General features: G+C 49.5%; 1 protein-coding gene and 1 pseudogene across 6 annotated transcripts; one reads left to right on the top strand and one right to left on the bottom strand.

Annotated features, from left to right (window-relative positions):
- The first annotated feature begins 25,669 nt into the window (after positions 1-25,669).
- On the top strand, positions 25,670-69,415 carry SLC25A48 (solute carrier family 25 member 48). Of its 5 annotated transcripts, none has more exons than XM_080672561.1 (8): positions 25,670-25,857; positions 30,841-30,884; positions 34,617-34,688; positions 36,895-37,153; positions 55,321-55,578; positions 57,800-57,933; positions 64,796-64,925; positions 68,781-69,061. In XM_080672561.1, the coding sequence occupies exons 1-7, from the start codon at positions 25,812-25,814 to the stop codon at positions 64,916-64,918; spliced, it is 936 nt and encodes a 311-aa protein (XP_080528687.1). In that variant the 5' UTR covers positions 25,670-25,811; the 3' UTR covers positions 64,919-64,925; positions 68,781-69,061. The 5 variants fall into 5 exon arrangements, with proteins under 5 accessions (XP_080528687.1, XP_080528690.1, XP_080528688.1 ...); XM_080672562.1 differs by lacking the exon at positions 68,781-69,061 and adding an exon at positions 69,140-69,415 and having other exon boundaries at positions 25,683-25,857; XM_080672564.1 differs by lacking the exon at positions 64,796-64,925 and having other exon boundaries at positions 25,680-25,857.
- Positions 31,843-32,232, bottom strand: LOC308250029 (small ribosomal subunit protein eS12-like; annotated as a pseudogene). Its single transcript has one exon. The product of its transcript is annotated as a small ribosomal subunit protein eS12-like (transcript).
- Positions 69,416-70,665: the final 1,250 nt, after the last annotated feature.

The following is a 70,665-nucleotide window of genomic DNA, read 5'->3' as shown; positions in this document are numbered from 1 at the left end:
AAAATGGGGAATGGAGCAGGGCAGTGAGAAGAGGGAGAAGACTCTTGGGGTTCTCCTAGTGGGGGAAGGGGTGGACGTGGAGAATCCTCTGGCGGCAGTCAGGGAGCCTGGGTCTGGCCCAGCCTCTGGCACTGACCTACTTCATTGTTTTTGCATCCTTGGGCATGTGAGGGTGCAAATGCTGCTCGCAGGAAGGGGTGCTTCGGGGCAGGTAGCAGAGGGGGACCTGGCTAGAGGGTTCTGAGCTCTCATCTCCATTTTTACCAGTATCGTCCACTTCTGTCTGGTTAGACACTGGACCCACCAAGGACTGTGGTGGAAAGGAGGCCCCAGCTAGATGGTCTGAGCACTACACAGAGCAGGTCTCTGCTCTTCAAACCGAACGTAAGAGCGGGAGGGAAGAGAGAAGGAGGGATTCCTGCAGGAGGAAGAGACTGCTAGAGGGCTGTGGGTCAGGGGAAGGAGAAGGCAGCAAAGATCTGCCTGCCTGTGCAGGCTGCTGACAGCCTGCCTCACTGTCAGGATGAAGCCGAAGCTCCGGGAAGATTGACCTGGACCCAGCCCAAGGAGGATGGGGCTGTGATGCCCTGGAATTCCTCTTGGATTATTATAAGATGTGCTCTGGTGACAACATGGTGCTGAAAACCAGCAGAGAGGACATTCGGCCCAGGAACGCGGGGTTTCTCCAAGCCGTTCCTCTCCGGAGCAGCCTGAGCAGTCAGCCCCCCGCCCCGGCTCTGGCCGCCACGCGGGGGTGGAACAGTATCCTGTGGTTTGCCTTTGTTGTCAACAATTTCAGAGGGCCTGGAGCAGCACAAAAGTTTAAAATCAGTCCCCTCTCCTTCTGAATCTGGGTACAGACTGGCTAACAGAACAGTCAGGGATCAGGAATCTGTTTTTCTCTCTTCTCTTCTGCATCTCTAACATTTTTTTATTCATGTTCACGCTACTTGAAGAAAGCACTGTGTCAGTCTAACTGGGTCTGTCTGTTGGCCTATCCACCCAAAGTCCCATGTGACCTGCCCCCAGCTTCTCACGCTGTAAACAGCAGGTGGTGCCTCCTGGGCAGGTTGACCTGCTGTCCCAGGGCCGTGGCTGGGGGAGTGGGGAGAGGGGGTGAGCACAGAAGGAGTTTTGCCTGCATTTTTACTTCCTTCCCCTTTCCAGGCATTGGACTGCTCCTCCACATCTTTCTTTGTGGCACACCATCAGGAACATGGTGTGTGTTTGAATCACACTCCACCGTTTACAAGGACGTGTGGCCTTGGACCTCTGGGCCTCCGGCTAGTTTCTTGTTTTGTCAGACTCTGTTTCCTCTCCTGGGGGTGGGTCACCATTCATGGACTCTGCCTGGAAGAGAACAAAGGAGAGGAGAGCCAGGGTCCCATAACAGCTGAGCTGCAGCCGGGCTGGGCCCCAGGGATGGAGGGACAAGGTTGGTGTTAGGGCATTCTCCAAGACCCCTGGCTGTCAGGACTGTGGCGGGGCCATTTCTGTTTTGGCTTCAAACATGATTGATTATAACAGGCAACGACCTCTCTCCAGCTGGCTGCCCAGACAGAGTCAGAGCATGGGGACCTGATGTGTCTAAGTGACCACTTTGCTCCCTAGACAGCATCTCCTCTCCCAAGAGGCCTGCTTGGTGAGGTGTCTTCTGGCCAATGCAGTGGCCGGGCCCTGTGGCCTCTGAGGGCTCAGGGTTTCCTGATTCACAAGGCTCCTTGCAAACACGTGTTTTTATGGTCTGACTCCCCCAAATTTCCCTTTGGCCTTCTGTCTCCTTAAACGCCCTCTTGTGCTGAAAACCTTGATGACAACACCCAGCAATGCAGCAATGTTTTTTCCTTTGGCTAGTCAATTTGCAGAAAGAGAGAGAGAGAGAGAGAGAGAGAGAGAGAGAGAGAGAGAGGGAGGAAGAGGGAGAGAGAGAAGTGGGGTACCAGGGACTTCTGGACACACACCCTTGCAATCCTCCCTCTTTCTTTTTTACTTAAAAATGGCACAAACCCCAGTGTAACAACCATAACAGAAATGTTGCTTTAATCACTCCTAATCACATAATTCAAGCAAATCAGCTGTTTTTAATCTTCCCTCCCAGAGACTGTCACAGACATTTTTCTAAACAGCTGTAATCAGAACACAATTTTGCATCCTGTGTGTCCCTTTATTTCCTACCCCTTGCCTCCGTTGAGGCATCCCTTTAATGGTTCACTCAACCGTGGCTTCTGGAAATGACTTACCATCCCCTTAAATGGCCATCTCCACCTTACTTGTAAGAGCCCAGATTAGCTGGGAACACATCTAGGTTATTTCTCTCATTTCTCCGTGTTGTTGAACTCGAGGAATACCTGGCACTAAGATGCTTCCTTGGGAAGGTATGTCACTTTCCCAAGACTGGAGCTCTGCTCCATGCCTCGGGTGTGAGCAAATGCCTTCATTTTCCAAAGACGCTCAGCTGGACCCCTTGCAGATACACTTTCATCTATCAGAGCACAACCAGAGTAACTGCTATGGAGTTCATTCCTTTCCTGGCTTTTTGCAATGCAAATTCATCTTCGACTTCTCCTCTTTCCCCTAGTCCTCCTAGTCCTCCTCCATCATCGTTGTCTTTGTCATCATCCTCTTGCTAAGTGCTGCCATGTAGTATTTACCCCAAGCCGCAAAAATACAAAACAATGGTATTTCCTTGTACCATTGTTTTGTAGTCCCATTCGTTACTATTGTTCTTCAGTTACAGGGGAAGAAAGTGAGGCCCAGGATGCTGAAGTGGCTTCTTGGAAGTCTCATAGCTCTCAAGTGCCAGAGGCTGTCTGTCTTGTCCAGACCCACACCCTTGGGAGCCACCCCTCTCAGGTGGGTGAGCCTTTGCACCATGTGGCTCCTCCCACGAGGGCCCTTCCTGCAGAGCAGAGTGTAGTGTAAGGCTCCCAAGGTGGGCCGCTGGGCCCAAGAGCCTTGCCGCTTTGGTCAGTTTGGGCTGCCATAACAAAACACCACACACTGGGTGGCTTGAGAAACAGACTTTTTTTCCCTCATTTTTTTTCTCTGGAGGCAAAAAGCCCAAGATCAAGGTGTAAGCAAAAGGGTGCTCGCTGAGGGCCTGCTGCCGTAATCTCACATGGTAGAAGGAGAAGGGAAGTCTCTGGGGTCTCTTTTCTAAGGGCATGAACCCGGTCCATGATGGCTCCACCCTAATGACCTAATCCCCTCTCACAGGCCCCACCTCCAAATGCCATCACATGGGGCATTGGGTGTCAACATATGAATTTGGGGAACACAGATATTCAGTCCATAGCAGTTACCAAGCACACACTCTCTCTACCCCACCCCACAGGCACCTGGCAGTTGAAGAGTGCCTGTCTCAGATGGGAGCCGAGAGGCCATGCATCCTATACAGAGATCTGGGCCCAGAGATGACACAGCCTCATCCAGGGTCACAGGGTGAGCCATTGGCACAGCCAGGCTAGACTGGGTCTCTTGACTTGTGACCAGGCTCTGTCCTTCTCACTAGGAAGTACTAGTAATTTTAACAGACCACATTGGAAATTGAATGGGAGGTTTAGAATTATCCAACTGTCCTGTTCTTAGAAAATGCTGGTGATGCCCGAGCCGGTTTGGCTCAATGGGTAGAGTGTTGGCCTGTGGACTGAAGGGTCCTGGGTTCAATTCCAGTCAAGGGCACATGACCAGTTGCTGGCTAGATCCCCAGTAAGGAGTGTGGAGGAGGCAGCTAATCAATGATTCTCTCTCATCATTGATGTTTCTATCTCTCTCTCCCTCTCTCTTTCTCTCTGAAATTAATAAAATTACATTTTTAAAAAAATGCTGGTGTTGTCACATAGACAGCACTGGACAGGAACAGGAGAGAAGACAGTGACTAGCTCGTGGTGGAGAAGGGAGCCAACAGCGCAGACTTGGATGTGTAGGAAACACAGTCCTGGGGCCCTGAGCCCGGCCTCAGCCTGCTGACTTGACTTGTCAGAGGTACTGCAAAGGCTCCTCCCAAAGGGATTTCCCGAAAGGTGGGGGCTGTCCTTTTCAGCCTCCCATAGGCAACAAAATTCCCTGAGAGGGGCCACAGCCTTCTTGGATGGAACTAAAGCTGCTACAGGAAGAGATAGCTTGGCTCACTGATTCTCTCAACAGACACTTGTTCTAGGTCAGGTCATGGGGATAACGGAATGAAACAGACAAGCTTCCTCTCTTTATGGAAACTTCACTTTGGTGAGGATAATAAACCAGTACGAAAGAGAGAAATTGAGATGTTGTAGGGACTGTGAGTAGAGGTGGGGCCAGGAATAGCCCTTCTGAGGAAGAGGCAGAGATGCTGAGACCTAGGAATCTGTCCAGGTCTGAAAGGCAGAGCACTCAGGCAGGGGCACAGCAAGTGCAAAGGCCCTGGGGTAGGAAATAACTGGGTGAGTTGCAGGAAGAGAAAGGTGGCCAGTGGGAACAGACTTTATTTTAGGTTCAGCATTAGTGCTGCTTAGAGCAAAGAGAGCCCACTGGAATTCCTGGCCCGCATCACTCCAACAGCTTGCCTCCTCACCCTCAAGACATCCACCTGGGCTGTGTTCCTCCTTTGCCTCTGAAAGCCAGGCATCTGCATTTGCATCTGCTGCTCTAGCACAAACAGTAGCTTCTAAATGCAGTGCTCCTTCCAAACTCCTCTCAGTAACCCTCACTCTGATGCATTGTTTACATTTCTGATTGCTACGTCCTGGTTAGAGGCAGTTAACAGGTCAAACAGCATTTCTTGGACCTTGTAATCAGTTGTGTTATGTTTACCTTTTGGTTACTAGGCAGACTGCTAGGTTTTGCAAAAAACCTGCCTGTTATTTAATTGGAGAAAGCTGCTCTCATTAAGGACTGTTATAAACAGCCATTAGTTCCTCTGAGGACAGCTCTGAGCAAGCCACGCCTACTCATTTGCTGGTTGCTGATGGACACTAACTGGCTCCCAGATCTCACCTGGAAAGAGACAGTGTCAGTGTTTCATCCCGCCTGTGGGCAGGGGTGATCCAGGTGAGCACTTTGCTGAGGCCTGCTGCCGGGAGGGTGGTGCCTGGCCTGCTCTGCCCAGGGGCTCAGAGCTGACCAAGTGAGTCCTCCTTGCCTTTCCTTAAGGGCTGCCAACAGGGCAGGGTGAGGGAGTGCCCTCAGGGGCTCACAGGGGACTGTCAGGACATTGGAGAATCTCCATGGCCCTTACTCTCGCCACTTAGGTGCCACCTCAATGGTGAGGCTCTCCCTGGCATACACAACATGTCCCATCTGGGTCCCCTGTGGGATGGGAGGCCTTGATGGAGCCCAGAGCAGCACAGCACACAGGCCCATTTCTGTCCTTTTTATTCTCGTTAAACTTTTTGAGATCATTTACTATGATTCACATGCAGTTGTAAGAAATAACATAGACAGATCCCACATACCATTATCCAGCTTTCTCCAAAGGTAATGTTTTGCAGAACTTGAGTACAACATCGCAACTAGGATATTGACCTTGACAGTCAAAATGTAGACATTTCCATCACCATAGGATCCCTCATGCTGTCCCAGACAGCTATACCACCTCTCTCTTGCTTCACCCCTCTGATCATTCTGTAACCACTAAACTCTTCTCTAATTCTATAATTTTGTCATTTCAAGAATGTTATATAGATGGGCAGATACAGAATGCAACTCTTTGGGACTGGCTCTTTCCACTCAACCTTATTCTCCGGAGAGTCATCAGGCTGTTGTGTGGATCAATAGTTCCTTTTTACTTTGGGTAGTGGTCTATGGTGTGGATGTACCACTGTCTGTTTAACCTTTCACCCATCGAAGGCTGCTTGTTGTTTCCAGTTTGGAGCTACTATGAAGAAGACTGCTGTATATGTTCACGTACAGATTTTGGTGTGAACATCGTGTCTTCATTTTTGTAGGAGAAATGCCTAGGAATGCCATCCTGGGCTCTATGGTAGTGGCATGCTCAGCAATTTAAGAAACTGTTTTCCTGTCTTATATTCGCACCAGCAATGTGTGAGAGATCCAGTGTCTGTGCATCCTCCCAGCACTGGTGTGGTCACTATTTTTCATGTTAGCCATTCTGATAGGTGAGTGGTGACATCTCATTGGGATTCTAATTTACATTTCCTAATGGCTGATGATGTTGGACATAATTCCATGTGCTCTATTGCTTACCTGCATATCCTGTTTGGTGAAATGTCTTCTTGTCTTCAGTCCATTTTGGAATTGGGCTGGTTGGTTTGTTTTTGGGGTGGTGTTTTTGTTGTTGTTTTTTGGTACTGTCTGGTTTTGCAGGTTATTTACATAGTCTAGCTACTCGTTGTCAGATAAGTGATCTGTAAATATTTCCTCCCATTCTGCAGCTTATTTTTCATCCTCTTAAAAAAAGCTTTCTTTTTAATGAAGTCCAATTTATCAAGGTTTCCTTTTAGGAATTGTGCTTTTGATGTTGTGTCTAAGAACTCTTTCCTGGCCCTCAAGGTTTTCTCCTGTTTCTTTTATAAATGTTTTATAGTTTTACATTTTACATTTAAATTGGTAACTGAGTCAGTTTTCACATAAAGTGTGAGACTTAGGTCAAGGTTCACATCTTTGTTTTTTGGCCCACATATGTCCAATTGTTTCAGCACCATTTGTTGAAAAGACTCTCTTCCCTCTTATTAATTTGTGTTTGCACTTTTGTCAAAACTCAGTTGAACATATTTGTGAGGGTCTATTTCAGGGTCCTTTCTTCTGTTTCATTGACTATGTATGTCCCTACCAATACCACACAATCTTGACTGCTATGGGTATATTGTAAATCTTAAATCAGGTAGGATGATTCTTCCCAATTTACTCTTTTAAAAAATTTATTTTAGCTATTCTGAGTCCTTTGTCTTTCCATATAAATTTTAGAACAATCTTGCCTATATCTACAAAATATCTTATGGGAATTTTGATAGGAATTTTGGGTTATTTTTTAATATAACTTTTCTATAGCTAGCATATATTTCATATATTACTTTTAATAGATTGAAATTTTAAAAAGAGCAAAAAGAAAACTGAGAATGTCTACACGTCTACCACAGTATGTGTCCTGTATAGACTGTTTCATAACAGCTGTCTTTCACTTAATATTGTGACTTTTTTTTCCACTTTTCTATAATTTTAAACTATTTCATAATATTTACTTGTGTGGATATAGCATTATTTATTTGCTGGATATTTACTTTTAAAAAAATTTTTGTTTACTTTTCCTTGTTATAAACATCTTAGAGCCACATCTCTATAAATAGCTTCAATTACTTCCTTAGGAAAAACTTCTATGAGTAAAATAACTGGTATCTTCTTGATTGTTCTGTTTTCCTGACCTCAGATGGAGATCCAGTTCCTTAACTGAAGCCATTTGGTTATTAGCTCAAAAGAGGACTGAGCACCCACTCAGTTTCTGCCTCTGGCTTCCTACCAGCTGGGCTTCGACCTCTTGGCATTTCCCCACTCCCAGGACTCAGGCTTGGATGGAAGAGCAGAGGCAGGAGAGATCCAGTTCTCCACACTCTCCGTTCTTCACCTCGTCTTCGAGGCTCCCTGCAGTTCAGAACTTGTGCCCTATTCCACCCCCAGGTGTAGAACAGATGGGAAATGATGCTGTGTCTTCCTCTGAGACCATCCCCACACCCCTCCATTTGCCTAGTGATTCTCTGTTCTTCCTTTTTGGAAGAAGGTACTGGGAAACATGGGCCCTTCCTGGCATCATTGTCACTTAAAAGCCTCTCCCCCTTCCCTGACTGGCATGTGACTATTTAAAGAAAATTCTTTAAAGTCTTCAAAGAGTAATAGGATAGTTTCTGAGATGCTGGTTAAATTTCTTGAATATGTTTGAGGGATTTACATTTTCAAAGAGAGAATGGTTTCTGTTTGATGTTGAGAAAAGATGATTTTTTTTTCTTTCCTGTGAATTTAAATAATCTGCTTGAATTTCTAGTGGAAAAACCACAGTGTTCTTAGATTCTGGATGTGGCATTTGTTAGAATCCTCAGTGATTGACTGAGGAAAATGTGTGTATAAATGATTCTGAAATGTTTTTAAACCAACGGCCATCTGTAAGTTGTCAGCTTCTAAAAAATGGCATCTTCTGAGAATAGGGAAACTTCATTTATTTGAAGGAAATAGTCACACAAAAATATCAGTTTTGAATGATCTTTAATAATGACCCCAAGAGTACATTCCAGAAGAAATGGAATTAGTCTGCCCCCTTGTGGATAACTAGGAAAGTTCCTATCTCCCCCACTAAAAGTTACATGTAAGGTTTCTGAGGGAACTAACTGTAGGGTATATATTTCCTTCTAATTTAAAAATAATAGTAAGTACATTTTATGTAAAATTTGTGTTAAAGTAAGAGGATATCTCTGTAATACCTGATTGGCTTTATGACTGGTATTTTTAAGTAGAGCACACAAAAATAAGTACAAGAGGTTATATATATACATATATAAAATTTTAGGGTTTCCTGTCCTGTGTCCCCAATCAATCTTTATGTCCCTGAATATATCCTGTAAACTGAGAGGTTCAGGGTCCACCAAGAGGTTGTGGGTGAGGAGCTTGGGGACTCCCAGGAAAGATAACAATAATCGTCACTGTCATTTGGGGGCAGGCTGCTATATTCCAGGCACTGTTGTGACCCTTTATGACTGCTCTGTAAATAAATTCTCATAACAAGTTTATGCTGATATCATCTCATTTTATAGCTGAGGAGTCTGAGGCTCAGAGAGGCCGAGTAACTTCCTTAGTCACACAACTGGTAAGTGGCAGAGCTGGGATATAAAGGAAGGTCTGCCTGGCCCCAAAGCCTCGTGCACCCACAGGGCTGGAGGCACACACCCCATGAGGGAGGCAGAGACTCAAGAAGCAGGCGGCCTTGTTCCTGCCTGGAGATCACAGCCATTTGCTCTGTAACACAGTCTGAGAAAGGGGGCAGAAGAGGTCCCGAGCACCTGTTATGAGCTGAATTGTGTCCCCTAAATGCACATTAGAGCACTAACCCTTAGTACCTCAGAATTAATCCTATTTGGAGATAAGCCTTTTAAAGCAGTAATTAAGGTAAAATTAGGTTTTTAGGATGGACACTAATCTAATATGACAGTGTCCATATAGCAGACACACACAGAGCTCAGTCATGTGAAGACAAAGGGAGAAGACAGCCATCTATAAGCCAAGGAGAGAAGCCTCAAAAGAAACCAGCCCCGCTGACACCTAATCTCAGACTTCCGGCTCTAGGACTGAGAAAATAAACGTGGTGTGTAAGCCCCAGTCTGTGGTATTGTATGCGGCAGCCCCAGGAGACTAGGACAGCACTTGTGGCCACCGGGAGGTTTCTTGGAGGAAGACTGCTGGCTGGCTTGCTGGGAGAGGGGCTACCGTCTGAGAGAAGGCACAGAGTGGGTGCGCTGGGTGTGTTAGGTTGCATAGCAAGTCCAAGTCCAGGGCATCCAGGGGAAGCTGGCTTTCAGCAATGGAGAGAGGCAGATGGACTGGGAAAGACCTAGAATGCTAGACCCAAGCAAGAGGGAGCAACCAAAGGTTTTCAGCAAGGAAGTGACTGGCTTCTGCCAGAACAGGCGGATGGTCCCCGTTGCAGAGATAGGGGGTGAGGCATGGGTGGGCCTGCTGTCCCCACTCATCTAGACAGTGGTCTCTCCTCCTGCACAGCAGGGACTAAAGCACAGGATCAGGGACCTGAAACAGGACCCTTAGCCCACTGACCTCATCTCCAGAATGGAGCTCCGAATCCCTGCCCCCGCCTATTGTGAGGGTACATTTAAAGGGTCCTGGTGCTGAGTCCTGGCTCCATATTCTGCAATCCTGGACAAGTCAGGCCCCACCTCTGGGCCCAGTCATACCCACTGGTCCATGGGTGTGAGGAGCCAGTGAGGACTGGGTAGAGCCATGGAAGGCCCATGCCTTGAGCCAGGGGACAGGGACACAGGGGTAGAGGTTCTGCCTGGCAAATACTTGAGCTCCAGCTTGAGTAAGCTCCACTGACAGGTGAGTGAGTGCATTTTCTCCAGGGTGCTATGCTGGATCTTGGAGGGCTCGCTAGGAAACCCCGGAACCTGAACTTGCGCAGCAGCATGGGGAGATGGCTCCCTGAAAGTCACCTGAAACTTCTCTCAGGTAAAGAAGACCATCCGCCCAACAGAAAGGCCTGAGGGGCCAGCTTTAGCTTCTATTAGTGAGGAGAAGGGCAGTGTCTAACACCTGCTGTGGACTGGAGACAGCAAGTTGTGGTGAATGGTTCCCTTTACATAAAATTCAGTGTAAAATTCACCTACGTCCACAGATACACAATCAGAGAGGCCAGCCGGGAACCATGTCACCAAACCAGTGTCCTGTATGGTCTGACCGTATCTGAATACACCTCATGATGGGTATTTACATAGACTCATCTTTTACTGGAAAAGAAATCTACTTTACCCTTGTCCCAAGCAAAAATATCTATAAAAGCATGGCTTTGATGTGATAATTATATTTTTTCTTATATACATTCTATTAAATATATTTGCTGTTAAAATGAAAACTATTCACCTGTGTGTCACCTAAACTTATTTTTCTTTTTCTAAAAAGATATGTTTTTATTGATTTCAGAGAGGAAGGAAGAGGGAGAGAGAGATAGGAACATCAATGAGAGAGAATAATTGATTGGCTGCCTCCTGCACGCACCCTACTGGGGATTGAACCCACAAGTTGGCCATGTGCCCTGATGGGGAATTAACCATGACCTCCTGGTTCAGACATCAAGACTCAACCACTGAGCCACACTGGCCGGGTTAAAACCATTTTTCAATGGCAAAGTGATTAAGTACTTCAGCTTCAGAGGCTAACTGTGTAAATTTGATTTGCAGCTCTGCTATTTTACTCCTGGCCATTTATTACTCAATGAATTCTTAACCTCTTTATTAAGCCTCACTACAGTAAAACCTCAATATAACAGAGTAATTCAGGCGAGGGGGTGTCCATTAAAGCCAAAAGTCCATTATGTAATAAAGTAGGTTTTCCAAATATGCATGTTAAAAAATTGACAAATTAGTTAATGTGTTTTTACTAGTTTGTGTAATTAAAATTGTGTATGAAAAGTTTAATTTCACAGAAAATTTTCTGTATGTATTACAGTAATTTTAAATTTATACTCAGTAGGTTTAGTAAATGTGTGCATTCACCAGTCATTGTGAGTAAACAAATGCGCACGGGTGGGTGGGAGGTGGCTTAGCGCACATGGGAACATTGACAGCACGTGTTAAAACTGCTGCAGAAAGTCACGCCACGTGACAACAGAACCAATCACCCCACGTGCTGGGGTGGGATGGAGAGTTAATCATTCACCGAACGTTGTTTATGAGCATTGACTCTTGGATTTAAATATGTAGACTATAGCTGTAGCTATGAAATATTTATTTATATCAACAAAATTACTACAGTGTTTTTCCAACATATTGCCTATCTGCTAAAACTTGTTAAAAATAACAGTGAATTAATAACAAAAAAATAACCTGTTAATTTAATTATAAGCAAATCTTGGTTAAAAGCATTTTAAAATTAAGAGGGTGTTAATTTTCACATATGATATATGGACCGGACATTTTGTCCGATAATTCCGAAGTCCATTAAATTGAGGTCCACAAAATCCAGGGTTTACTGTACCTCCTCTTTACTTGGGGCTAATAACCTGGAAGCTAAAGATGGACTGTAGGCCTCGCCTCTGGCTGCCCGAGACCTGAGGCTCACTCTCCCACCTGCGCGCTGGCAGGACAGCGGTGCCCTTCCCGACCTGAAGTCTGCAGCGAGGACTGCGTGTGGCATTTTTGGAGGTCACGTCACTCTGAGCAGGAGTGCCAGGCCTGGGAGAGACGCAGCGGTGGTGGAGAAAGCCGGTGTTCGGCATAACCAGTCCTCCTGTGACTGTCCCACTTCGGGCTCAGGAGTGCCTGGGCAGAACCACAGGAGGGGCCCTGACACTGAGTGACAAGAACAGAGACCAGCCCCGAGGAAACTGAGGCACCAGGTAAGGAGCCCAGGGTAGCAGAAGGACCCGTGGAGCCACCCCCTCACCTTCCCAGGAGGCCCCGGGGCACTCTGCTGGTCTCTGGGTGCAGGTCCCTGGGGATCCCACTGGCCCATGAGAGAGAACTGATCTGGTTCCAGAGACGTCTGCCTTCCCTTTGTCTCCGGGAGTCTCTGGGGGAGACCTGGATTAGGATGAATGAAGAGGCAGGTGGTGATCACAGATGTACTGGGTGCTTGGGCAGGGGCCTCCATGGTAACGGAGCCATCTGGCTTTCTTGCCCAGCACCAGGTTTTGTGACTTCATGCTGGAATCTTCTCTGACTGGCCGAGCAGGAGAGAAGGCCAGGAGGGTGGGGCTTGGGGAGAGGCCTCGTCTTTTCAGCCGGAGTTAGATTAGGCTTGATCATGACGCCTCGGGGCTACTGCTAACTCCAGAGCTGACCTGGAGGCCCTGTCTCAGGAGCAGCATGAGTGGCATCGAGCGCCTGGGGAGTTGGTGGAGGCACATCTGGCCCATTCCATCCAGGACTCGCTGGTGAAGTGGAATCAGGGCCCAGGCGGGGAAGACTGAGGTGTAAGGGAGCCACTGGCCCACCTTGGGGGCCGCCCTGGGCCAGCACCACTGATGGCAGGAAGGGTAAGGCCTAGCTGTGCCCAGCCCACGTAGGGGACAGCAGTCACGGCAATGGGTCTCTCCCCACAAGCTGCCCACAGGTGGGGCAGGGAGAGCCCTGCCATCCTCTCCTTGTGCTGGATCCCATCAGCCACATGGCCAGCCAACCAGCCTGTGTGGTCCTAAAGCTGCACTAACAAGGCCCCACAAAGGGGGTGTTAGCACAGATTCATTCTTACAGATCTGCAGGCCAGCAGCCCCAAACCAGGTGTGGCAGGGCTCCTCCTTGGCGCTCAGAGGGGGACTGCTCCTGGCCTCGCTCCCCGCCTGTGGTGGTGGCTGGCAGTCCTTGGAGGTTCTTGGCTTGAGGCAACATCACTCTGACTTCTGCCTCTGTTGTCACATAACATCGTCCCTGTGTCTTCTTCCAGATTTCATGGGTCTTGTAAGCACACACAGTCACTGGATTTAAAGTCCACCCAAACCGGGTCTGACTTCATCTGAACTTGATTACATCTGCAAAGACCCTGTTTCCAAATAACATCACACACACAGGTACCAGGGGTCAGGACTTTGATAATCTATGGAGGACACAGTTCGGCAAACAATACCATGTAAATCACAGTGAAAAGAGCACAGGCTTTGGAGCAGGGCATACGTGGGCTCAAACCCTAGCGCTACCACCAGCCTGGCCTGTGTCCTCACTACAGCAAAGCGGGAAAGGCAAGTCTGTCCTCATAGGCCGCCTAAGAGAAACCTTATGGGGATGGGCAGAAACTCAGCAAGTTGGCCTGAGCTGGGCCCTGGGACTCAGGTGCAGGGCCTGGTCCCTGCTCTTCAGGAGCTCACAGCCTGTGGGACCGCAGGTTTGACTTACTGCAAGTTAGGATTTAAGATTGGGAATGAGGTGACCTTGAATTAGGACAAGCACGGACCACATGTGGCAGGAGAGGGCACTTACGGTCCAGAGGCCTCTGCAGGGATCAAGAAGCTGGGGGCCAGACCACAATAGTTCTATGGGATGCAGAGTCCACCATGCGTACCAGGGGCTCTGGGTCTGGCCGGACAGGCAAAGATGGAGAATGAGCTGGCTTTTCTACAGCCAGTGTTCTGGGCCTCTATGTCCCCACTGGGCCTAGGAAGTACTTCCTTATTTCCATGACTTTCTCCCCGCAAGACACAGCCTCTCCCTCCTATCGACATTGAGTCTGGCAAAGACTTTGCTCCTGGCCTCCTCCCCTCCCTTCCACCTTTCTTTCAATATTTGGTATCTACTTCATGCCAGGGCTGTTTTAGGCCCTGAGGATACAGGAGATAGACAGACTTGGCCTTGGTGGAATTTATAACTGGGGGGATAAGAGACACTAATCAATCATGCCTATGAATGTTTCACAGGGGAGGAATGGCTGCTGTGGGTGAGGGTGGTGGGCGTCAATAATACATTGTGATGCAGCTACACCAAGGAAGTGGCCAAGAGCTGAAGGAGTTGTCATAAAGGGAAAAGGAGAGAGAAGAGATTTCAGGGAGGAGCATCAGCATGTGCAAAGGCCCTGTGTTGGGAGTCCACTTGGCATGTTGAAGGACTGAGAGACGGTCTGTGTGGCCAGACCAAACGGAGTGAAGGGAATGGTCTCCAACTGGTGGTCCGTGAGGTCCGAAAGGTTGGCGACTGCTGGAATAGGAGATGGGCTGAGAATCAGCAGATTAGACCAACCATTTGTTGGAAAACTATCAACTGAGTGACTACGACGAGCCAGAAGCACCAGACAGACAAGACCACTGCATACACGCATTGTGAAGGCCACAGACTGAGAACATTTCGGTGTGGGAGGAAGTGAAGGGTCAAGTGATCTGCAGTCACAGGGTGGAGGGCGGGGCCTGGGAAGGCTCCTCTGAGCTGAGAGTGGGAGAGCAGATTGCGTACAGGCTTTAAGACAGGACCAGCGTGGTGTGACTGAGGACCAGTGAGAAGGTCAGTGTGTCCAGAGTGGAGCAAGCAGGGGTAGAGGATGTAAGAGGAGGTTGCAGGTGCTGGCATTCTCATGGGTAACCTAACCCTGGCTGGAAGCCATTGGCTGGGTTTTAAAGGAGAGCCACACTCAGGTGCGCACTTTGGAAGACCCCTCTGGCCTTCAGGGTCTCTGGAGAAGTTGGGGTGCAGTAACAGATGGAGGGCCTTTCTCTTCCCAGACATCCCAGGAGAGCTGTGAGGATGAACCCGGAGACTCATCCTCTCAGAACTTCCTGGAGGAGGAGGACTCAGGGCCCCTGTCTCAGCAACAGCAGGCCACCAGCTCAACGGGCAGCGAGCCCATCAGCAACTCTGGCCCCTCCCATGGGCCCCTGATGAACTTGGAGTACCTGCCCTTCTTCTGCACCTATGGGCAGCTCCTGACTGAGGAGTCAGCCCTGCAGCCAGAGGTTGGGAGTGACCAAGGAGGAGCTGGGAGTACCAGGGAGGCGCCATCCTGGGAGGACTCCGAACCACCTGGTGGGCTCTTCCCTTACTACCGCTCCAAGGAGGAGAATTTTCCCAGCCTTTCTTATAGGGCCTCCCAAGACCTGCCCACCAGAAGGGAGGCACTGGCTGGCTGCTTCCACAGGACAGTCATCAGCGGGAACTCTGTGAGTAAGGCCCCGTGAGAAGCCACAGAAGGGTGTGGGGAGCGGCCCTGGGCCCTGGCCTCCTTCAGACCTCTGTCCAGGGTCCCAGGCCCCAGTAGGCCAGGCCAGTGCCCCACCCCCAGGGTCTGCTGGGGCTCCTGGAGCAGCGTGTCCTTGGTTAAGACAGGGGCTGGAGGCAGACTACCTCATTCAGTCCCAGTACAGCCACTTAATAGTACAGTGGCCTGAGGAATGTGTTTAAGCCTTGTGAGTCTCAGTTTCCTTATCAAATGAAGATAAAGTAGTAGCCAGTCACAGAGCCACTGTGTAAATTACATGTAATAATGTGACTATGACACCAGACTTAGCTTGGTGCTCCCCTACAGAAACATCTGTGTAGTCCTTATAACTTGCTAGGCACCCAAATACTTCATATGTATCACCTTACTTATCCTAATAACAGTCTGATGAGATAATTCTGATTATTATTCCCATTTTATGGATGGGAAAAATGAGTCTAAAAGAAGCTAGGTGACTTGGCCAAGGGCACAGTTGCTACCAAGAACAAACCTGAGATTTGACCCAAAACCTGTGCCCTGTTACTAATAGCCACCTCCAGCACCATGAAGCTGGGCACTGTGCCCATGACTGCAGAGATGGAGGGGGCAGGATGAGGGGCTCTAATCCCAGACACACCCCTTCTAGCTGGGAGCCCGGGAGGGTGGAGTGATGCCGAGGAGTATCTCCCAGTGTAGGATGGGCCCTTCCCCTACCGCCATTGTGGGGGTGCAGGCACAGGCCAGTCCTGGGTCTGGACTGAACCTGGGAGCCTGGCTAACCACCTTGTCTCCTCTGACCAGGCTGCCTCGGCAGGCCTGGACCTGGTCTCTGGGTCCTCACCCATCTGCTGCACCATCCTGCTGGTCTCTGCAGGGCACTCCCATGACAACAGCCTGGACACCACTTTGTCAAGCGATGCTGCCTTCAGTGGCCACACCCTACGTGACTCGGGATTTGTGCCTTACTACAGAACCCCGGAGGAGAAGCTGCACACCAGCCCGGGGCCGGCTGCCTCTCTGCGGGTGGCCAAGAGGCCACAGGGGAGGTGCCCAGGCCTGGTGCAGCCACACTGTAAGGACCCGAAGCCAGCAGCAGCAGGAGTCGGGCCCCCAGCCCCTGCTGATCATTGAGGGCCCAGGTGGCCGGGGGGAGGCTCCCAGAGCTCAGTTGCCCTGGGACCAGAGCCTTCCGGCCTTTACTCCCCGGCCGCAGTGCCCACAACCAGCAGAGCTGGCAGGCTCTCCCGTCCCCTCTCAGCCCACGGAGTAAGGCCCCGTGAGAAGCCACAGAAGACTGTGCCGCCTGCGGTGTGGCTCCATGCTGTTTGGCTCAGCAGGCCTGGGGTTTGCCTTTCTCCTCAAGGAACAGAAGGAAGCAGCTCAGCTGTGCCTGTGATCAGCCACACCCCCCAGGAAGGGACCCCAACACCAGGGGCTGCTCCCACCTGGCTCTCCTAGCTGGAAAACCTGCCCAATGAGACATAGGGAGCAGCAGCCCCCAAAGAGGCTCCACAAGGGATTCTGCCGGGCCCCCCACTCACACCTTCCCATCCGTCTTGCTGTAGCCTACCCAACCCAGGCGGAGGGAGCAGGGGCCACTGGACAGCTAAGGGATGCAGAGACCAGAGGCAGGTTTTGTAAATAAATCATTTCACTCCAAGGGTGGAGTTGGTGCACGAATTCGATGCTTTGGAGTAATGCTTACAGCTTCCATTCATTGAGCATTTGCTATTATACCAGGCACCTTACGGAGACCATCTCCATAATCCTTAGGGGGAGATCCTGGTGTCACCTCCATTCTACAGATGAAGAAACAGGCCTAGAGAGGTTGGTAGTGTGCCTGAGCTCACACAGTGAGCTGGGATTCGTGCCCAGCTCTGTCTGCTCTCAGGCCTGAATGCCTCAGCCTCTCAGTGAGTCTTCACATGCAAGGGAAGGGCCAGCTGCTGCCCCCGGGCTGGCCCGGACCCAGCCCACCCTGCTTTTCTTATTGCCCCCTGCCTTCCCTCCCCAGGCTCCCTGCCGCTTGGAGCAGCAGGCTGAGGACAGTGGTGGGGCAGTCTGCCGAGCCCTGCCTTCTTGGGCTCTGTGGACGTGTTTCCTGGTGCCCCAGCCTGACCCCCCAGCTGCAGGCTCACCCCACATCACAGCAGACAGCCCTGTGGCTGAAGCACGTGGGACAATGACAGCGTGTGCTCATCCGCTCCCGAGCATGTCAACACTAGGTCCGGTTTGAAACAGTCATGCACGTGTGTGTCATGTTCACAGCCACTCTGTCCTATGGAGCTGGGCCATGTCCCCTTCCTCTGGCCTGCACACCCCGCATGGCTAGATTCCTGCTCCTTCACCAGGGGACACCCTCACCCGCTCCCCACTCTTCCGGAGGACAGATGTTGAGGAGAAGGGGAGAGAAATCAGTCACACTTCAGCTACACTGAAGAATTTCTTCTTGAAAAATCATCTTTCTAATATTCCGGAGGCACGCCTATGACCTCCCTGTGGACAGGTGACTTGGGGTTAGAGTGTGATGGGAGAAATGGAGGTGCTCTGCCAGAAGACACCTGGGCTGTGCTCTGGGAGGGACTCGGGATTGGCCTGGTCCCTCTCCTGTTCCACGGGGTTGGAGGTGGGAGCTGGCATCCTTGGGCCCTCACTACCCTCACAGAAACAGACTTGGGTTGGGGGGTGCCTGGGTGTATGTTCAAAACTGGGGCCACTCTCTCCTTGTTGCAGTCCAAGCTGGTCGCGGTGGGGCCCCTCTTCCCGTGTGAGTGACATCTAGGGCGGGAGCCTCACAGCCACCTGCCAGCCTCCTGGGGGAGCTGGTGGGACCTCACTTGCTCATGAGGATGGAGAGACCCTCAAGTTTCTCAGGACTGAGGTTTCTCTTGCAGGAGCAGTTTGCAGGGAGAACCTGGAGCAGAGAGCTGAAGGGGAAGGGCTGGGCTGAGTGGAAGAGCAGTTTGCGCTGGTCCATGCAGATGGCTTTGGCCAGGAGCTACTCTGTGCCTACATGGACACGCACACACGTCAGGTCCCAGGCCATACAACGGGTAGAGCTAACTCCATTGTTTGTCGAGTGGCTGAGCACTTCACGTGCATTGATGAGTTAAGTATGACTTCGTTTAGCTACAGCTGACACCCCCACTTCACAGGTGAGACTGTCAAGGCACAGGCTGATTAAAGGACGAACGTAAGAGTACAGAGCTGGAAAACAGTGAAGCCAGGATTTGAACACTAACTCCTCTGAGCCCTGCTTTCAACCATTATGTTTAGATTATGATAAACATTAAATGAACACTTGTTTTTCCTATAGTTTTGGGGTCAGGAATCTGGGAGCAGCTTAGCTGGGTGGTTCTGGCTTGAGTCTCGTGAAGTTGCCGTCAGGGCGTTGGCCAGGGCTGCGGCATCTGAAGGCTCGCCTGGGGCAGAGGGTCTGCCCCCTCACTCCCATGGCTGTGGATTGGTGCTGGTCGTTGGAAGGGGACGCAGCTCCTCAGTGTGGGGACGGTTCCCCGAGCAACTGAGACAGAAGCTGCAATGCTGCTTACAGCCAAGCCTCTAAAGGCACACAAGTCAGATGTTGGTCACACAATCTGCTGGTCACACAGAGTCGCTGCAATTCACTGTGGAAAGAGGCCTCACAAGGACATGAATGGTGAGAAGCATAGGGGCCATCTGGGGACTGGCTACCGTAATGCTCTAATGTAAAATATATTGCCAAATTCTGGTGATTCACGGAGAGAGCTCATCCACCAAGGCAGGCCCTGGAGTTGGGGTGGTGACTGGGGGGGCAGCATCAGCACTATCCTGGGGAGGGCTGTGCTCCAGCACCCAGCTCTACGCCTAGTCCAGGGGTGGGCAAACTTTTTGACTCGAGGGCCACAATGGGTTCTTAAACTGGACCGGAGGGCCGGAACAAAAGCATGGATGGAGTGTTTGTGTGAACTAATATAAATTCAAAGTAAAGGAGTGGAGGGGAGAGCAAGAGAACCGGATAGAACAGCCGGATCCGGCACGCGGGCCGTAGTTTGCCCATGGCTGGTAGTCCCTAGTAGGTCCTCAGGCTTTAACCGTCAGAAGAATGCACGAGGCATCATCACAAAGGCAGAAAAGGGAGCACATTGTGTCATATGGAGCCCAAAGTTGGGGGAGGAGGGTGGGAAGACAGTAAGGCCACCTCAGACACTGTGGAGACCCTGGTGGAAGGGCCAGGGGGGCCTGCGGGGGAGAAGGTGGGACTGCCTTGGGCAGAGTCCCTGTTGGGAGAGGCATCAGGATGAAGTGAGCAGGGAGGGAGCCTAGCTGTGGTGCCAGGAGCCCTGGCTGCAGAGCCAGCGGTTGGACAGTGGGCCACCCCCACCCCACCCCTACCCAAGTGGGCTTGTCCCTCATTCAAGGCTGTTCTGAGCCTCCTCCCTGGGCACAGCTTTTGTCACTTAGGAAATCTGTCTGTTTTGGAGAAAATCTAATGCATATGGTTTGGGAATTTTGTTTCAAATTTTTTTCTTTGTAATTGCATCAAAAGTGAGATGTCTTAGAAGTCCTTTAAAATCTCATTTCTTTAGGGTAAACAGGGCGTTTGCTCTTTGTCATGTTCATGCTGACCCTGGAGCAGAGAGCAGTGGGGTGCAAAGGTTCAGAGCTGATGGCTTTGTTGCACCCTATCTCTTTTCTCAATGTGGAGGGTCTTAAGTCTGGCCTTTCTTTTAATAGATGGAGAACTGGGGCCAGAAGAAACAGAGCATCCGAAGACCCACAGCAAGTGGGAAGACCTGGTCTGTCCCTTAGAACAGAATGGACTGATAGTTCTAGTAACTGACCTCGGTACCCCAAGTCCCAGTCCCATCCCCCACCTTCACCCACAGGGCATTCAGAGACCGTCCTCAGGCCAGTGTGAGAGGGAGATCACAGCCTCCTGAGTGTCTGGGCCAGCACAGGCACCAGCTTTTCCTGATGTGGAGCCTGAGTGTGGAGCCTGAGCCCACCTCAGCGTCCAGGAAGGTGTGTCCAGGCGAGAGGTAGCTGATCCTGAGATGGCTCCCTGTCCACTCACAGAGCAGCAGGAGGACTGAGGACCGCCGGTAACCAGCAGATACCACCAGCACAGAGTCACTTCCTAACCCTCCTGTGCCGACCAAGGTCCTCAGCCGGCAGACTCCTAGCCTTCAGCATCCTCCCTGTCAGCAGCGGCCTCTGGGTAAGCGAAGCTCCCCATGCTCCCTTGCTTTTTCACACATGGCATCACTCAGGCTGTCCCCTCTGTCCACCTTGCCCTCACCACCTCCTTCCTAGGCTGCCCTCCAGACGGTCTCTCTGTCCCTCTGGCCTCTCTTCTGTCCAGGCCAGGAAGGTGGGAGGTTTCCTGGTCTCCCCAGAGCCCTGCAGCTGATGTCTGTGAACCCACGTGGAGGAGACCACTCTCCCTGCCAGCATCGCAAGCTCTCTGCATCCTAGCAGGTTAGTGCACAGCAGGCACTTAGCAGGGGCTTCTAGAGTGACCTCAACAGCTCCCTCCACCCCACCGCACACCCCTCTTCCACAAGAACCCCTCAATTCCAGATCTCTTCAGCCAGATTTCCTGCTCCCCTGACCCACATGCCTCCACTTGTCCTCAGCACCAGCCCACTTATGTCCATCAGTGAGGAGAAAAGGCCGAGTGGCCAGGCTGCCGTGTCCTCAGATGCGCACAGGAGCCAGCTTGGCCCACAGAAGCCGGTCAGAACAGAGGACAGAAGTCATCCCAGGGCACCCCTGACTGCGGGGGCATCTGCCCAGGGACCTAAGGAGAGCAGTTGATATTGTTAATACCATCTCACTGGTGGTAGAGAAACTGAACAAAGAAGTGAGGACATTTATACAGGGAGTGGGGGTGGAGCAAGGACTTTTGGGAAAGTCACTTCCACTCTGAGTCTTGGCCAGGAGGCAACGCCTTGGTTAAGAGCTGGGCCCTGGCATCAAACAGCAGGTGTGAATCTGTAATCCTCCACTTACTGGTGGTGTGGCTTTGGAGAAATTGCTTAACCTCCCTGAGACTCGTTATTCTCATCTGTAAAATGGGAATTGCCTCACAGAATTCACTGAGATGGTGTAGGTAAAGCATGTAGCATTGGGCTAGCTTGGCGCCTTGAGGTGAAAAAGAGTCTGGTACATTTGTGGCCTTGAGGAATCAAGGCAGGTGAAGAAATTGGGGGGTGGGGGGGTGGGGAGGGAGCCGTTACCTCTCTACTGGGCTGCTCTCCTGCTAAATACTCCCACGAAGCCTCAGGAAGGTTCTCATCAAGCCTCTCAGAGGACCACTCTGGCACCTCAGACTCCTCCTAAGCCTCCAGGTCAGCACCTCTTTCATAGCCCAAGAAAACTCCCCCGGGGCAGCCAAGCTGGTCATTGCTTCCTGAGAGCCCCAATTGCTGTGCAGCAGCGCCCTCTGCTGGTATAGCTTGACAAGACACCCACAGCTGGTGTCTCCATGGCCTGGCCCAGAATTTCAGATTTCATGACACTGCCTAGGAGGGAACCCATTTCTACCTTCCAAAAGACGGAGAGGGGTGTGTGTGTGTGTGTAGGGGCGGGGGGTGGGGGGGATTGAAGCATGGACCTGCCCAAGGTGCCCAGTGAGTCAGCAGCAGCACTAGAAGCAGAGCCCAGGCAGCCCAGCAGCTGCTTTGCCTCTCACTTCAGCATCATTTGCTTGTTTCTTTCCTTAAAAAAAATTTTTTTTTAATTTCAGAGAGGAAGGGAGAGGGAGAGAGAGATAGAAACATCAGTGATGAAAGAGAATCATTGACTGGCTGCCTCCTGCATGCCCCACACTGGGGATCGAGCCCCAAACCCAGGCAGTGCCCTGACTGGGCATCAAGCCATGACCTCCTAGTTCATAGGTTGATGCTCAACCACTGAGCAGCACTGGCCGGGCTCTGCTTGTTTTTTAGCTTGGAGTGTCAAATTGAACGGATGCTGGGCCAAATACAATCTGAATATGCTCTAAATAGGCTTTCTCAAAGAATTGTCAGTAAAGGAAGACATACAGCCCCAAATGAGAAGCTCAAATAGCACCTTGAAAATCACCATATACTTTCCTTCCCATGGGACTCAGGAAAGGGACCTCAGAGCCCCCATTGTCTGAGGTCAGTGCAGGGGCAACGAGGTCTTGACCTTGGCTGACAGGTCTGGAGAGGCCTCTTTGCAAGGCCTGAAGGAGGTAGAAGGTGGCCCTGAGAAAGGCAAGAGGAGGGAGCCACAGCCTCCCTCGGGCGATGTGCCTCTCGGGCAGCTTCATGGAGCACATTAGGAATGGAGCGCAGTGGTTCACTCTGGAAAGGAGCCATCCTCCTCTCAGCGCCAGCTCATTAGCAGGACAAGCAGCAGCTTTCTGGGCTCAGGATTCCATCCCGGGGTTGCCAGGCCACTGACTGTCAGCTCAGGACCTTCCCAATTGGTCCCATGCTGACACAAGACTCAGGGAATGACAATCTGTCTGGCACCCATTAGGGGGCCCGCCAAAAGAGGAGAACTTGGAGAACTGGCGGACTTCCCACCTACGGACTCCTTCCAACTGTCAATGACAAAAGGGCCACTCTTTGGAGACCCTTCATTTCTTATAACTGTCTCAGCACATACTCCAGCATGGCAGGGCAGAGCCTGGGCGTCGGTGATGGCCCCCCTGCCCCATCACCTCCCTAGCAGGCCACTCAGCCCTTTTAGGAGCAGCCTCAGTGGTCGCATTCTGTCTTCCTTTGGATGGAGGAGGCCTGGCTGGCTGCTGCCACGTGACAGCCTGGAAGATGTGTCATGGATGTGCCAGTGGTAAAAGAGCAGGCCCAGCACAGGCCCCTTCCTCCAGACCATACCCCTCACCATTCTCTACAACCCTGGGTGCCAAGGCGGGTCCCCGCTGGAGACCAGCAGGACAGTGGAGGACATCAAGTCATGCTCCTCAGGGGAGTGCAGGGAGCTCCCATTGGGCCAAAGCACTTTCCTCTGGCTAGGCCACCAGGCTATGTATCCCCAGTGAGCAGGGACCTCCAGCCAGGGCCTAGCTGGGAGCAGCCCCTGTCTACAGAGAGAGTTTGAGGGGGAGAGGACGGCCCTCTTCCAGGGTGGCCCAGAGTGGATGGTGTAGGCTGAGCGTGGGCCTGGAGGGAGCTGGGTCCCTGGAGAACTTACCTGGAAGTTAGGCATGACCCTGGACCTCCAGGTACTTCCATGCTCTTAAATTTCCACCTGGCCAGTGAGCTGTCAGCAGGGGGTTATGCCCCTTCTGCAGGGAACAAGAGCAATAAGCATCACTGCCCAAAGTTGGGATGGGGAAGAGAGCCCACAGCTGACTGGGATCAGCACCATCAGCACAGGCCTGGGGGAATGTGAGCACCATTTCAGGAGGGGGAGCTGGATGGGAAAGTTGGGGGAGGATGAGAGGTGGGCAGGAGGAGGTCAAAGGGAACAAGAGCAAGCTCTAGGTTGTCCCTAGAATTGCCCATCTCACAGCTGTGGGACTGATAGTCCTGACTGATAGGGTCTCACAACCTCACTGACCCTTGGGTCTCCTCATCTCTGTTTCACAAGTGAACACAGGCAGGGTTCTACCAGAGAAGCAGAACTGTAGGAGACAAGCATATCTCATTTTATTGCACTTCAAGGTGTGCTTTTTACACACTGCAGGCAACCCCTTCCACCAGCAAAAAGGTTGACTCACTTTATTGCTGTGGCCTGGAACCAGACCTGCAATATCTCCAGGGTGTGTGTAGATATGTATTGTGGAGACTGGCTGGGCAAGTCACTACATTCCACAGGGGGAGTGTCTTCTTCCTCAGGGAAATCTCCTTTGCTCTTGAGGCCTTTTGATGGATTAGATGAAGCCCAAGATGATCAAGGGTAAGCTCCTTCCTTAAAGTCAACTGGTTGTAGATTAAACCACATCTACAAAATACCTTCCCAGCAACACCTATATTAATGTTTGTTTGAATCACTGGGACTGTCACCCAGCCAAGTTGACACACAAAACTGACCATCAGTGGGGTGATCCTGGTGCTTGCTCACAGCTGCTGTGGGGAGGGAGTGGGGCCGTGCGTAAAGCCCGCAGCACAGACTTCGGTTTGAGGATATCCTTGGCAAGGCAGCTCCATTGCTTGTATGGAGCAGGCAGGTAGAGAGGCAGGGGTGCGTGTGTGTGTTGGGTGGGGGTGGGGGTGTGGGGGGGATGTGGGGGGGGTGGTAGGAAGTGTTTCAGACAAGGTGGCAGAATGGTTTGGGGCCTGCTTGTCTATACCAGGTAGGGGTTGGCCCAGAGAGGTGGAGGGTGGCAGGCCCTGTGGATTCTGGGACCTGCAAGGCACAGTGTGCTATCTGTCCACCCAAACACACACCCAGCCAGGCAGCTGTCAAAGGAAATTTCCAACCTAGCCTCACCCCTCCTTCAGGCCTGGCCAGGGATGGGCTGAGAGTTTTCAGGGTTCTGGAAACTCCCACCTGGCCAGCGTGCTCTCAGCAGGGGCTGTGCGCCATCCGCAGGGCCTTCAGTCTGGGTGTGGGACAGCCAGGTCTTTGGGAAGAAGCTCAGCTGTTCTGACACAGCTAAGCCTACAACTCAAGTGTGACAACTTTCATCTAATTTGGGCCAGTTTTCTGAAAGATTCAAATCTATATCACACACACATTATGTATACTAAACACAGGCATTTTCCCACCTGGGAATGGGGATCAGGATAGCAACACCTCACAGGGTCGCTGTGAGGAGCAGGCCAGGCAGTGAGTGGGCATGGTCTGAGTGCGCAGGAACCGTTGGCCATTAATCACAATATTTATTTAGAGCTGACTTGGAGCCTACCCCAGACTGGGTGCTTTCCACACGTTGTTTCAGTTTTTCATGAATAGATAGGGTTCTGAAACCTGGAGGCTATGGGAAGATGTGGTGAGCGGCCTGGGGTAGAGTCTCTAACCTCTAAAATGGCATGGAAAATTGCGTGTCCTGTGTTTTTTATAGCGAAACTGCCCCTGGCTTTCAACCAACTCAAGAAATCCGGTTTAGTTGGACATTTAGAATTATTTCAGTGCTGTTTTAGCTTAAAAGAGGATGAGTCTTCCCGACCTTGAGTAAAGCATCCTTCCCTCCCTCTTGTAATGAACTTTGCAGAAATGTCCCTGAATTCCTTCCAGTGTCCGACGCGATGTGAACAATTACAGGCTCCGGCAGACACCGTTGCCTCAAGGCGCCAAGGTTCTGCACTTGGCAAGGGAGAAGGTGGGACTCAGGGAATCTCCCCGGCCTTGGCATCTCCCCTGGGGTGCGCGGTGCCCGCCTGCCTGCTGCGCCTTTAAGGTCCGCTGGGGGCGTGCTGTCGGCGCCGGGGACTGGAGGCTGGGCTGGGCGTCGCCGGCCGCGCAGGGAGCTCTGCTGTCCTCCTCTGAGCGCCCCTCCCGCGGGCCACGCCCCTCACACATTGAATGGGCACCGACCCGGCCCGGGCGGGCGCATTGCAGCGGCCCCGGCCATGGGCAGCTTCCAGCTGGAAGACTTTGCGGCGGGCTGGATCGGAGGTGAGCCCACCATGGATGGGAGGGACCCCAAGAGGTGTGTGTGCTTTCGGGAGATCCCCGGGTCCCAGAGACAGAAAGAGGCGAGCCGGGCGCCGCGTGGGCCGAGTTTACACCCTGGGTCGCACCAGGGTACTCTTGTGCCTGCGGGTCCCGCCCGCGCCGCGCGCGCCACCTGCTGCGGGGAGAGCCAGCTGCCCGCACTCAGGATCTTGAGTTCCCCACGGGCTGCCCGCCTGAACTCCGCGAGCCTCACAGAGGTTCACCTGAGCTCCCGAGTTGCCTCCAAGTTAAGATCCGCGGAGCTTGGTCTGGTAATGATTAAGCCGACAGCCAATGGAGCGTCTCGGCGCATACACACCCTTTGGTGGCCCGGTGCGCACCTGAATTTGGGGACATGGCTCGCAGGAACTTTTAGGTGAGGGTGGCGCTTGGCCTCTGGCCCTGCGCAGAATGGGAAGCCCCACTGCGTGATCAGGCTGGTCCTAGGGGGTGCCCCGGCTGGAGGGAGCAGATAGTAGGAACCCTTCCCCTCTTCAGCCGCTGTCAACTGTCAGAGCCCCCCTCCTGGCACTATGGTCCCTTGTACCGCTGCAGGAGCCGCTCTCTGCTGGGCCTAAGATGGGTTTGCTTGCTCAGGAGGTTCATCCATTTCCTTCTCCATTCTTCTCTTCCCAATAGGTCTATCCCTCCATTTCTCAGATGTAAGTGGGAATCGGGGAGGGGGGGGGTAGGTTTGAGGGACTTACTGTAAAATATCTTCCTTATGGTCCCATCTAAGAAGACCATCGGCAAAGGGATGTTGGCAAATGCAGCCCCTCCCCAAAGACAAAATAAAATATTGAGGTGCTGAGGCAGAGGCTATGGTATGTGTGTGCACCACCAAGCATTCTAGGTATGGAGGAGACTAGGACAGTGGTCGGCAAACCGTGGCTCGCAAGCCACATGCGGCTCTTTGGCCCCTTGAGTGTGGCTCTTCCACAAAATACCACAGCCTGGGCGAGTCTATTTTGAAGAAGCGGCGTTAGAAGAAGTTTAAGTTTAAAAAATTTGGCTCTCAAAAGAAATTTCAATCATTGTACTGTTGATATTTGGCTCTGTTGACTAATGAGTTTGCCGACCACCGGACTAGGAGATTTGTAGGAAACAGAGAAGCGGGGAGGGGAGCACGCCAACAGGCCCGGTAGCATCCCAGGTCCTTGTCCTTCTGGCATCTCCCTCCCACCTAGCAGGCATCTACTCTGCCCCCACAGATGGCTGCAGGGCACCGGCTTCTCACCGTCCTGAGCAGAGGTGGCTCCTTTCACGGTGGGCAATTCTAAGCTGACACAGGCTCTCTCGGGTTGGCCGAGACCTGCCCCTCCTAATTTTCCCACTCAGGGGGCTGCATCTGGAGGCCCTCTTTGGACAACCCTTCAGCCATCCCAAGGGAAAGCTTTCCCTCTGCTGCTTCCTTCGTAGCCAGACAACTTCAGCAGGGCTGCCAGCGGCTTGGTGTAGAAACGCCCTGGGGGCTAAAGCTGTCAGAGGAGCTCAAAGTCTCTGATGACACCCAGACCTTCCCCAGGGTACACAGCAGGGAGTGGAGCACCCTTTATTCTGTAAATGTCTGTATTTTGTTGATGTTAACTTCTTCTTCTTTTTTTTTTTGCTTCCATGAAATGGTGAGTGTAGTAACGGTGAATACTTAGTAGGTACCAGATGCTAAGTGCTCTGTGTATATTTTAAAAATAACATAAAGTTCACCCATTTCAAGTGTACAATTCAGTGATTTTTAATAACTTCACCAAGTTGTGAACCCATTACCATAAATTAGTTTGGGAACATTTTCATCCCATGTGAGATCCTTATGCCCATTTACAGTTAAACCCCATCCCCTTCTTTACCCTCTGGGCAACCACAAATCTACTTTCTGGTTCTATAAATTAGTCTTTTCTGGACACTTTATATTAATGGAACCAAAAATATGTGGTCTCTTGTGTCTGTTTATGTATATTTCTTTATAATTCCAATTCCAACTAGAGGCTTGATGCACAAAAATTCATGCAAGAGTAGGCCTTCCTTCCCCTGGCTGCTGGACCGGCTCCCCTCTGGCACCCGGGACCCGAGCTTCCCTCCTCTGGCACCCAGGACCTGGGCTGGCTTTCCTCAGGCCACCCGCAGGCACCCAGGACCCACGCTGGCTTCCCTCTAGCCCTGGCTTCATCAGGAAGGATGTCAGAAAATGTCTGGTCTAATTAGCATGTTACCCTTCTATTATTATAGATGAGGTAGCTACGGTTATTACATCCCCATTTTACAGATGAGGACACACAGAGCAATTCAGTGGCTTACCCAAGGCCGTCCTGTGGTATGAGCGCTGGAATAACCCAGGCAGTCTGGCACCAGGGCCATTTTAACCCCTGTGCTTGTCCGTGCTGTTTTCTTTCTTAATGGCCTCACATGATAAAATTTCACCATTACATCCTTCACATTTTGTTTGAAATTTTACTGGTCTGTGAAGTCCCAAGGCCTGATAGTCTGACTTCTTATATTGCATCCCTGCTTTCTGATGGGCAGGCTAAATGAACAGGGAGATGCTGGCCCAAGGCTGGATCTGGGGCGTGGTCCCGAGTGATGCCTATAGTGAAGAATGCACTCACTGGGATAGGGAGCAGCTGGAGCCTGAGGACCAGACTCTGTCCTTCCCTGCTGGGAGGGGTTCATGTGGCGTGAATATTCCAGCTCCCAGCTGCCCATTATCTTTCTGCTTCTTCCCAGTTCTGTGGGAAGCAGAGGCTGAGAGGGGTCAGGAGGTTCTAAGAGCTGGTTTCTTTCCCTGTAAATATCTCATATTTTAGTACCCCTTACCTCCCTTACCTGGTGAGCAGAGACACTTGCTAACAGAAACACTTTCTTCCTCATTACTGTGATGGAGAATTTGTCTTAGAAAAATGGCTCCTGTTTCAATCTCATCATCACGGACTTCTCCAATAAGGGCTTCTTAATCTACATGACCTCAGGGTAACCTTCCCTCCAAAATGGTTCCAGACTTGTGAATGTGTGTGGATAGGCATTTTCCTGTGAAAAGGCCCAGAGTATCCATCACCTTTTCAAAGAGGCCTTCTCTACAAATAAAAAATAAAATCAAGAGCAGCAGCACCTCTTTTTGAATGTCCTGGAAGTGCTAGGCTCTCTGCTGGTACTTACATTCATAACCTCGTTTTGCTCTTACAGTGGGACTGTGAAGTAGGTGCTAATATTATTCCCACCTACACAGCTTAAGTTAAGTAACCTGCCGGTAACTGAAATGTCTCTGGGTTTTCTAGTCACATCCTCTCCCTTTTTTGAGAGAATTTACATAACATAAAATTAGCCATTTTAGAGTGTGCGATTCAGTGGCATCTAGTACATTCACAGTGCCATGTAACCATCCCCTCTGTCTAGTTCCAGAGCATTTTCCTCATGCCCAAAGAAGTCCCTGGACCCACACTGTCACTCCCAGTTCCCCTCCCCCAAACCCTGGCAATTGCCAATCTGCTTTCTGTCTCTATGGACTTACCTATTCTGGATAATACATATAAATGGAATCAGTCTGGCCTCTTTCATTTTCATAATGTTTTCAACATTCATCCACACTGTGACCTGTATCAGCTCTTCATTCCTAGTTATATCTAACAACATTCCATTGTATGGATAGACCACCTTTTGTTTATCCATTCATCCAGGGCTGGGCAGTTGGGCTGTTTCCACCTGCTGGCCATTGTGGATAGTGCTGCTATGAGCACTATCGTGTACTTGTTTGAGTGCCGGTTTTCATTTCGTTTGGGTATTTACCTAGGAATGGAATTGCTGGGTCATCTGGTAATTCAATACTTAACTTTTTGAGGAGCTGCCAAACTGTTTCCCACAGTGGCTGCACCATTTTATATTTCTTTTTTATTTTTACTGAAGCTTTATTTTTTTAAATATATTTTTATTGATTTCAGAGAGGAAGGGAGAGGGAGAGAGAGATAGATACATCAATAATGAGAGAGAATCACCTATTGATCAGCTGCCTCCTGCATGTCCCCACTGGGGATTGAGCCCATGACCTCCTGGTTTATAGGTCAACGCTCAACCACTGAGCCACGCAGGCCAGGCATGCACCATTTTATATTTCCACCAGCAATGTATGAGGGTCCTAATGTCTTCATATACTCAATGACACTTATTTTCCTCTTCTTTGGTTTAAATGGTAACTATCCTAGTGGGTGTGGAGAGGGATCTCTCTGTGGTTCTGATTTGCATTTCCCTAATGACAATGATGTGGAGCATCTTTTCCTGTACTTGTTGGCCATTTGCATCTCTTCTTTGGAGAAATGTTTCTTCAAGTCCTTTGCCCATTTAAGGTGTAAGAGTTCTTTATATATTCTGGATACTAGGTTCTTATGAAACATATGATTTGTAAATATTTCCCCACATTCTGTAGGTTGACGTCATTTTCTTAATAGTATTTTTTGATGCACAAACGTTTAAAGTTTTTATGATGTTCAATTTATTTTTTTCATTTGTTACTTGTGCCTTTGGTGTCATATCTAAGAATCTACTGTAAATCTAAGGTCATGAAGATTTTCCCCTGTGTTTTAGTATGTGGCTTTTATAGTTTCAAGGTTTCCATTTAGGTCTTTGTTTCATTTTGAGTCAATTTTTTATACGGTATAGTGTTATAGTGTGTCTAACTTCATTCTTTTGCATGTAAATACCCAGTTATCCCAGCACCTTCACCGCCCTTTGTGGGGGGTGGGGAGAGTGCTCTTGTTTCTTAGGGCAGAACCGGGTTTTACTCTACTTTTTCTCTGCCTTCCTCCATGCCTTGCCCAGTGCCTAGCACATGGCGAGGCCTCTCTGGTGAGTGGGCATTGATAGAATCAGTGAATGTAAGTGCCTGAGCCCTCTGTCCTGTCCCAAGAGCCAGCAAGAGCAAGTGCAGGGCTGAGTGACCAGGTATTCTTCTTCAATCCACAGGTGCAGCCAGTGTCATTGTCGGCTACCCTCTGGACACGGTCAAGGTACGATGGCCCTGTTCATCATTACCTCTTGGAAAGGGCCTGGAGTGAGTCTGCCTGCCGTGTCTGATCCCGTCTCCAGCCCACGGCTGGTTCTCTGTGCCAGTTCATGGGGGTGTGGTGCCAGGAGGCTTGGTTTGGAATGGCTCTACCCTCAGTGCTTGGCAGTGATTTTGTTTTGATGAATGTCTCGTTTCTGCCTTTAGGTTCTCATGAACTGTGGGGTGGGGGAAGGCACTGGCAAGTGTCCTATAAGCCTCTGGGAACTAAGGAACCAGGAAAGACTTCAAGTGTGACTTAGCCTCTGAGCCCCAAATGTAAGGCTGGGTTCTAGGTGATTAGAAATGGCACTGAGCTGGGGACACTTCGTGGGGCGTACCTGGGAAAGACCGGCATGGCCAGTTGGCTGACACACCAGGTTTCTGACAGCAGCTGCAGGTCTGAAGCCAGGACAGGGAGGTCGGCACTCAGCCCTCGGAGGCCTTGGGTGTCAGCGTAGGACTCTGGACCCGGGCTGGGAAGGGGAAGCCATTACAAGCTGAGGGAGCTCATGTGGTGTGAGGACTCTGAAGCCGGCAGGGCCATCTGGCATGGGGTCACTCAGCCCCTAGGTCCGCAGATGTAGAAGCTGGCTCAGAAAGGGAAAGGCTGGCCTCAGGTCACATAGCAAGGAGTGAGATACTACAAAGAAGCACTTATTAAAAAAAAATATTTTTTAAAATTTATTTCAGAGAGGGAGAGGGAGAGAGAGATAGAAACATCAATGATGGGAGAGAATCATTGATTAGCTGCCTCCTGCAAGCCGCACACTGGGGATAGAGCCTGCAACCCAGGCATGTGCCCTGACCGGGACTCGAACCATGACCTCCTGGTTCATAGGTTGATGCTCAACCACTAGCAATACCGGCCGGGCAGGAGCATTTTTTTTCTTTTTTTATAAACAAAAGCCAAATTTATTTGTTCATTTCTTGCATTTGAAGTACTCCTCGATGACATCCTTTGCCTGAGACTCTTTGCTATAGTCCTTAACTACCACGAAACTGCAGCCAACCACTTTACGGGGTTTCCCTCTCTGTCGACTTTACAGAGGCCACCATTCCCCTAGTTTCTTGTCGTCAACCTTAATTAGGGTGATTTGGGGTTCAGCACAAAGAGACTCCCCCAACTTGACGTAACAGGCTCATCACAGCTGGATGCAGGTACACAAAGGTGGGCTTGGCACTCGTCTAAGGCTTTGGCAGCTTCGCGAATTCTGCGCTAGGCCATCGTGGATGAGGGCGGTCTTCAGCACCTCTTGCAGAGCAGTATTAACGTCCATTACCCCTCCAGCAGCCATGCCTGCCTCGGCCATGCCGGTGGGTTATGCGTAGAGCCGAATCTTGACCGCACCCAAGCCTCCGCCTCTGTGTACTTGGCGGCGGCAGAGAAGGAGGAGGAGCATTTTTTGACTCCACTCCCCCTGCTACCACCTGTCCCCAGTGGTGAGCAGGACCCAGAGCCATGCTCTGGAGCGTGGCCACTAACAGTGACATCCAATCCAAACGCAAAGCTCTGCTCGGGTCACACACACAGAGGAGCCTCACAGGCCCTTCTCACAGGTGGCTGCCCCCTGCGTGCCCCCCTCCCCTCCCTGTGTGACAGTGGCCCCCTCCTAGGTCAGAGCCTGGGCCTGCTCCCCTTTGATGGGAGTTTAGTCTGCTTGTCTTAAGTCGTGGAAGATATTTCTTGGCTCCTCGTGTTCCTCATACGGGCTCTGCCTTTTGCTCACACATCAACCACTCTGTGTGGGCGCTGTGGGGGTGGCAAGGCATTGGTGTTGGACCCAGCTAGTGCAGGTCCTGCCCTGTGGGCCTTCCAGCCGCACTCCTAATGCATGTGCGCTCTGCGTCTCCTGTGAGAGTGTCCTTCCCTCGCCCCAGGCTGGCCAGGGGCGGGTGGGCCTTGTTGGAGCCTCCATCCCCCCTTGCATAGGCACGACTGGCCACGTGTCACCTGGAAAGGCTGGAGCTCTCCTCCTCTCTTCACTCTGTCCCTGAGCATCTGGAGGGGACCCTTTCTGATTCGTAAAAGCTAGTCTCTGCTCAGCCTGAGAGCCTCCCCGCTGGGTGCCACCTGGTGATGCCAGCTTACTGGCAAGCCTCTGGGTCCAGCCCAGGGGGGTGTCCCAGGGCCATTTCTCCCCAGAACCTCCTCCTCCTCCTTTCCTCTGGCTGACATTTTCTCTAGATTTCCTTCCACTAACAAAGGTCTGGGCAGAGCTTCAGTGTCAGAATAGCCTGGTCCAGTCCAGCCTCCCCACCTACTCTCCTGGGACCAGGGCACAGCACCTACCCTCCCTGAGCCTTGGTGTCCTCGTCTATGAAATGGGCAGAAAGCACTGAGGGTAGAGCAATGAGAGGGCCATACGCTGGGATGTGTCTCGAGCCCCAGGCTGGCCCATGGGAGAGCCAAGCTAGGAGACCTACCTGGGAGCTGAGTTGGTCAAAGTTTCCTTGCCCCGCCTGCAGCTTCCTTGTGACTGCTGTTTGATGACAGTGGGGCTGAGGTCAGGATTCTCACCTGGCTCCTGGCACAGCGGATACATTTACGGTTTATGCTGATGCAGTGTGTACCAGGGCAAGGGAACCTGCAACCGAGGTACATGCCCTTGACCAGGAATCGAACCCGAGACCCTTCGATCTGAGGGCTGATGTTCTAACTACTGAGCAAAATTGGCCAGGGCAGGAAGTATTGTAATGGGGAATTATAGGCCACACCTCTTAAAAGAAGGAGAACCCTCTGAGACTAGGATAGAGGGCACCCTGGGCACTTTCATGGGCTTATTTGGACCCTCTATGCCCTCATGAAGCCCCTGGTCACCATGGCCAGCCCCCATTAGAGGATACCATGCTTTCCACATCAGAGAGTGCAGAGGGGCCAGGACCAAGGGCCCACTTGGCTCCAGGACAAGAAGGCAGTCGGAGGTGGCCCTGCCCCAGAGGGGCGTGCAAACAAACCCTAAGTGAACAGGCAAACAGATGACACCATGGCAACATTGAAGCTCAGACCAAAAAGATGAGCAGGTGCTGGAGAAAGAGCCTTTTGGGGGAAGAACAGAAGTGGAAAGTTCTGGAGGCAGAAAGAATCGATGCTCCAGGGCATGTGCTGTGCACGGGTGGGGCGGAGGCAGGGGATGGAGGAAATGGCAGGGTGGGGTGCGAGGCAGGTTTGGGCGCTCACCCAGGCTTCCTGGGTGCTGGCTAAACACATAGAATCTATTCTAAGTTGATAGGAGGTCCCTGGACAGCCATAAGCAGCAGTGACACAATTCATCAGACCATCAGACTGTGTCAGGAGTGGGGGGAGCAGGGGCCACAGAAGGACTGGGCATCACCCTGGTGAGAGATGAAGGGCTCTGGAGGTGAGAAGAGCTGGTCACTCCCGGGTACATTGGGAGGGCAGGCAGAGTGACAGACAGAGCCACAACACCAGTTAGCTTTTTGTACCCGAGGCAGGAGTCAGATGTCCCTCAACAAGCATCGTGTTTGCTCAACAAATTGACCTTTGTTCTTCTCCTGGACAAGGAGAAGGTCTGCATGGGACACCAGAGGAGGACAGGGCCAGCCTGTCCAGGACCGAGCCCAGACCTCCCTCCTGCCTGGGTCACGGTGGGCAGGGCCTTCCTTCCTGCTGGGGGCCCCAGTGCTGGATGCTCAGCATCTCTCCCTGGCCTCACCCCCTTGCCTCTCTCTGCAGACTCGCCTACAGGCCGGCGTGGGCTATGGGAACACCCTCAGCTGCATCCGCACGGTGTACAAGAAGGAGAGTGTAAGTGCCCCTTGGGCGGGCGGGTGCTGGAGCCACACCCACCAGGGCCTCCCACAGAATGGGGTGAAGCCCACCCAGGCCTGACACACCGTCTGTCAACAAGACTTCACAGCCCTGCCTCCAGCACGTTGGGTGGAGGAGGCCCGTCTGTTCCCGCTCATCACATTTAGCTTAGTTTTCCCTGATCAGCTCACACCACCTAACCCTGCCATCTAGTGTGAGGCTATGGGAGACAAAACCTGGTTTTGTGTGACCACTTTGGAGAAATTCACCACAGTGTGGAAAATTCCTGCAAGAAACAGGGTGACCTGTCAGGTTTTCAAAACCGAGTGAGTGGCTGGTACCATGTGCTCACAGGCTTCCTTTCATCCAGCCGGAGCCATCACATGCCCTCCGCTGGCTTGAACCGCAGCTCGAGGCCTTGGGACCCAAGGTCTTTCTTTGCAAAGGGGAAAGCCTGAATAATGTTTTATAGAAGATGCGTCAGGTGCCCTTCTTGAGAATTATTGGATGCTTTCAGGAGGCTATCTAAGGCCTCTTTTGGGGGAATTTAAAATAAACTTTAAAATTTAGGATGACATGACCTGTTGATTTAAAGCAACTGCCAAGTGTTAGCCCCATGGGAGTCCCAGGCTTATCTTCAAGTCACCAGAAACGTGGCTCCATTGTTGACCACTGTCCACGTGGGACATGCCCTGGAGCTGGGGGGCCTCTGCTCGCACCTGGAGCTTCTCCTCAGACAAGTGTGTCTCGTGTCAGGGTGTTGTTCTGTCTCTCTGATCGGCTGCTTAGAACGGGATGAGTCCTACCAACCTGGTACTAGCTGTTCCAGGGTAATGCGCAATCCCAGGAAGTGGTTGTTGATTCTCCCTGTTGGCACACGTCCCCCATGTGTCTGCCAGCCAGTGTCAGCTCCAGGGTTTCTGTGGGGACCATGGATGTTCCTCTGAGAGACAGCAGCCAGGGCTCAGCAATGCCCCAGGTGACCTGAGGAAGAGGGGAAGCAGGGTGTGTGTGTGTGTGTGTGTGTGTGTGTGTGTGCACTGCACGTGTGAGCAAATGTGCATGTGTGAGGTGTCCTGTCTCTGGCATATAAGGTGCAGGCACGCGTTTGGGATTAGCAGGTCTCCATGTGGCCTGGGTTTGTGCAACAGCTTCCAGTATTTTCACCTTGGGTGTGGGGTGGGGCTCAGAAGCGGCCTGACTCCTGCCAGGCCATAGGATTTCCGGTGTCCACGGAACAGCTGTGCTGTTCACCAAGCTTACAGTCTGTAGCAGGGGTCCTCAAACTTTTTAAACAGGGGCCAGTTCACTGTCCCTCAGACCGTTGGAGGGCCGGACTATAGTTTAAAAAAAAAAACTATGAATAAATTCCTATGCGCACTGTGAGCCCGGGATGAGTCGGCTGCTAAGCAGACAGGCAGCGGCACCCGGCGGGCCAGATACATGTCCTCGGCGGGCCGCATGTGGCCCGCGGGCCGTAGTTGGAGGACCCCTGGTTTGTAGGACCTCTCCGCAGCCTCCAGTGTCCTGCCTACGTGTAGAAGCCCTTCTGTGCTGTTTTCCCTGGGGCTCTCTCCTCGAGCTGTTCTTCTGAGACACCCTTGCTCAAGGGCACCCCAATGCAGGCTGACCCAGGTATCCCTGGGGGCTGTGGGACCTCTTCTTAGCCCCTCCCCACAGCTTCGCACATTATAGTTTAATTTGTCCATCCAGATTCACCCCTCCCCATTCTGCCCCCAGACCCTGAACTCGGTGAAGCTTTCCTTCTTATTGTTGGCCCCAGGGCCTGGCACATGTGCGGCAAGTGGCCGGAGAATGCTTTTGTGGGAGTGGCAAATGAGGAGGGTGTGTGTGATGCTTGGCAAGCCCACTTACCCACTAGGGCTCCACAGACCCCTCGGACACAGCCCAAGATGACTGCCACTCCCTTCCTGTCACCTCAGTATCCGGGGGCAAATACTGGATACAGGTCCAGGACACACCCTCTATCAACAAGACTTCACGCAGAAGCCGGTTTCTCCTTAGGGCAGGAATGTCCTCACCGCCCATCTCCTTTCACATCAGCATCTGCCTGAGTCCTCTTCACTGGCACCTAGCTTTCTGTCTCCCCACCAGCCTGCAGGCTGCGGGAGGGCAGGTCTGTGCCCAGGACATTGGGGAGCTTAGCACTCGGCTGCAGTTCTCATGCTTCCTCTCCCCACAGGTGTTCGGCTTCTTCAAGGGCATGTCCTTCCCCCTGGCCAGCATCGCCGTGTACAACTCGGTGGTGTTTGGGGTCTTCAGTAACACGCAGAGGTTCCTCAGCCAGCACCACAGCAGGGAGCCTGAGGCCAGCCCGCCCCACACCCTGTCAGACCTGCTCCTGGCCAGCATGGTGGCCGGCGTGGTGTCCGTCGGACTGGGCACGCCCGTGGACCTCATCAAGATCCGCCTGCAGATGCAAACACAGCCATTTCGGGAAAGTAAGAGGCCTGGGAGGGTCCTGGTGTCTGGGCACCTGTGACCCCCTCCTCATTTGCCCGATTTGGGGTGCGGGGATAACATCCTTTCTATTGAGCTGGGCATCTACGTGGTCATGTAATAGTCTGTAATTATTATTCCTTTACCTAGAGTAGAAACTCTCGTGGTTACGTATTTACCACACGCTGGGCACTGCTGAGAGCTCTGCTTGTGTTCTCTTAATTCGTCTTTATGACCATTCTGTGAGGCAGATGCTATTACCCTTTCCATTTACAGAGGAGAAAACCGAGGCTCCCAGAGGTCAAGGCACTAATTCAGGGACACGACTAATCTCTGTGAGTGAGGACCAGCTATGCACTTTGCAGCGCCCAGTGAAAAAGGAAAATGTGGGATCCTTGCTCAAAATCATTAAGAATTGAAAAAGGGTAACAGCAGAACAGTAAGCCAGGCATGGGGCATAGGTCTCCAAGCCACGCCTGCACATGTACCTGGGAGCGTGGCCGGGGGCCTTGCACCTGGACAGGCCGCAGCGGCTTGAAGGGGGCCGCTCCTCTCCTCGCCCTTGGCACTCCAGTTAAAGCTTCGTTTCTTGGTGTGCCCTGTGGCCACTCCTGCACCTGTCACTTCCTCCTGCTCAGAGGCTCCCGCATCTTCTCCTGGCAGTGGTTCTGACCAAGGAGGAGGGAAGGTACTAGAAGGCACTTCCTGTGCTGAGTACAAGGTGCTGGCTCTAGAAGGATGAGCTGGGGGTCTTAGAAGACAAATTTCAACACCTTGGAGTTTGGCTCTTGGCTCTGATTTCACTATGTCTCTTCGGGGAAGATGCTGCCCATTCCTAGGCCTCAGCCTCCTGCTCTGTATAATGGGAGGGCTGGATTCGTGGCCCTTCCTGTCTCCTCAGGCATCCAACGGGGCTCATTGCCCCCGTGGAGAAGACCCCTCTCCCCGGCAGCCTGCTGCGTGTGACCCTGTGGACTCCGCGTGCCCACAGACGGAGCTCCCAGAGCTGGCGCAGGAGCATCCCAAGGCAGCCCAGGCGCCTTGGTTCAGCCTGCCCTCCCTGCCCAGCCGTGAGGGTGTCCGGGCCTGGCCTTGCACTGTTCCTCAGGAGCCCTCGAGGCCAGAGGTAGAAAACTCAGACTCACTGGGACCAGGGAGGTAACAGAAGCGAGCAGGGAATGAACCCCCTTCCACTTGTTGCTACCCACAGCCCGCCTAGCCTATGTTTAATTTTTCCTCTTTCCATTTAACATGGACACAGACGTCCTGCCCTCTCCACACCACTCTGCTGTTAGAAGGGCAGCAGCTGAAGCACGTGCATCAGCTTGTGCACCTGGAGGCAGCAGGGAGGGGTGGGCCCACTTCCTGTCCGAGGGGGTGGCTAGATCCTGCTCCTGCGGACCGTTGCCACGGGGCCTGGATCTTTTGATTTTGAAGAGAAAGCAGAAAGCTAGATTTATCTGTGGGGTCTTTCAGCGGAAAATTATTAGATAATTCAATGAAAAACGAAGCCAAACACAACATGACACCGCACAGCCCCAAGCACAGTGCGGGCAGGGGCTGGCTGCAGGTGCGGTCGCTGCTCTGGGTCAGGCCACTCTGCGTGGTGACTGGGCTGAGACGGGCGTTTCCAGCAGCCTTGAACAGGGCTTGTGGGATTGCTCATGGCTTGTGGCATTACCCCTGAATTGCCTGTGCACTTCCTGGGTGGTGACACTGAGCCATGGGAGACTACGCCCATGTGCCAAAGCCAAGTGCCAGAAGCCTCCAGCTTCTCTGCAGCTCAGGTCATCTGCTTGGTGGATTTGCAAATATAAAGCCAATGGTTCAACTGAAGCCTGATTGTCCATTGGTGATGACCCGAGGCTGAAAGTGCAGAGCATGGACTATAGAGGGAGAAGATGCCCATCCTCCCAAATGCAATCCTGGGTTATTTTTCTAAATTATATTTTAATTGATTTCAGAGAAAAAGGGAGAGAGAGAGAGAAAGAGAGAGAGAGAGAAAGAGAGAGAGAGATAGAAACATCAATGATAAGAGAGAAATCATTGATTGGCTGCCTCCCACACACCCCCTCCTGGGGATAGAGCCTGCAACCCAGGCATGTGCCCTGACCAGAAATTGAATCGTGACATCCTGGTTCATAGGCTGACGCTCAACCACTGAGCCATACCAGCTAGGCTACAATCACTGTTAACACACATTTCCTTTTCCTTTTCTATACACATAGATTAAATATTTTAGGAGATTATACTCATATTACCTAGACAGTTTCATATTCTGTTTTTAGTTCAACATTATAACAAATATTTTTGTTATTAAGCATATAAATTATTTTAAAATAGATGGATAATATTTTTAAAGGATGTGCAATATTCCATCAAATAGACACGCGCACACAAACAAAGACACACACACACACACACACACACACACTGAGAAGAATGATGTCGTGTGGTCATAATTTAGTTTCTAGAGATAGACTACCTGCTTCTAATCCTCTACCATGTCAAGAAATTTTGGATGCCTCACCTAACATGGCCAAGCCTCAGGTTACTCATTTGCAAAGCAGGCATAATAGCAACTATTTTGTATCTGGATGGAATGGGATAATGTTATACACAAAGATCCTAACACACTGAAAAAATCAAAACCAGTGCTAGCTATGATTTAGTAAACTTATTGTTTAACAATCATTCTAGTGATGAACATTTAGGTTGTTTACAGTTTTTCCTCTTCTAACAATAGTGATGTCGTCAGCAAACTTTTCCATAAAGAATTGCCTTTATATAGGATTACTTCCCTAAATGTGTGGGCTCTTTGATTCCTGAGAGGGTCAAAGGCTATGGTCCTTTTTAAGTTTCGTGGTACATGTGAAACTGGTATACAAAAGGGCTTTTCCAGCTTACATTAGAGTTGCTGGAGGTCAGAGAGAGTTTCCATTGGCGCTGCCTGCCATTGCGTCCAGAACAGCAGTACCCTCCTAAACTCTTCCTCCTGGGCCTCTGCCACTTGGCAAACAAGGAAGAGCTGGCCTGAGTTCAGTCGGACATGGCCTTGACAGCAGGCACCTGTAAAGGGACCCTCCCTTTTAGAGTCATCATTACCCTTTGCACAGGCATGAGTCCCTGCTGGCCACATCCCAGCCTGGAGGCCATGGCCAACAGCACTCACTCCTCCCCAATCTGGTCTGTGTTTTCAGTAAGAGCCTAATCAATATGCAGATCAGAAAGCCCTCAATATCACCAGAGGGCAGAGTTTGGGGGGTTAGAGGAGGCCTGGGCATTAACTCTGTGCTGACCATCCTAGTGACTTCCCCAGGCCCAGCAGGAGGCACGGGGCTGACTGCCATGCCTGTTTGAGTTCACTCTGACTCCTTCATTCACAAGCATTTTCAGATCCCTGCTCTGAGCCAAACACAGCAGGTAAATCAGAGGCATCAGGCCACAGCCCCTGCCTTCAGGGAGTGCACAGTCTGGTGGGAAGTCAGATGTATAGAATGAGCAGGGCCCGTCGAGGGCTCTAGAACCTTGGAGCCTGGCACTGAAGATCAGGAGGCTCCTGAGAGGAAGTGGCTGTTGACCGGGTCTTTGAATACTGGCTGGGATTTAGAGATGGGGTATGGACAAGGAGAGGTGTTTCAGCCTGAGGCACAGCGTAGGGAAAGAGTCAGTGGCAGGAAAGGCAGGCATGTGGCGGGTTGTGGGAGCCTTGGTTAGTGCGGACGTGCAGTGCAGGGAGGGGAAGATGTGGGTGAGTTGTGGACGGGTGTGGCTTTCTTACCTGAGGATGGGCTCAGGTGCGGGGCAGCAGGCATCGATAATGTAGAACCAACAGGCCACGCAGGAGAGAAGAAACTGTCAAAAATGGCCTGGATTTCAAAGTTGGGTGACTGTTGAGTGGAACCTCCTGCATTGGGAATTAAATGGCAAATGACGTGTGTCAGACAGTGCTTGGCGTAGAGGAGGTGATCAATACGTGCTTATCGCTGCTGCTTGGGAACTGGCTGGCAGGCAGGCTTGAGGGAGGGCGTGATAGGTTTGGCTTGGCTCACATGTGACGTGCCTGTGGGACCGCAGCTGGAATGTCAGACATAGAAGTGACAGGCTCAGTCATGACATCAGGTACCAATGTCAAGGCGAGCTGCAAAAAAGCAGAGGGTGGACATCCATTAGAAAACAGTAAAAAAATGTGGGAAGGAGCAGAGAGCTATAACGACACTAACAGCCGGAGTTAACAATTTTCGAGCCCATACAACATGCATCGCACTAACGCACCTACAGTGATTAAATCATCATAGCTGTGAATAGGCACTGTCATTCTCTTTATTTTACAGGCGGGGAAACTGAGGCTCAGGTTAGGTGGCCTGCCTGCTCACTCAGTTGTTTCAGGTGGGACAGGGCATTGCCCAGGCCATCCAGCTCCACAGCAGGGGAAACAGAGGCCCGAGAGACTCCTGTGTCGGGCAGCAGAGAGAAGGGAGGATTGCTGAAGTAGGGGTGAAACTGGGCACAGAGACCAAGGGGTGGAGAAGGAAGAAGGTTTTCTTTCCAAGTTTGGAGAGGACAAGGAAAGAGACATTTCAGAGAGAATTCTGAGGGCAAGGGGAAGGAAGTGAAGGTGCTTGCCTCTACCACGTTCAAGGTAATGTGCATAGAACAAAGGGGCAGCGTGTGGCCAGGATTGGAGGAGGAAAGGGTCCTAGTCTCCGGGCGTGTCAGAGGAGACGAGCTGGGCTGCGGAGTCAGAGCGGAGAGGTCAGTGCGGGGGTGGATCTGGACGAGGTCGTCCACTGCACCTCAGAACACAAAGCCTGTTTGAGCCCAGGAATCCGCACACTGACCACTGGGGTGAAAGCGCTTCTCCCGTTTCCCCGAATCTTCAGCAGTGTCTGTCTGGGAAGATCACCCGCTGTGCCTCAGGGCCCTCCATACATCGGTTGGTCTCTTTGGCAGCGTAGTTTTATTGCTACTGTCAAGATGTGTGACTGCCAAGAAAAACACTTCCCTGGCAGGTTGGCCTTGGGAGGAGCAGCCCCTGCTACAGTGGGTTTCCCAGTACTTGGCTAGTGCAGGGCAGGACTTAACTGCTGCGAACTTTCCTGAAGGGAAGCCTGTGTGGGAAGGCAGGAACCCTCGGAACACGACAAGGGCCACAAAAAGTGGAGACAAGCCAGGACCACACAGCCTAGGCTGCCTCCTCACGCGGCTCTGGGCTGCTACTAGGAAGTGAGGGCGGGAGCAGTGGCAGCCCAGAAGTGGACGAAGGGGGATTACGGACAGGCCATGCATTTAGCCATGTCATTCCAGAGGTGTCCTTGAATTCTGGTTAGTTGGATTGAGTCTTTTTCAAACTGTGGCCCCACAAAGCTACCAGAGATTACCAAAGGTGCACACATCAGAACACACCATTGTGAAGTAACATGTGTTGGTGACACATCTATTTGTTCTTTGAATCAATTGACAAGAGCAAGTATTGTTCCGATTTCTGGACTTGACATGAGTATTGGTAGTTCTTGGCCCAGTGTGGGGATTCACAATCTCTCCCAACAGCCTTGGCAGCAGGCCACAGCTGCTTCAGGTTGGCAGGTGCAGCATTTCCGGAATCCGGGGTCACAGCAGGACAGGGTCATAAAATTAGGAATGATAGTTATTTGCCTGGAGGAAAGAACATTTGCACAACATGCATTTTAGTAAAGTACCTTTGCCAACATTTGCCCTTAGTTTTCACAAAAACCAAATGAAGTGGACAGGCCACTTATTCTTCCTCTTTTATAGATGATGTGTGGATCAGTTCTTTGCACCAGGTTGTACAGTAAATGGCACTGAGTCACAAAGCAAATCCCGAAGCTCCTAATTCAGGGTTCTTTCCACTAAACTGTCTGCATACCTTGGACCCTTCAGAGCATGGGGAAACTGCTGGACTCTTTGGAAACAGGAACTGGGCAAGAGTTTGCCAGTTGGTAATATCCTGGGGAAGTGAACGAGGGGTTACACAGCCTCCTCCAGCCCCGACCATGGTGGTAACGCCCAGCCTGGCTCCTGGAGGAGGCGCAGGCACATTACTGGGTGCCTCCAAGCATCTGAGACTACGAAGTTGCTGGGACCATGATTTGGATCTTTCTTCCTCCCTCCCTCCCTCCCTCCCTCCCTCCCTTCCTTTCTTTTTATTGTTGAGGGTATTACAGATATCCCCCATCCCCCCACCCCCCACCCCCGTAATCTCCCTCCACCCATCTCCCAACTCATCCCACCCCAGGCCCTCCCTGCACTATTGTCTGTGTCCCTGGGTAAAGCATATGTGCACGTAAGTTCTTTGGTTAATCTTCCTGTCCCCCTCCCCTTCCCTCTGAGATCTGTCAGTCTGTTGCATGCTTCCATGTCTCTTAGTTTCTTTTCTTCATTTGATTCCACATATGAGTGAGATCATGTGATATTTATCTTTCTCTGACTGGCCTATTTCACTTAGCATAATACTCTCCAAGTCCATCCAGCTGTCACAAAGGATAAGAGATCCTTCTTTCTTACAACTGCATAGTATTATAGTATTTCATGGTATAAATGTACCACATGGTGTTTTATTTTTTCTTAATCCTTACTCAAGGATATTTTTTTTCCCATTGATTTTGAGAGAGAGAGAGTAGAAGGGAGGGAGGGAAGAGAGAGAGAGAGAGAGATTGATGTGAGAGAGAGACATTGACTGGTTGTCTCTCGCACACACCCAACCAGAGCCGGGGAATGAACCTGTAACCCAGATACATGCCCTTGACTGGGAATCGAACTCAGTAGGTGCCTGGACCAACCTCTACCACTGAGCCACACTAGCCAGGACTATACCACAGCTTTGTAACCCACTCATCTACTGATGGGACTTGAGCTGTTTCCAGATCTTAGCTGTCGTAAATAATGCTGCTATGAACATAGTGGTGCATATATTCTTTCCGATTGGTGTTTTGGGATTCTTAGGATATATTCCCAGAAGTGGGAGCACTGGGTCAAATGGAAGTTCTATTTTAAATTTTTTTAAGAAATATCCATACTGTTTTCCACAGTGGCTGCACCAGTCTGCATTCCAACCAGCAATGTACTAGGGTTCCCTTTTCCTCATATCCATGCCAACATTTGTTGTTTGTTGATTTATTGATGGTAGCCATTCCGGCAGGGCTGAGGTGGTACTTCATTATTGTTGTAATTTGCATCTCTCTGATGATTAGTGATTTTGAGCACTTTTTCATATGTCTTTTGTATGTCCTCTTTGGAGAAGTGTCTGTTCAGGTCTTCTGGACATTTTTTTATTGGATTGTTTGTTTTCTTTTGGTTGAGTTGTATGAGTTCCATATGTAATTTGGAAATTAACCCCTTATCAGATGTATTATTGACATATATGTTCTCCCATACAATGGGCTCCCTTTTCATTTTGAGGATGTTTTCTTTAGCTGTACAGAAGCTTGTTAGTTTCATGTAGTCTCATTTGTTTATTTTTTCTTTTGTTTCTCTTGCCCTAGGAGATGTATTGGCGAAAATTCTGCTATGAGAGATATCTGAGATTTTACTGCCTATATTTTCTTCTGGGAGTTTTATTGTTTTGTGACTTATATTTAAGTCTTTTATCCATTTTTTAGTTTATTCTTGTTTATGGTGTAAGTTAGTGATCTAGTTTCATCTTTTTGCATGTACCTGTCCAATTTTCCCAACACTATTTATTGAAGACACTGTCTTTACTTCATTGTATGCACTTGCCTCCTTTGTCAAATATGAATAACCATATTGACATGGATCAAGTCCTGGGTTCTCTGTTCTATTCCATTGATCTATATGCCTGTTCTTATGCCAGTACCAGGCTGTTTGGTTACAATGACTTTGTAGTATAGTTTCATATCTGGTATTGTGATCCCTCTAACTTTGATCTTCTTTCTCAAGATTTCTGTGGCTATTTGAAGTCTTTTACAGTGCCATATAAATTTTTGGAATATTTGTTCTAGATCTGTGAAGTATGCTAATGGTATTTTAATTGGGATTGCATTGAATTTATAGATGGATTTGGATAGTGTGGACATTTTAATGATGTGAATTCTTCCAACTCATGAACATGATATATGCTTCCACTTGTTTGTATCTTTCTCTATTTCTTTTTCAATGCCTGAATACAGGCCTTTTACCTCCTTGGTTAAATTTATTTCTAGGTATCTTATCTTTTTTAACACATTTTTTTGTTGATTTCAGAGAGGAAGGGAGAGGCTGTTTTATATGCTGACTTCGGGCCTCCCAGGAGGTACTTTTGTGCCAGTCAATGTATGATGGCATCCAAGTTTAGCTCTTGGTGTCCTGTTTGAAGCTTTATGCCATCCACAGCCAGGTTCCTGGGATGTGCTGTAACTTTCTTTTAGTTCCTAAAGTCTCTGGCGGAAGGACCAGTTAGGGCCAGGCTTGGATGAATGCCAAGACAGGAGATGGGAGATGAACATTTGGGAGGCCCTGGTACTGAGATCTGCCCAGTCAGATACTCAGGTGTTCATTGAATGGATGTTGAACCATATATATGGGGCACAGTGTCAGGTACAAGGTTACAGTGCCCTGGGACACGCCACAGTGTGTGATTCCTGCCATCTGGAAATTAACCAATGGCAGGAAATACCAGTTAGAGCAAAATAGCAGTGATCAGGACAAACCATAATAGGAATACAGCCTCTGGCATGGGCTGGCAGCTCCCAGTTTCTTCTGAGTCCCTTTTTATATGTAAAATGGGGTCCAATCCATAGAGCAGCAACCATCCTTTCAGTGTTCATGGGTTAAGAAAACACATATGACATGAAGCTACTGTGGGTTAGAGTCCTATCTAATAAAAGAGTAATATGCAAAATGACTGTCACTCCAACACACAATATGGCCACCCCCATGTGGTCAAAGATGGCTGCCCTTATGTGGACACAAGATGGCTGCCACAAGATGGCCTGCAGGGGAGGGCAGTTGTGGGCAATCAGGCCAGTAGGGGAGGGCAGTTAGGGGTGATTGGGCCAGCAGAGGAGGGCAGTTGGGGGTGACCCGGCTGGCAAAGGAGGGCAGTTAGGGGAGACCAGGCCAGCAGGGGAGGGCAGTTGGGAGGGACCAGGCCTGCAAGGGAGGGCAGTTGGGGGGGACCAGGCCTGCAGGGGAGGACAGTTGGGGGGGACCAGGACTGCGGGGAAGGCAGTTGGGGGGAACCAGGCCTGCAGGAGAGGGCAGTTAGGGGTGACCGGGCCAGCAGAGGAGGGCAGTTGGGGGTGACCTGGCCGGCAGAGGAAGGCAGTTGGGGGAGACCAGGCCTGCAGGGGAGGGCAGTTAGGGGTGGCCAGGCTGGCAGGGGAGGGCAGTTAGGGGCAATCGGGCCAGCAGGGGAGCAGTTAAGCATCAATCAGGCTAGCAAGGGAGTGGTAGGGGGTGATCAGGCTGGCAAGCAGAGCAGTTAGGGGCAATCAAGCAGGCAGGCGAGCGGTTGGGAGCCAGCAGTCCTGGATTGTGAGAGGGATGTCTGACTGCCCATTTAGGCCTGATCCCACCGGATTGGGCCTAAATGGGCAGTCGGGCATCCCTCAAGGGGTCCTAGATTGGAGAGGGTGCAGGCTGGGCTGAGGGACAAACCCCCCTGCCCCATGCACAAATTTCATGCACCAGGCCTCTAGTATTTAAGTAAGTATTTTTTTATTCTTCACAATAGCACCTACACATTAGAAAAAAATGGCCATAATGTATGTGTCAGATATTTTAGGGGTTCTCTCTATCTACAGTGCTCTCAGATTCTTGTGTCTGTTGAAATAACTCCATGTTTGCCACTTCCATTTGAGAGCCCCCTGGCCTGGACATATCATGAGCACGGCAATTTGGTAAACCCGCATGTCACTGACTGGGGACCAGTGGCACCTCCTCTGTGGGTGGCCGATTTATCAGGGATTTTCTGTAGAAAGTGATCCCCTATGTGCTCACATACAGGGGCAGCCTGGTGGTGCTTTCCTTTCCAGAGAGTGGCCAGGCCTTTGCGTTGCCGAGGGCCAGACCCTCTGTAAATCAGTGACCAGCCTTTGTGTTTCAGTGAGCTTTCCTATTTTCAGGGTGATGGCCCATTGAGGAGATTGAATAGCATTGTCTAAGAAAGGGAAATAAATGGAACTTTCCCTGTTTGTATCTAATAAGGGCACAGTGGCTGCTGTGGTGTGGTCCTGGGTTCTGAGAAGAGGAGCCGTAGTGGCAGGTCTGTGGGAACCCTGACTTGGGTCTGGAAGGACCCCCAAGAGGTGCTTGCATGGTACTTTATGATTGGCCAAGCCTGGAAGCCCCTGCCCTCTGCAGAGTCTTCTTCAAAGGGACCTCCTGGCCAGGGAGGAGGCAAGCAAGGCATTGGCCACTGGTGCAGGGCAGTGGGGTCAGAGCCACATCTAGGGAGGAGTCTGGAGGAGAGGGTCTTTTAGAACTTTGTAGGCCCTCTTCCACTCCAAGGGGAAAATTAGGAGCAGCGTGGGAGCCAGTTTCATTGACCTTGAACATCCTGCCAGTCTTGGTATAGAGCACTTGAGTTGATCCTAACTGAATTTGGGCAAAACAAAGAAAAACACAGGCATTCTAAGTGTTTGAGATATATAACCCATACCTATCATTGTGAAAGGTCATAGGTTCTTGACTTAGCACAGCAAAAAATGGTCCAATGGCAAAGCATTCATGATCAAAAATGAGCAAAATTTGACTCATAATCTTATTCTCATTTTAGAGCAAAAAATTATAATTAGAGAAACAAAATACATTTCACCCCTTCAGAATAACAAAACCTAATATGAATCCCTTCTCATGCATGTGTGAACCCCTAAGCCCAAGTCCTGACAGTTCAGGAACAACAGGCTGAGATCATGGTGCAGTGTGAGCTGAGTACTGCAGGGCCTCGAATAACATCGTTTCATTCAATGTCATTTTGTAACAATGATGAGAAAAATCAGTTCCGGCAGCGGCCACTGTCTGTGTGGAGTTTTCACATTCTTCCCATGCCTGCGTGGGTTTTCTCCGGGTCCTCAGGTTTCCTTGCACATCCCAATGTTAGGTGAATTGGCATGTCTAAGTTGTTGCAGTCTGAGTGAGTGTGTGTGTGTGTGTGTGTGTGTGTGTGTGTGTGTGTGTGTGTGTCCAGCATGAGTCCTGCCACATCCTGAGATGCTAGGAGAGGCTCTGTCCACCTGCAATCCTGAATTGGAATAAGTGGATTGGAAAATAATTCTTTTTCTTGTTTTCTATGAATCTTTCTTAAATGTGTGTATAGCTCACATTTATTTCAATGTTTAATATTAGAAGTGTTTTGATTACTTATTTAGAAGTTTGAAGATGTTATTGTGACCAGAAATATGCTGTCGGAATTTAACTCTTGTTTATATCAATTAGCTTGTGGTAAAGTGGTTTCTTTACATGTCATTTTGCTTCAAGTCACAGTCTACAGGAGCCTATCTACGGTGTTTTTTTAATTTTTATTTTTTATTAATTTTTATTTTTTTAAAATTTAATAAATCTTTATTTTTCAGATTATTACAATTGTTCCTCTTCCACACCCCCCCCATAGCTCCCCTCCACCCAGTTCCCACCCTGCCCTCTGCCCTTACCACCCCCACACTGTCCTCATCCATAGGTGTACGATTTTTGTCCAGTCTCTTCCCGCACCCCCCACACCCCTTTCCCCCCAAGAATTGTCAGTCCACTCCTTTTCTATGGCCCTGATTCTATTATATTCACCACTTTATTCTGTTCATCAGATTTTTTTATTCACTTGATTTTTAGATTCACTTGTTGATAGACATGTATTTGTTGTTCATAATTTTTATCTTTACCTTTTTCTTCTTCTTCCTCTTCTTAAAGAATACCTTTCAGCATTTCATATAATACTGGTTTGGCAGTGATGAACTCCTTTAGCTTTTTCTTATCTGTGAAGCTCTTTATCTGACCTTCAATTCTGAATGATAGCTTTGCTGGGTAGAGTAATCTTGGTTGTAGGTTCTTGCTATTCATCACTTTGAATATTTCTTGCCACTCCCGTCTGGCCTGCATAGTTTCTGTTGAGAAATCAGCTGACAATCGTATGGGTGCTCCCTTGTAGGTAACTAACTGTTTTTCTCTTGATGCTTTTAATATTCTCTCTTTGTTTTTTGCTCTTGGCATTTTAATTATGATGTGCCTTGCTGTGGTCCTCTTTGGATTCCTTTTGTTTGGGGTTCTGTGCACTTCCTGGACTTGTAAGTCTATTTCTTTCACCAGGTGGGGGAAGTTTTTGGTCATTATTTCTTCAAATAGGTTTTCAGTATCTTGCTCTCTCTCTTCTTCTGGCACCCCCATAATTCGGATGTTGGTACGCTTGAGGTTGTCCCAGAGGCTCCTTACACTATCTTCAAGTTTTTGGATTCTTTTTTCTTTTTGCTTTTCCAGTTGAGTGTTTTTTGCTTCTTTGTATTTCAAATCTTTGACTTGCTTCTTACGGTCCTCTAGTCTGCTGTTAGGAATCTGTATAATATTTTTTATTTCAGTCAGTGTATGTTTAATTTCTAGTTGGTCCTTTTTCATATCCTCGAGGGTCTCGCTAAATTTATTGGCCTTTTCTAGGAAATTCTTGAAAAACCTTATAACCATGGTTTTGAACTCTATATGCAGTCATTTTCTTTCCTCCATTTCTTTCATTTGTGATTTGTTTCTTGTCTCCGCATTTTGGCTCCTTCCCTGAGTTGGTAGAGTAGCTTTGTGTGGTAGGTGTCCTATATGGCCCAGTGGCTCAGCCTCCCCCAGATACCTGAGGTGGACACTTTTGGTGCACCTCTTTGTGGGCTGTGTGCACAGCCTTGTTGTAGTTAAGCCTTGATTGTTGTTGGTATCACTGGGAGGAATTGACCTCCAGGCCAGTTGGCTGTGAGGATCAGCTGTGTCTATGCTGGGAGAACTTCTGTGCTGGAGACACCCTTATGAGACAAGACTTGTAAAATTGCAAAAGCCTCTGTGCTCAGCTTGGATGGGGCACAGTCTCAGGGCGGAGCAGACAGGGATGGCTTCCCGTCAGCCCTGCCCTATGAGGCCCCTGGTTCTCAGTGTCCTGTGGTAATAACTGCAAGCACCTCTGAGAGAAAGCTGCCCTCGAGTTTCACCCGCTGCCAGACAGACCAGTTTCTCCCCAAATGAGTCTGGGTTCCCAGAAATTCGCCCGGAACTGGAGTTCAGTGCAGTCGGGAGCTTCCGTCTCTCTCCCGCTTTAGAAAGCCAGCTGCACACTCAGCCGCCCGTGCACTCAGCAGTCAGTCCTCTCTGTGCGTGTGCGCGTCCGGACCTCTGTCTTCCACAGCTCCCAAGTCTCAGTGTGCTTTCTCTTTTCCTGACAGTCCAGATTCCCCCTGAATGAGTCTGGGTTCCCAGAGTCTCTCCTGGGACTGGAGTTCAGCGCAGTTGGGAGCTTCCGTCTCCCTCCAGCTTGGGAAAGCCAGCCATGCACTCAGCCGCCCGTCCTCTCCGCGCGCGTCTCTGTACCTCAGCCCTTTGCAGCTCCTCTGAGTCTCAATGTGCTTTCCTCTTTCCTTCTAGTTGTAGAATTTCCACTCAGCCACTTTTCCTGTGGTTCTGGATGGTGTCCGTTTTGTCTTTCAGTTGTAGTTTTGATATTGTTGTGCGAGGCAGCAGTTTAGGTCTTGACCTATGCCGCCATCTTGGTTCCTCTCATTTTTATTTTTTATATTTTTACTGATTTCAGAGAAGAAGGGAGAAGGAGAGAGAGATAGAAGCATCAATGATGAGAGAGAATCATTGATTGAGTGCCTTCTGCATGTACCCACTGGGGGTTGAGCCTGCAACCCGGACATAGGCCCTGATCAGGAATTGAACTATGACCTCCTGGTTTATAGGTCAATGCTCAACCACTGAGCCATGCCGGCTGGGCTATCTATGGTGTTAAGTGAAGACATGATACTGGTCTAGCACCTGGCCTCCTTTCTCAGGGTCTTTGCAGGAACGACATGGAAGGCCATGGAATTCAGTTGGGCATATTTCTAAGAACTGCCAGCAACCTCCCAAGTCAGTTTTTAGGGATCAGCAAAATTTGTTTTTCACAAACTAAAATTGGTCCTCTGCTAGTGTTACCCGGAACTCTCAGTCAGTCAGTGCTTTTCTATGTCTAGCTGTCAAGGCTCCCATCCAGGCCATACCTCTCAGGGCCACGACTCCCTGCCCCAGCCACAGAGCATCTTGTGGTCTGAGCAACTGATAGCAGTTTCTGCTCTGTGGTCCAAGATGAATCGTCCATAGCACTACTGCTATTGCAGATGGGCCCGTAACAACCATCGCCTTAAAGAAAGCTATGCTTCTCATTGAGTGACATGTTGATGTGCAGAATTCTTTACCCTGAAAAGCGGGAGAGGGTAGGTAGATTTGGAATTTTTGCTCTGCCTGAGTGAGCTGAAACCAAAATAGTTTAAGTATAAGTTGTCATCTTCTCAGTAGGGTGTAGCGACAATTGTCAAAACTCTCCTTTGTGCACTTAATAGCTATACCTTCAATTGAATGTAAAGTATACCTCAATTAAAAAAACAAACTGCAAAACAAGCATAGGAGGCCAGAGAAGGCTCTTGAAAATGATTAGCCTTCGTGGGAAAAGAGGTGAGAATGGGGAGGAGGCTGGGCCAGGAACTCATAACCTTAATGTAAAAACAAGGAAACATCAAACAAACCCCAAATGAGGAAAGTTCTGTTTACAAGAAGGCGGGCAGTGTGTTCTTAAAAAAATGTCAGTGTCATAAAGACAAAGAAAGGTTGTGGAAAGGCTCCAGATTAAAGGAAGCTAAAGAGACATGATGACTAAATGCAACACCTGAGTAGACTGGATTCCGTGCTGGGGAGAGAGAGGGATGCTTTAAAGGTCATTATGAGGTCAAATGACAATGTGAATATAGGCAGTACATTAGGTAACAGTATTGTCAACGTAGCTTATGAAACCAATAACTGCACTATGGTATGTAAGACGATACCCTATTCTTAGAAAATACATATTCTGAGTATTTAAGGGTAAAGGGCCATTTTGTATATAATTCACCCTAAAATGGTTCAGAATATAAAATTATGTATGTATAAATAATTTCCTTATAGCTTATCTTAGGGAAGACGAAAACAAGTGCAGGTTTGGGTCTTGTTCACAAGGCTGATTCAAGGTTTGGCAAGTGTTTTCCCAACATTGACACCTTCAGACAAGGAGGACCTTATCAGATACTGCCCTTCAACCTGTAAGTCCTGAAACCCACATCATACCCATAGCTGACGTGTGAATCCTTGACCCCAGGTCAGGCCACTGTTGCCTGGAGATGAGCACAGCCCTGACAGGTTTAGGCATGGGGACCATGGCAGCTGCTTAGTCATTGCATGCGTGTTTGAGGGAGAAGGGATGGGGGAGGAGAGTGCACAAACCATAAAATAATTGTTAACAACAGGTGAATCTGGATAGCGAATATTAAGGGTGTTCTTTATACAATTTTTATTTTTTGTATTTTTTTTCAAATTTGAAAATTTTTTTCAAATAAAAAGTCTTTTTTTTTTTTTTAAATAACAAACACTTGGGGATGAGGGAGTCGGGTGGAGTCCCAAGGCCTTCGCAGTACCAACTTGTGTCCAGAAGGCACTGGCCGCCAGTTCAGGCTTGAGGCAGCATTCAGAAGATGGTAGTCATCATGACAGTTTTACGGCTTTAATAGTCATAAATGGATCATTCTCAAGCAATAAAATCTAGATTGCTTGTGTGACAAACCTGGGAGAATGGAGAGGATTTCCTTATTGCTCACTCTGGAAAGAAAAGGAAAGTTCAGGTTCTCTATTCCCAGGGCCAGTTGGAGGTTGGGCAAATACTGTTTTCAACATCTGTCCTCTGAATAAGCAGGATGTTATCAGGTGCCCTCCTTCAATCAGTAACTTCGGAAAGCCACCTCATTCCCAGAGCTGATTCATTAAAACTTTTACTCAGATCACTGCACTTGGACATGAGTGTGGCCCAGGCAAAGTTTATGTTAGGACAATTACATCTAGTTTGTCTCGTGCCAAAATTTCCCCGATGACCCCAGCCGTGTTATGGTAGATTTTGGAGAGGAAGGGGTGTCCAGTGATGTCTCAGTGGGCTTTGAAAGACCACAGTGTCTGATCTTGCTCTGAGCTCAGAGGGCCCTGTGCCCCCACAAAGTGGCCACTAAAAGTAGCTCACTTCCTGTGGGATCTGCTGTAGAAGTGAGTGGGACTCAGTCTCCTTCCCACACTGCAGTTGTTTTAACATGTGTGGCTGTGGGTGCTCGCCCCCATTCCCCATCCCACCAAAGGAAAATATAAGATTAGTTTTTTTAAGCACATTTCCTAGGAAAATGGAAACCTCCTCCTCGACCTCACTTACTCTGGGACTCGTGAAAGGACAAGTTGCACTTTACCCCCAAATCTCCAATTTGGACTGCGGCACCATGGAGCTGAATATCTTGTCCTGACCTTTCCTCTAATAAAGATGGAACTATTTGGGGAACTTGGAAGTTCAACTCTATAATGAAACTGATGTTCCTCTTTGCCAGAGGTGTAAAACCAGAAATGGTACATTCTGGGAGTTAAACCCCATGGCAAAATAGGCATGTGGTCATAGGCAAGCTTCCTTCCTAGACATGTAATGGTAGTTCTTTAAGACAGGAAAAAGTTGAGAATAAGTCTGCTTTACCTGCATGGGAACAGGGATGTCTATTTGGCCATGCGTCAAAGCTGTGCTAAAGGGTCCATAGCAGAGGATATGAACATCAGAGATGTGGCCGGGGGAGCTGGTGGAAGGTTTAAATCTGAGAGCCAGAGTCACTGCTTGGTGGCTATGCATACCCCTAGAAGAAGCTAGACATACAACCTGTGACCTGACCCTGGAGGTCAGTCAAGGAGACAGCAGCCCTGTGCCTTGGACCTGGAGGGGCCAATGGCACCAGGGTGGGGTGAGTCAGTGAGCACTGTCCAGCTCTCCAGCCGGCGCATCCTGCATCGGATGTGTGCCAGTCAACCTCGGTCTTATTAATAAGCTGTGGGCATCTCCTGTACCTCCGCAATGTTCTGAGGACTGACTATGCCGAGAACTTGATAGTTACTGCCTTGTTTATACCCACAAAAGCCTGTGCTCCTTTTCTTTTATGAACAAATATTTTTCAGCTTTATTGATAATTAACATAAACATTGTGTGAGTTTAAGGTATACAATGTGATTTGATATATGTGTATAGCGCAAAAGATTACCAAGTTCAGGTTAGTTAACATGCCCATCACCTCACACAGTTACCATTTTCTGGGTGTGTATGTGGTGGAACTTTTAAAATCTCTCTTAGCGACTTTCAATATACACTACAGTATTGTATTCTGTATAAAGGGAACAATACTGTCTTCCTAATAAAGATAAGGAAACAAAGGCTGGAAAGGGTGGCCTACCAACGACCAAATATTTGTAAGTGGTGAGGCCAGGATTTGGAACTGGGTCCAAATCTCATGTACTTTTAAAAAAATATGCTTTTTATTGATTTTTTTTTTTTTTTTTTTTTTAGAAAGGGGGAGAGAGAGAGAGAGAGAGAGAGAGACCAGTTGCCTTCCATACATGCCCTAACTTGGAATCAGACCACACCCTAGGTATGTGCCCTGACCAGGAATCAAACCCACAACCTTTTGGTGTACTGGATGAAGCTCCAACCAAATGAGCCACTCAGCCAGGACTCGTGTACTTTTTTACCACAAGTACACACATGCACACACACACACACACACACACACACACACACGGTGTGCTGGATTTTCCAGTCTCTGTTTCAAGAAAGAGCTTGGTGTGCCTTCTCATAGTTGATCCTAGGCATTCTACAGTCACATCTGTGAGAGAGATATAGTGATGGTTGACCGGGAGCCCCTGAACATTCTAAGGCAATTGGTGCTTTATCACCTGGGTAGATTGTCTCCAATCTGCCTGCTCATGTTGGCAGGGCTCTCTGTTGGGATTCCAGAATCCTGGTTTGAGCTGTCAAGAAGGTCAGAGGTTTGGTAAAAACCAGTGGGCCACCTGAGAGGGAACTGTCAGTGGGCTGGGCCGGCTCTAGTGCCAGAGAATGGCCAATCTCTTGCTCTCTGGGTCACTTGTCATCTTACCTGCCCTGTCTTTGCAGCCAGCCTCAGTTTGAAGCCCAGGGCAGTGGCTCTCGGGGAGCAGCCAGCCTACCAGGGGCCTGTGCATTGCATTGCAACCATCGTGCGGACTGAGGGCCTGGCGGGGCTATACCGGGGTGCCGGTGCCATGATGCTGAGGGATGTTCCGGGCTATTGCCTCTACTTTATCCCCTATGTGTTCCTGACCGACTGGATCACACCTGAGGCCTGTGCAGACCCCAGCCCCTATGCTGTGTGGCTGGCAGGTGGCATGGCAGGTAAGACAGCAGCGTTGATACCTGTCCCTGTGCTGGCCACCGCAGTAAGACAGTTTGGGGGGCCTACCGTGCCCTACTCAGCCCTCATCCAACAATTCCATGTTAAATACCTACTATGTGTCAGAGAAAGGGCTAGGAATGCAGGACAGTCCCCCCTTTCTTCCATCTCCTCTCCACTGGACCTGTGGAGATGGCAAGTCCCTATTTGGGCTTCTTTCAGTCAGAAGATACATTTTGAGCACTTGCTCTGTGTCAGGTGTTACTGAGCTTTTCAAAGGAAATTAGTTATTACGGTTCGCCATTTTTTAATATTGGCACACTATAAACCTTCCTCGTGTGAGGATTTTGTTACCTCCAGAAGGTAGGAATCAGTCTCCCCATTTTTTAGGATGATAAAGATCAGGTTCAGAGAAATTAAGTGGCCAACCCAAGGTCACACGGCCAGTGCAGACCTCAGCAGGGACTCTGCATCAGAAAATCCAAGTTCAAATCCATACTTACTCATTTCATGACCATGGACCAGAACTTAACCTCCCTACTCAGAACTCACACTGCATCCCCCTGTCACGTAAGGTAAAAGTTGGTGTCCTTGCAGTGGTGTTTAAGGCCCTCTGTGACCGGCCGCCTATTACCCGCCTGCACTCATTCTCTGCTCCCGTGTCGGCTTCTGGGCTCCGGCCCCACTGGTCTCTTTGCTGCGGGCTGCCCTGGCTCTTTCCCACCAAGGGCCTCTGTGAGGTATATAGGCCGCCAGGGACTTTGACAAGCCCCATTTGGTCAAGAGAAGGTATGGAAACCTGACTGAAGTGGGACTGAGAGAGTGGGAAAAGAAAATTGGAGAGCCCAGCACCTGGGAGGGACTTGACTGCTCCAACAGGGCAGAGAGAAGTGCAGCATAGCTAGAGGGGCCTGGGAGTCAAGAGAGAATGCCTTTATTTATTTATTAAATTAATTGGGGTGACATTGGTCAATGTTGAACATGGAGAAAGCTTTTTAAGAGGCTGATAACATGGCCTTTGCTGCTGAGAGAAGGAAATTGTCTTTCCTCCTCCTCCTCCTCATAATTAGCTATGTGTGAAACTCTGCCAGCACATAACAAAGCCCAAACACCAGTGTTTTCCCTCACTCCCACCGCCCGGTTGCCTGAGGCTGGCCACTCCTAGTATGTGCTCAGGAAGTACTCTCTGGCTGAGGACAAACAAAGCCCCACCTGCGCTCATTCTCATTTCCGGAGAGAGCAGGTGTGAGTGGCCTGGCAAGCAAACCTCCATCTGTAGTACCCTCGCCCTTGGGCTGAGGAACAGGGAGAGTGCCAAGGGAAGCGGCCTGTTATCCTGACCTGAAGCAGAAGGAAGAGAGGTCCAGCGGGCGCCCTGACACCGTGGCCACAGGGGCTGGAGGGAGGCCAGGATGAGCAGAGTTTGGGGCTCCTCTTTGGGGAGCCTCTTGGCAGCAATTACAAAACTTGCAAACCAGCTGCCTCGAACTTTGGCACAGGTTTGTTTTTCTCTGCCCATCCAAGAATGTGCTAGTTTTTGTGTTCACACAATAACCCGGTGTTGTTTTCCCAGAGTCCCTGCAAGTCACAAAAGTGCTCAAACCAGGGCACCTGAGCGTGTCCAACCAGGATGACGCAGGGCTCGAGGTCCTAAGACTTTTATTCCATATACCTGGAAGAGATAAGAGCTTTTTAAAGACCTGCTCCTGCATTTCTTTCCAATCCCCAGGCTGGCCAGCGCTTGTTTAGCTTCTGTGTGTTCGGGGTAGATCCTGCCTCTAGGGAGCTGCGAGCCCTCCTCCTCAGACTCAGCCTGGGCCTCCCCCGGTGCCTGGAAAGGTGCTGAAAGCACTGGTGAGCCTGTTCCTGTTTCTCCAATAAAAGCTGCTAAGAAAGGCTTCCACCTACGAAGCACTGGCTGTGCACCTGGCACTGTGCTAAATGCCTCACATCTGTTTATTTACCCTCATAGCAACCCCATGAAGACAGGTACTGCTGCCCCATTTTACAGATGACAAACCAAGGCCTGCAGGGTAGGATAATTCTGTGAAGTCCCACAGCAAGTCTCAAGGGAGGCTCAGGAACAGCCTTTGTAGGCCCTGACCCTGAACTTTTTCACTTCCCTCAGCAGCTGATTAATCTTCTGAGTGGCAGGAAGCTGCAGGGTCCCCTCCAGACCCCAACCAGCCAGCCCCTGACTCCTGTTTGTCTCTCTCTTTACAGGAGCAATTTCTTGGGGGACAGCGACTCCTATGGATGTTGTGAAAAGTCGACTCCAGGCTGATGGGGTTTATTTAAACAAATACAAAGGTGTCCTGGACTGTATCTCCCAGAGTTACCAGAAGGAAGGTCTTAAAGTAAGCCCACAGCAGTACTTTGAACTTTGGCACAAGTTTGTTTTTCTCTCCCCATCCAAGAATATGCTTGTTTTTGTGTTTACACAATAACCCGGCGGGGTCAGTTCAGTCCCTGGAAGGCGGGTCACACATTGGGGGGCATGTGAGAGTATAGAGAAGGGAAACTGAGGTGCAGGTGGTTACCATTTATCAAGAACTACAGGAGAAACTTGTCTCATCTGGTCCTTGCCCCGGGCTGGTGGAGGAGGTGGGTGTATACCCCACCTGACAAGATTCAGAGAGGACTAGTAACCCACCTGAGGTTAAACAGCTGCTGCGTGGCAGAACCGGGACCCAGACCCACATCTGTGTGTCACCAAAGCTTGCCTTCTCATCAAGATAGGCCGGGAGGTCCATCCTCACTCATTGCTCAGTGCCTTCCCCTTCCCACTCCAAGTGGGAAGTCCCAGAACCACCTCAGTCATCATGTCTCACAGATTCCAGCTCCCTGATCTGTCTTCTGCTCCCCCACCCACGCAAGTACAGACCCCATCACCTCTGGTCTCAGCTATTGAGGCAGCCTCCAACCAGGCCTCGTTTCCCTCCTCCTTGCTTCTCCTCCCTGCACCAGAGTCTGTCCTAAACCCAAGCCCCTTCCTGCCTCTAAACTGTCCCAGAATGAAGACCAGACTTCCACACCTGGCACCCAAGGTTATAAACAAATTCATCCCTGTCTATCTTACCTCCCATGACACCCCGAACACCCTCTAAAGCAACAGTCTTGTTTGTTCTCCCGCAAATGGGCCCCTGATTTTCTTGACATGCCTCTTGGGATCAGCAGATTTGAGTTCCAAGCCAAGCTTGGTTACTTGTGAGCTGGAGGAATCCACACTAGTTGCTTCACCTCTTTGGGCCTCAGTTTCTCCAAGGATAACCATCCCTACCATGAACGACAGGGATATTTGTGGGTTAAATTAAATTACGCATATAAAAAGTGCTTAGCTTAATGCATCACACATAGAGAACATTTAGAAAAAGTTATCCATTTGTCATTGGCATTAGTATTAGGAGTTTTATTAGTTTAAATGTTACTACTGATCTCTGGGCCTTTTTTTCATGTAGCTGCCTTGTCCCAAGCCCTCCAATAGTTACTAATTGCCCACTCCAATGCATCCAAACTTTTATTTGTTTTGCTCCAATGGGGTACTGGGACTTCTCCTCTCAAAACCTGGACTTCCACAAAGGCTGCCTCATCTGTGGGAGAATGCCCAAGTCAGAATTCTCCAGGTGCTCGTGGACCATGGCCAACAGGGGCTGGAGCCAGTTCACAGGTCCTGCAGACTCCACTGTCGGTACTGAGGTCTGTCTGCCTATTACCTGATGTACAAATGGGACCCACTGCTCTTGGGTCCCTTGGTGTATGGTGCTGGATCTCTCAACTCCCACAGAGGCACTTCTGTTCATGGATGGACGCCAAATTTTTGTTGTTGAGGTGGGGACCAAGCAAGGAATGTCTTGTACTGCTATGATGCTGACGTCACTCTCCCTACAGATTTGCCTTTATTGAGGTCTTAATTTCTTCACATAGCTTGAAGTTACTGTCCAATGTCATTTCATTTCACTCTGAAGGACTCCTTTGAGCACTTCTTGCAGAGTGGGTCTAGTGGTAATGAATTCCCTCAGCTTTTGTTTATCTGGAAATGTTTTAATTTCTCCCTCACTTTTGAATGATAGTGGTGCTGATATAGGATTCCCAATTGATTACTTTTTTTTTTCTTTTAGTGCTTTGAATATTTGTCCCATTGTCTTCTGGCCTCTAAAATTACCTTCCTGAGTATCCTTTGTCCAGTGAGTTGCTTCTCTCTCGCTGCTTTCAAGATTATTTCTTTGTCTTTAAAAAGTTTATTATATGTCTTGGTGTGGGTCTCTTCGAGTTCATCCTACTTGGAATTTATTGAGATCCTTTGATGTTTATATTCATGTCTTTCATCAGACTTAGGAAGTTTTCAGCTAGTATTACTTCAAATATTCTCTCTGCCCCTTTCTCTCTTCTCCTTCTGGGACTCCCACAAAGCATATGTTGGCTGGCTTCAGAGTTTCCCACAGGTCCCTTAGTCTCTGTTCACTTTTCTTCAATCTTTTCCCTTTCTGTTCCTTGTCATCAATACTTTTCATTGTCTTACCTTCAAGTTTGCTGAGTCTTCTGTTTGTTAAAATATGCCTTTGAATCCTTTTAGTGAATTTTAAATTTCAGCTATTGTACTTTTTAGTTCCAGAATTTCTGTTTGGTTTCTTTCTGAGTTTTTTGTTTCATCACTGATATTTCAATTTCATTCAAGTATCATTTTCTTGACTTTTTCTACATCTTCCTTCAGTTCTTCAAGCATCTATAAGACAGTTATTTTAAAGTCTTTGTCAAGTAGTTCTGCTATCAGGTCTTTTTCAGGGACAGTTTCTGTTGATTGATTTATTTTTTTGAATGCCTTGTGATTTTATTTTTGGTTAAAAACTAAACTTCTGAATCTAATACAGTAATGAGGTAACTCTGGAAATCAGATTCTTCCCTTTTACAAGGGCTTAGTGTTTGTTGTTATTGTCTTTGTTTATTGTTTCGTTTTTCTGATTGCTGCAGGCTCTCTCTGTGCCAAGGATCAGGTGTGAACTTAAATCCTTTCAGGTCTTTTCTGAGCCGGCAGCTTTCCCTGAGCATGTTCAGTCACTTTCTAATTTTCCCCAAACATGCAGTTGCTTTTGAATGTCCCAGTCTTTAAGGAGAAAAAGAGGAAAATGAAGGGGGAAGGGCATTAGCCCTTTAAATCCCCTAGAAGTCCCTTTAGCCAGGGGCTTGTATCAATGGAGGGTGGGGTTGGTTGAAACAACAATGGTACCTCTCTGACAAGAAACAGCAATCAGTGATCAGAAACATCTTCAATATTGGGAGGGCTGGGTCCTTTTTGCTATCCTGGCTCCCATAAGCTGTGTGCAGGCTGCTGCAAGTACAGTGCACAGCTTCCTGCCTCAGGGCTTGCGTGGAGGATGGATAGCTGCTACGGTGCTAAGAGCTGAAATTAATCACAATTTACTGTCCAAACCTTCAATAAACTCCAGAATTCCAAAATCAGACAGATTCTGCTTGTACAATTGTTGTGTAGGTGCGGAGGCAGATTCCTATATTTCCTGCTCTGCCCTCTTCCTAGAATTCTCACCTCAATTGTCCTTTCTTTTTTTGGCAGAAGCACAGTTTGTGATTCAACCAACGAGTACACATAAGAGAGATTCAAATGGGATGTTCTGTTTTTATATGAGATGTTTTTGTCTGTTATCTGAAATATTAATGTCATAATTCTAAAAATGTCTGTAGAGGCAAAATATATTGCTGATATTATTTCCTCCAAAAATTCTGGTGCTCAGTAAAAAATGTCCTTGAGGGCAACTAAGGCCAGATGATCCATTTTTAAATCTCAATTGCATTTGGTCCATAGTTTATAGTCAGAGATAGGTGTTAAGCAAAGATAGTCATATTCAGCTTGATTAATCACCTCATTGACTGAGGTTAATTTTTAAATTTTTTATTAGAAGGTTAAAAGAAGGTTATGTATGAACATAGGAAGTTTCAAAAGGTATAAGAAGATATATTGTCTAAATATCACTCTGGTGGTTCCCAGTACCTTCTCAAAGGCAATCGCTGTTATTTCGAGTGATGTATTCCAAAAATATTCACAGCCTGTGCGTGCATATATATGTGTATGGATACTTACGTATATTTGTATGTTTGCATATAAATAACATATGGTAACAAAAATTCCCACACAGTCCTGGAAGGTTGGGTTGTCTCACAGTCATATTCATAGCAGTAGGAGGAACGCCTTTTCCCAGGGCCGAGGGATGGCTCCAGTCCCACTTGGCTTGGGCACTGCTTTATGGAATACCCACTCCAAAACACTTTTACTGCAGCTCACTGAGGGATGTACAAAGCCCTAAGTTGTTTCCACTTCCCCTGGGAGAATAACTCAGTGGTAAGAGAGAATTGGAAAACATTAAAATGATGATGGCAGTGTTCAACGTTAGTAGCCCTTTTCGTAACTCTCTTAATGATTAGAGGTAAAGCAGCCTTCATGATGGGTGTTAGAAGTCAGGGCATTCCCAAGTTTTGGACCTATCTTCTGCCTGCTGTGAGGATTGCTGTGGGCTACAGGGGCCATGGCTTATACTTGGAGAGCTGTCATCTGAAATAGGATGCTGGAGGAGTGACTTGGAGTCCTTGTGAAAGGATTTGGGACAGTAGGCTGAGAGTGGATAACTCTAAGGAGAGACAGAGAGGAGCATTTGTAGTAGAAAGCTTCCTGAAGCACCGGGGTTGGTTACTCTTTGGTTCTGCAACATGGGGGGTCTGGAGCCTTCTCTCCACTCCAGGAATACCCCACTATCACATCACACTGGGACTCTTTCAGCTCAGAAACCATACTTCTGGTATCAATGAGTCCTTCCTCCTCTCTTCTTTCCTTCCTTCCTTCCTTCCTTCCTTTCATCCATCCATTCATTGATTCATTTAATAAGATCTATAGAGTAGCAGTTGGCAACCGGTGGTCCGCAGACCACTGGTGGTCCGTGAGGTCAAAAAGGTTGGCAACTGCTGCTATAGGGTTCTCTAGGCCAAGCACAGTGCAGGTGCTGAGGGTTCAGAGATGAGCCACACACACAGCCCTGCTCCCACTGCCCTTACTGGGATTATTAATGAGAGGATGGGCCAGTCACGGGCAGTTGGCAGGGGTGTGAGAAGTGCTGTGATGGCAGAGAGATGACTGCACAGAAGGCAGTGGACCATCATCCAGCATAGGTGGCCTGGGAGGACTACTAGAGGGTGCAGCCAGACTTGGGAGCATTCTAGCAGAGGCCCAGTGGTGAAGAGAGTTGGTCCCTTAGGAGGAATGACAGGCTTTTAGACTGTCCAGAGTGACAGGTGTGAGGTGTAAGAGGCAGTCCAGGTAAAGAGCAGGAATAGAGGTTGTGGGTCCTGACAGGCCAGGGAAGGGTGTGTACTTGACCTTGGGCAGTGGGGAGCCATTGAGGCTTCATGAGGAACAACTCAGTCCAGTGTTTTTTTGTGTTCTGAGAGCCGCAGTAAAAGTCAGAAGGTATGCATTTTGTTAGCCACCTTTCAGCCTCGCAGAGCAGAGGCAGAGCGGCTGCAGCTGTTGGAGGGAGGAGTGTCTGTCTGTCTGTCTGTCTGAAGTGGCCTAGGGCTCCTGCAGGGCCCAGTGCTGTGGGACAGGAGGATCTGCCTGGCTTGCCTTGCAGGGGAGCCCCTGAGGCACCCAGCATGGAATTTCCCTCCAGAGCCTGACCCGGTTCCTGGCTGTTATTCAGTCACTCATGGTGAGCCTGTGGAATTCCAGAGAGGTTAGACATGAGAAAGGAGAGCTAATGTCGCAAGGATCCCCCTTACCCCCTACCTGAATTGCTCCAGGGTTTAGAGGAGCCACTTGCTCACCTCTTAGATCCTGTCCATCAGCTCCCTTCCCTGGGGCCCAGGCTTCTCAAGTCCACAAGGCCCTCTCTCCCCTTCCCATCCATCTGCGTCTCCCCGACAGCCACAGAGTAGCAAGATGCAGGCACCGCTCCTGAAGGAAGGTCCCCTGACGTCCTGTCAGTGGCCTGCACATAACCTGACACCACAGTGCCCAGCTACTAAGCAAACAGGGAATGCAAAGGGCTGGATTTCCACTTCCTTAAAATTACAATACCAGTCCTAACCCATAAACCTAGTAAATTATACAGGACTCAGTTAACAGAGTTGCATCTTATGCCTGACAGTTACCGAGTCATTTATGCTTGGATAGGAATTTGCCTTTAGATGTTTTGTCCAGGGAGGACATTTAAGGACAGTTCCTCTCCACCTCACTGCTCACCAAAGCCCTTATCTAGTCTCATCATGTTCTACATTATGTTGTAATTATTCCTGAGTGGGGCTTAGCTCCTTTAGTAGGTTATAAACTTTCCAAGGGCTGGAATTAGGTCACATTGATTAGTGTCTTCTTGCACCAGGCAAGAGGACTCAGAGGGGAAGGAAAGCACCTTATCGTATTCCCTGGGAGGGAAGGCAAACAGAGTCTTCTTGTATTAAGGACAAGGCTAGCGGCTCATCAATAGGCCACCACCCCGAGGCACTCACACTAGTGATCGAGTCCAAAGCAATGACTTTAGATCACAAGGATGGTGATGTGCTAGTCAACACTGTGTCCGTGCTCCACAGCGTCATCTCATTTATTCCCTCAACAATGGTATCAGGTCAGTAGCATGATCACCCCCTTTTACTGTTGGAAAATTAAGATTCCAGAGGCTGCCACTTGCCCAAATAACACAGCTACTAAATGGCACAGCTGTGCCTCAGCTCTCTGTCTGCCCTCTTCACACGGCCTGAGTTCTCCCCACTGGTACCTGGGGATGTCCCAGGAAGCACCTGTGACTGTATTGGTTGGGGCTGGTGCTCTGTCCACCATTGCAAAGAGGAGGGGAGAGTTCTGACTTCTAGATTCCTGAAAATCATGTGTGCACATGCATGTGTGTGCATGTGTGTATGTGTGTGCTCACAAGAGAGAGCAGCAATTAAGCAAGGAGATGTGGTGTTCACAGGACTCAACAGTTTTGTCACAGTGCATGTGGGCCAAGCCTGGCAGGGGAAGTGACATCCGACGTGACCTGGGTCAGGGCAGGGCATGGCTGGGCATCCCAGGCAGCCTTTGCCTGCACAGGTCCTTTGGGCTCTGCAGGGCCCAGCCTGAGACGGGCCTGAGCAGGCATCACCACCAGCCCTCCCCTGCCCTCGCTGTGGCCCTGCAGAGGTGCGGTCAGGCCCCTGTGATAATGCCATCCCCTGTCACAGGTGTTTTTCAGAGGCATCACGGTGAATGCTGTGCGGGGCTTCCCCATGAGCGCAGCCATGTTCCTGGGGTATGAGCTCTCGCTGCGGGCCATCAGAGGGGACTACCCAGTGACCAGCCCCTGAGTGCCAGGTCAGTTGCACCTCCCAGAGCTTGAAACTCTCTTCTTGGCCATGAAAATGTCTCTCTGCATTGGTTTTCTATCTAATCTGTATTAATCCTCAGAAATGAGGATTCAAACCAGGGTACCCACCTCTGTCACATGGGCACCATCTTCCCATCTTCCAACTGAACTAAGCGCCTGAGTCTGAGAGCCACCAGCAGGCTCCCAAAACTCTAGGGGACAGCCCCTGTCCCATTTCCTCCCCCTCACACCCCCCCACACACCCTTTCCTTCTCCTTTCCTTATTGCAGAAAGATCACTGGCCCAAAGCATCTAAAAACAGAAATCTGAGTAAGAGACTCCCTTGCTCAAATGCCTTCAATGGCTCCCCATTACCCACTAGGTAAAGCATCAGTCCTTAACCACCTTGTCCACACCACCATCCTAAGTATACCATCCTCACTCTTATTTCTGTGACTTTGCAATGCTACCCCTGTCCCCAAGCTGTTTTCAGACCTTTCCCATTGTCTTTGGCTTCATCAACTCTTTGTCATCCAGGTCTTGGTCTAGAAGTCTCCTCCTCCAGAAAGCCTGCCCTGATGCCTCAGCCAGGAGTTGTGCCTGCTATAGGCTCCCTCCCACAACCCCTGCTCAGCCCCTACCACATCCCCCTGCATTGTAACTGCCTGATGATTTTCCTCACTCCCAGCCAGCATGAAAGTCCCAGAAGAACTGTGACTATTATTTCACCTCAATGGCCTGTGCCTCCTCACAGAGCTTGACACATGAATGGCCACTCACAAATATCACCAAGTGGCTGGATGATCAATCTTCAATATCTTCTCAGTTCTTTCTCTCCTTTTCCTCTCTTGCTTCTCCTTCCCTGGCCCAAACCGGTCCCTTGCAGAGCTCAGAGACAAAGTGGAGTGAGTCGCTGACTTTTCTAGTTACCCAGAAACCAATTTGCTTTGGCTATGGTGACTGCAGATTCTCTCAAGAAGGATGGTCTTCATCAGGAAGGTCTAGCAAACCTCCCTGCAACCTTCCCTGAGGAAGCCGAGCCCTAAGGGATGCCTGGACAGGCCGGGGGAGGGCAGGACAGATTGGGCTGGCTAGAGTAAGCCAGGGATAGCCCTAGACATGGGCTTTAAAGCAAATGCTTTTAGCTCTTTACTGAAGCACCCACATTCACAGCTTCCCTGGCTTTTTGCCCTCTCTTATAAAAGGAAGAGGGCAGCAATGCATTTTGCATAATTAAACATCTTGGGTGACAAGTTACTGTACTAGGGTTATGTCCAAGGCAGGGAAGGGAGGTCTGGTTCTTAAAGCTGTGCTCAGATATTGGCCATTCCTCCTTTAAAAAATAATCCTATAATAAAATCAATGCATGTTATTTCTAGAAAACTAGAAAAAAGAAATCAACTGAAAGAACAGCAACAAAAACCCTGTAATTCCAAGACCTTTCTATTATTTTCTAAGTGTTTTTTATGTGTAGCCCCAAAATGGGATCCTACTTCCCACGATGTTTTATAATCTCTCCTGTTTAATAGTCCAGGACCGTTTTTCCATGTCCTTAAATCTTCAGCCGCAAGGTGGTTTAATGCCAAGGCCTGGCCGATCCCAGAGTGGCTGGACGCTTGCCAGAGCTGTTGCAGTCTGTCACTTGTGACCACCCTGGTGATTGGCTACTTCAGGAGGAAGGAAGAAGTTTCTAGCACACCAAACCCTGATTGTTTTGGACTTGGCCATTCAGGACAGTGACCACCCCGACGGGAAGCATTTCTTCCTGAAAGTGCTCTGACCATACAAGAGCACAGATGTCTGCTGGGGTGGGAGGAGGCTGGTGCGCCCAGCAGGAATTGGGGGGAGGGTTTCCCAGGGACTTTTCTGGAGCCTCATCTTAAACAAGCCTCACACCAGGAGATCAACTTCCTGCTCTGACCCAAGAACACCAAGGCTCTCTAACAGGTCTTGGCTTTGAATTTACCCCCCAGCTCTGAGATCTCGGGCCAGTCATGGTTCACGCCAGGGTAGCATCCATGCCTAGAGCACATGGAAACCAGTGCCTCCCTCATAGTCTAAACTGGAGACAGTGAGATGATGTCATTAGAGAACTAGGGAAGTGGTAGGATGGTGACCATCTCAAAAGTGCCCGAGAGCGGGCAGTGGGAATCCACGGAATTGCTTTCAAGTGCCTGCAGGACACAGCCAGCGCCAGTCAGCTTCAGCCTCCATCTAACAACCAGATGCAGAGCGCTCCCCGGCTCCCACACTTCCTTTTCACCCACCTGCTTAGTTAGCTCCCCAGGTCAACACAAGAGTGACCCATGGACCATTTGTACCCAAGTGAACTCAGCATGAGGTGGTTGTTTCGTGATGTGGTTTTATCTGTTCATTGGAGAAACCCGAGTCAGACTATGCGAGGGAGATGACCTTTGGTGATAGAAAGGGGGCCCAGCCACGGGTCAGTTCTTGGGCTTGTCTGAGGCCTGTGACTCCAGTGCACCACTCCTACCTGTCCACCTGGATCCCCCACATCCAGAACCTTCCAGAAATAATGCTGTTCTGCCCCTGCCATGACTTTCGTACTCCAAACCTCATTGGTCTACTTTCGATGTCAGGAAAATTCATTTTCAAGGGAATAGATACAGTCTCCCTCCCACCCATTTTTATGAAAATATGCAAATATAGTGGAACCTTGGTTCTTGAACTTAATTCATTCTGGAAGGCTGTTTGAAAACCGAATCTTTTTTCCCCCACTAGAAATCATGTAAATTGAATTAATCCATTCCAGACCCCCAAATGATTCCATTTTAATCTTCCTTTCTTTGAAATTTTCTCCCCTTTAACCCCCCCCCCAACCCCTACCCCACCCCTGGCCTTCACAACACTATTGTCTGGCTCATTGGTTATGCATATATGTATATGAGTCCTTTGGTTAATCTCTTCCCGTCTCCTCCTGCCCTTCCCCCCCCCCCCCGCCACCCCCCAGATATGTCAGTCTGTTCTATACCTCCATGTTTATGGATCTTTTTTTAAAAAAATATATTTTATTGATATTTTACAGAGAGGAAGGGAGAGGGATAGAGAGCTAGAAACATCAATGAGAGAGAAACATTAATCAGCTGCCTCCTGCACACCTCCCACTGGGGATGTGCCTGCAACCAAGGTACATGCCCTTGACCGGAATCGAACCCAGGACCCTTCAGTCCGCAGGCCGACGCTCTATCCACTGAGCCAAACCGGTTTCGGCTATGGATCTATTTTGTTCATCAGTTTATGTTCATTAGATTCCACTTATAAGTAAGATCATGTGATATTTGTCTTTCTCTGACTGGCTTATTTCACTCAGCATAATACTCTCAGTATATAATACATACAGCACATGCCTAATGTACTGTTTAATCTATAAACACTTTAAAACAAAAAGGACATGAAATATAAATGAAAATTTAACAAAAAGGAAATGAAATGTACAGTAAAAATTAAAATTTAATAATAATAAGCAGCAACAAAAACACACAAAAATATTCACCGCACCATTTCCTGAGATGTTAACAGCGTGCAGTTTAGCAATAAACTGACTCATACTCACACATTCTCTCTTTTGTTAGTCACCTAGGAAATGTCTGACTGATCATACAGGTATCAGCATGAAAGGGCTGTCAGGTTGAGAAGCCAACTGTTGAAGATGGGAGATGTTCGGTACAGAGAACCGAGGTTTGACTATAACCTAGACAACCTCATAGCCTTCCGCCAGCCTGTTCTCATGGTGATACTTTGCCAATCATTGCTTCACCCAAGCAGCTCTAAGTGGGTTGTTTGACTGCTAGACCTTGCTGACTGATTATATGAAAGCCTTACCTTTCCTCCTTTTTCCCCAGGGCCAGGGCTGATGTCATGGACCAGGGCCTCATTCCCTGCAGGGCGAGGCCTCTCCAGAACCTGCTAACCTCTGAACCCCTTCTTTCCGATTGCAAGCGCTCTGCTCCTCCCCTCCCAGCTGGACCATTGATAGATCGCCACCTATTTTTTATCTGCACTGGCACCTGGCAAAAAGTGGGGCAAAATAGACCTGCTTCCCACGACTGCTGTAAACTCACTGGGAATTCACAGAGGAGCTGGAGTTGTCTCTAAGTTTCCAAATAAAAACAATGAAAACTTCTTTAGGTCATTTCTGTATTGGATGCTTCTGCCTGGCTTCCAAGAGACACAGGCCACCCTCATTCTTCCCTCTGTTTAGATCCCTGTAGATGTCACCAGTGAAGAGGCCACTCCACACAGGTGAGAAGTCTCACTTCCCTTTTCCCAGCTGCCTAAGGTGGGCAGGGAGGGCGCGGCAGGTGAAGGGGCAACGGAGTGAGAGAAAGCCCTGCAGGCACTCGCCCCACGCAGCCTGCAGTACGTGCTGGTCACACGCTCCAGAGGCGGGGGCACTGAGTGCCGGTGGGGTGGGCATTCTCTGGGCCTTATTTTCACATGGAGAACAAAATGAGGCAAAATAAAATACTTTGTCCACAGCCCGTTTTCCAGAATGATGTCATGATTCTAAATTGTGTTTCTCACTAGAGCAGCTGTGGGCAAACTATGGCCCACGGGCCGAATGTGGCCCGTTCGACTGTTCTATCCGGCCCGCAGAGCCGAAAGAGCGGAGGGTTCTCTTGCTCTCCCCTCCGCTCCTTCACCAGCAGCAGTGTTAACCTGGCAACGTCGGGAAACACGGCCGCAGCTCCTTCTTCTGAGTGGGGGGATTTATATCCGCCCATTCAATAGAAGGAACAACCTCTCAATCTTCCAGAGGCTCCTTGTAATGCCCGCGGACGCGTCCCCCGACATCACCCTGGGAATGCGTAGACACGTTATCGTGGTGATGTAGGGAGACACGCCCCTGGAGAGCACAGTATCAGAGCCTTTCTGAGGTAAGATTAAGAGCTCTACTCAAACACAATTTTTTCCTGTTCTCACATTCTGTACATCACAATGACTTGTTAATAAAACAACAAAGACTTTCAGCTTTTAGGGCTTGTATCCACTGCAGTTTTTTTTCCCCACTGCGGACGCGCGCAGCAGGGAAAAAGACACACAGAGGACATGTCACACTAGCCATGCTGCGGCTGCATTTTTTTGCTGATACGGATGCGGTATCAGTAACGCTACCGTGGCCACTAACCGCATTTACTGTTTACACATTTTGTTCTTTTCTATTTGTTTTAGTTTTAAATTATTTTATTATATTTAAGTTTAATTTGAAAGGCTTTTGTACCTTTCCTTTGTTAGGCAATTTTATTTTGCCTTTGCCATCTTCAATATAAGGTATGTTATTGTGCTATGATTCCTCCATTTTTTGAAGTTTCAAATTATAATAATTAGTGTTTACATTCTTCTTGTTAAAATGTTTGAAATGAATAAAACTATTGGAATAATAATAAAAAAAGACCGTACCCTTTTATGTAATGATGTTTACTTTGAATTTATATTAGTTCACACAAACACTCCATCCATGCTTTTGTTCCGGCCCTCCGGTCCAGTTTAAGAACCCATTGTGGCCCTCGAGTCAAAAAGTTTGCCCACCCCTGCACTAGAGCCATGTGGGGAGGCCATTGCTCATGTCCGTGACGTCACTCCCACTTTTTGTGCCTACAACAGGCATCTTTAATCGGGCAGAGAGCCTCTCCTGTGGAGCTGGGTGCAGCTTCAGAGTCCTCCTCAACACAGTGCCTGAGCAGCCGCCACCAGCCGGTCAGAAGGAATCTATTTGCCATTCCTGGC

Source organism: Plecotus auritus (genome assembly GCF_963455305.1).
Source record: "Plecotus auritus genome assembly, chromosome: 6".
Taxonomy (NCBI): Eukaryota; Metazoa; Chordata; class Mammalia; order Chiroptera; family Vespertilionidae; genus Plecotus; species Plecotus auritus.
The sequence above is the reverse complement of the archived record's forward strand: the minus strand, read 5'-3'. Positions and strand labels throughout refer to the sequence as shown.

Coding starts and splice junctions, on each gene's coding strand:
- SLC25A48 (XM_080672560.1), top strand. CDS start 25,765: ATGGGCACCGACCCGGCCCGGGCGGGCGCATTGCAGCGGCCCCGGCCA. Junction 25,858..34,616: donor TGCGGCGGGCTGGATCGGAG/GTGAGCCCACCA, acceptor CTCTCTCTGCAG/ACTCGCCTACAGGCCGGCGT. Junction 37,154..55,320: donor AACACAGCCATTTCGGGAAA/GTAAGAGGCCTG, acceptor CTGTCTTTGCAG/CCAGCCTCAGTTTGAAGCCC.